Consider the following 72,089-nt stretch of genomic DNA (forward strand, 5'->3'; position numbering starts at 1 on the left):
TATTTTTGTACAATATCTTGTTTATAAAACTTGCAAAATATAGAAAAGATGCTAATTAAAACAACTTGTTTCTTAAATTTTTTTTAAAACTAAAGAGCGCCAAGAAATACCAATTGAAATTTGTGAAGAAATTACTGAAACTATGTTTATTGAGAATTCACACTATTAGGTGGATATTAATACAAACTGGTAATATGTAGCTTAGTTATTTTGACAAAGAATTTTGGAAGAATATTCTATTCTGTAGCAAGAGGCTGTAACTTGAGGGGTTGACGTAACAAAAGTTATTCAACAAGAAAATAATGTGCAAAAGACTGCAATATGATCTTTCCGCCCCCGGATGGAAACAGCTGCATAACAGTTCTCATCTTTTCATTCCTTCTCCAAATATTGGTGCCATCTTCACTCCACCGTTTTGTCTCTCCATATTTCCTTCCCAACCTAACAATTTGAAGTTGCCACATAAACCACAGAATAAAATTTAAGAAAATTGATTCAATATAGGTAAATGGGACGGTGCAAGTATGATTTTTAGTTTACACTCCTAGACTTTGTTTAACGTGTGAGATGAGGCCATCAAAAGACAAATTCAACTGGTTAAGTTGAAAGATGAATAAGCTGTTTAAGTTCAAAGGTGCAAATTTACGACTTTTGTAGCATTTGGGAAAAATCTCTCCAGATATATTATATTGTAGACGTGTTCTATTCTGTGCACTTAGAGCATAAGATAAGCATACAAAAATATGAGGCAAGCAAATGTACACCAAAACACATTGATATTACAACCTACTCCCCCAGCCCCCCCGGGAATTGTTTTCACCTTTTGTGTTGTGAATTTATATTTTTTCCAAACAAGAATAGATAGGCACCACCTTTTATTCTTGTCCTTAAACAAAGAATAAAAGAACAATATGGTGCTTTTATTACAGTTTTTACATCTTTTGCAAAATTAAAATACTTTGTCAAACTAAAATATCTTCAGAATGTTTTCTTTTGAGGGCATCTATACGTACTAAAAGAGAGACAAAGAATTTACCAAGAGACATATCAAAGCCACGGTTTCTGAGCTCAGGGTACTCTTGACACAAGGCACAGAATTCGCAGCAGAAATGAACAAGACAGTCTCCACGAGGGCTTTCAGGCAACATATATTGCTGCCTCATCTTAGAACGATAGAAACTAGAGTAAATGCATCCGCAACCAGTTGCAAGACAGATCAGACCATAAAACCCTCCACTTGCTGCACAAGTTGCAAACCACCAAAAAAGTAGTAGTAATAAACGTAATAATGCATTAATTACTAAGTGTCAAAGGTACTATATATATCCGATATTTATATATTTTTTTCTATTAATATCTTCACTTACGAGTCGTTCCTTTGTCTACAATTTCTGCAATTTGTCCAAACGTGTTGGGAAAGGGGTACCAGTACAGGCACACAATATCAGAGTTAGCTCAGGACAAATTTCTCTTTCCCCAAGTACCAGTTAAAATAGGAACAAATCAAATCACCAAGTAATAATGCCAGCAGTTATAATAAAATGCAAAAAAAATAGAAAGCACAGGACACCAAAATTTTTACGTAGAAAACCCAATTGGGAAAAACCACGGGACCTAGTCCAATCAAAATCTCCACTATCACAATAATGAGAATACACAGGTCTATCCGAAATATTCGGACGACAATAATATCACAACCACCAACCAAGTGAAATTGCTACAAAATCATTCTCAAAAACTACAACTGTCAAAAAAGTGAGTTTGGAAATGTGCTACCAAACGAAGAGGAAATCTGAAATCTGAACAGGTAGATGAGTAGAGCTTGACAAAAGGATCGCAGGTGTAAAATTTCGTCTCAATCAGGTTTCAAATCACCCACCATTCAAGACTTTGAAGTTTCTCTCTCTCTAGCTAAATTGTTTGGTTTTGTGGTTTGGCCCACAAATGGGCTGGCCCACAAACCCAACAATCTCCTCCTCCAGCTCATTTGGGAGGTTCCACCAAACCTGCTTCTTGTCTGCAAAATAAGAGTTTCTCCTTAGGCAATGTCTTGGTCAACATATCAGCACCATTATCATCTGTATGCACCTTCTCAAGTACCAAAACTTGGAATCCAGTACTTTCTGAATCCAATAATACCTCACATCAATGTGTTTGGAATGAGAGTGAATGTAGAGTTCTACACAAATGATAGCGTTGTGACTGTCACAGTAAAGACTATAATTGTCTTGGTTCATACCCAACTCCTGAAGGAATTTGCAACCAAAGAGTCTCCTTGCATACTTCATGGTTGCAATGTACTCCGCCTCTGTACTAGAAAGGGGATACACTCTGTAACTTATTTGCCATGACATGCTCCCCCTGCAAAGATCATCAAGTACTCAGATGTGGACTTCCTATTATCAAGATCACTGCCAATCTGCATCAGTGTATCAATCTAGCATAGTTTTACCATTGCGAAACATAGACATAATCTAGAAGTTCCCTTGAGATACCTGAGAATGACAGCATTCCAACGGTCCTTACCAGAATTAGAGATATACCGACTGACTACTCCAACTGCATGAGTAATATCTGGTCTGTGCAAACCATAACATATATCATGCTACAACAGACAAAGCGTAAGGAACCTTCTTCATGTCTTCTTTTATTTTCTCACTTGTAGACTTTTGATATCAATTAAAGTGACCTACAAGTGAGTTGTGACAGGTCGTCAGCCTGTGCAATAATAAAACCTGCTCAAACTAAAAGTGATTTCTGTAGATAGCGGTAAGCAGGGTCGAATCCACAGGGACTGGGAGTAATTATTTCTTTTCAAGTTCACAGTGACAAGGGGGTGTTTTTGTGCAGAAGGTGACAATCAAAGAAATTCAACTAAAATCTAAGAAACTACTAAAAATTAAATAACAAATTACTAAAATCTAATGAGTGATAATTAAGGATCTAGTCAAGGAATAACTTCAGCAATGGTTCACCTAATTGATCATCGAAGCAAAGGCAATCCCAATTATTTACCAATAAATAGGTTATAACTACCAAACAAGCGATGGCAGTCAACCCCTCCTTACTGTGTCGGTGATCAAGGTACGCCCGTTAATCACTGCTCTAATTGAGAAATAATCCTAGGTACGCCCGTAGAATTTAATTCCCCAATTGCCTTACGTATTAGAGGAGCCCTATTCTAACCAAATAACGCACTACCAGGGTTATTTTAGATTAGCCCGCGTATTCCCCTGACACAAACCTAATCATGCCAGTTGTCACTATTTTAGAGCAATTAAACAATTACGGATTTAATGCCCTAATTGACAATAGATTACCCAATCAACTAATTATCTGGATCCAAGACAATCAATTAATTAAATAACCATAAGTATAGCAATCAAGAAATATGCGGATACCAATAAGTAAAAGGAAAAGATTAAATTAAAACGATCTCACAATTTTAGGCGACCCAAAGCATCCGTTGTCCCTTAACTAGACAAGGAAAATTAGTTCATTGTTGCTAAACAAAGCCCACAAGAAATTGTAAAGAGAGCCGCGGCCATTGTCACGGATATTTGGAGAATTCAATTCGCAAGAACTAAAGGGGAAGAAAAGTCAAAGCTGTCCTCTTTGCTCCTGACATGCGCAGGGAAGTCCTAATCAAAAGCTTCAAAAGGAAAATCGCAAGCTAAGCTCCTCAGCAATCTTCATACGTAAGAAAGAAACTAGCTAACAAGAACTAAGAAGAAAAGTCAACAACTGCGGCTAAGCTACAAGACGGAAAGCTCTCCAATGTGCGGCGGCTCCCCTTCCGGAGAGGAAGAAGAAGACTCTCTACTTCAGCCCTTCGTTCCTCCTTTTAATGCTGCGCTCTGCGAATTACCAAAAAGGACTTGTATCTCCTTGTTCCAAAAATGCCCTGGATGCCTGCTACTTGAACTCTTTCCTGATAACTGTCAAATCGGCACTTATTATGGTATTTTCGTTCTACTCCCTGAAATATATGTAAAATACTAAAAGTGAGTAGAATCTAATAATTAATTCACATTGTGTTAAGTAATAGGAAAATTAATAATAAAATAAATGATAAAATTGCAACCTATCAATTCCCCCCACACCTAAACCATGCTTGTCCTCAAGCATGAGAACATCAAATAAACACCAATATTTGACAATGGCTATTACTCTATCTATCATATTGCCAAGATATCAAGAAAAATATATATCAAGCATCAGTGATCAAGATCCAAGAAACATCACTCCGGTTAGCTTCTAAACCACAAATTCCTCCAATTTCAGGTTAACTAATCTAAGAAAAAGGAATGACGCATAACATTTATCAGCAAATGGTCCAACTATTAACCAAAATCTCAACATTAAATCCATAATACGGCAAGCTGACTTTTATTACACACTAACACAACCTTCACTTTTCTTTCCACAATTTTTTCTACTTTTCTCTTCTTTTTTTTTCAATAGTAACAAAAGACTTAGTCGCTAGCCATTTGAGCCTTTTGACGCGAACTCCAACATTGGCCAGATGAAGGAGCCCGGTTACTCAGCTTCTATCGCCACGTGACCACGTACTCATAGCAATTACTACTTTTTGACGCGAGAATCAACACTTTTAGGTGCAGATCCCCGGTTACTCAGTAGTAACTAATAGCGGAGTACAGTCCAATTTATTCATAGCTACAAATCACAAAAACTTAATATAACACAAGAACCAAAAGAAAACTTGCATCAGCTAGCCTCATTTTCAAACATGGAGAACTAAAGTTAATAACCGGACCAATTCACATGAAAATGCCAATAATCATTCCCTATGCCTAGGAAAGTTAACCAAAAATTATAAGAGTAAAACAATCATCGATATTCACCAAAGAGATATTTTTGGATTCAACCACATTAACTCGATACCCTTTTATTATTAAAACTTGGCAAAAGCAGAAATAGAGGCAATAATCCAACATCAAACCTTGGCATGCACTTACGAGCCAATCACTAAAAAGAAAAAAAATGAACGAGAGGTGGACGAATAACAAACTAAAAATAAAGAACTAGTATAGCTGTCCCCCCCACACCTAGATCCTACATTGTCCTCAATGGAGGGATTAAAGCAATTAAAGCGAAGAGGACAACGAAACTTCCCTCTTTGAGTGGCCACGAGGTAGGCGGGGACGGTGGAGGAAACCAATGTGGTGGAAGTACGCGCCCAAGTTCTGAGACATCATACTCAATTCAACCAGCAAATGCAAAACTCTATCCACCCAAAATCTCAACAAATAGCTCCAGTTGGACAGTTAATGCCTTAACTCAGGATCAGCAATTTCAACATTGAGAGTTTAGGTATTTGACAATAACAATTCAGTCACAAGTTCTTGGCTGTCAATTAGACAGCCAATCAGATAGAATTACCAAATCTAGTCAAAATACCCCAACCAGTACCATTGGTGCACCCCACAGATAATGAAGCAACTTAAATGGCAAACCCAATCAACAAAATGTACATGTGAGGCACCCAAGGTCTATACAAATGTCCCAACAAAGCAGCGATTGCAATCAATAATCAGTAGTGGTCCTAATTTACTCAAATGCAGAATTAATGCAGCCCAACAATTCAATTGGATGTACCCAACCTTGACAAGCAAAGCAAGTGGCACAGGTTTCCCAAGTCAACAGGCAATTCAGAGATAACTCAACCGAAATCACAGTAGAAACTTCAATTAAATACACTCAACATGAATAAGCCAAGCAAGTGTCATAGAAACTCCCCAATTCAACAAGCAATCACAGTATTTCAGCTCACCCAAAAACTCAACAATTCCACCCAAAAGTTGAACAAAGGCCCCCAGCACTGACCCGTAGCAGGAGCCCCAAGAAGTGAACAAATCAAGCAATAGTATTGGAAAACTCTGACATTAACAACTGAATCTCAAACTTCCAGCTTCCAATCAGTTAGCCAATAGAGTAGAATTAATCTAGTGGAGTCAAAACACCCATAGAGTTGATGAAACAATTCTAACGGCTGACCCAAAGTAATGAAAACTCCAACTTACAGTCAAAAGTAAACTCGGTCCAACTAAAATTTCAACAAATATCCCCAGAAATTTCAACAAATGCTATAGCAGATCAAAGCAGTAGTAAAGCAATAGTCCCAAGTATGTACTAATCCACCAGTTGGGAACCCCGGCCACTGAGGTCACAAACAATGGTCCCAAAAATAGCAATATTAACCAATCACCAGGATGTCCCCAACAATTAAACGAAATTCTACCACCCTCAACAAGCAAATCAAGCAGCACAGGCTCCCAATTCAACAAACAAAAAAAACAGGATTAATCAACTCAAAGTCCCAACAGAGAGTTCAATTGATTCCAATCATCAATCCCAGCAACATACGTTCCAAATAAGCAAGCGGGTGTTAAGGAGAGGAGGTACCAAATTTCAATTTCAGTTACTCCACCAGTACCACTGGTGTAGCAAATAATGGAAGAGGAATCGCACACGACCAATACCAAATCACCGGTAAACCAAAATTACAACTAACACTGCCAACACTTGAGAATCGTAACAATCAAAACACAAGCAAAGCTGCCTCCCAATTAGCAAATGACAATTCACAAATCCAGCCCACCCAAAAACTCGACAAATGTACCCAAAAGTTCAACAAATATTCTCAAGAGTATGGCAAACTAGGAATGAACAAGATCTGGGTCAAATATCACAACCAGTACCACTGGTTTACCACACAATTGAAGAAATAACCCCCAACGGCCAACAATACCAATTATTGAGAAACCAGACAGCACCAATGAATATTAAGAAATTGGGGAATAAATTCCAAATACCTCCACCGAAGAGAGTAGCGTGCGAGGTTGGCTGGGGCTGTTGGCAGCGTCCAAGTGCTTCGGTGGCGGCGTTGGCTCGCGATGGAGCTGCGACGGAGCTGGCTATGCGAGCAGAGAGGGACCAGCGAGCTAGAGTGGCGCGCGCAGACAGCGGAGGGAACTTCAGCAGCGGCTGCGGTGGAGAGGCGGGTGAGCTGTGATGGCGGCGCGAGGGAGATGGGCGGCGCTGCTGCGGTGAGATCGAGCTGGTGGTGGCACAATCTGGCGTGCGGTGGTGGAAGGCAGCGGCGATGGGTGGTTGGCGCGCGCGGGAGAGGAGAGGAAGAGGGTGGTGCGCGGTGTAGCGCGCGATGGCGGTGACGGACCGCGGCGGACGGCAGCTGTGGCGACGTGGAGGGAGCAGATCTGGTGGTGGAGAGAGAGCAGAGGGCGGCACTGAGCTGGAGGTGCGCGGGTAGCAGGGCGACGGACCAGCAGGAGAACAGAGTAGAAGAAAGAAAGAAAAGAAAAGAAAGAAGAAAGAAAGAAAAAAAAAAAAAAAAAAGAAAAGAAAAAAAAATTGTTTTTTTTTTTTTTTTTTTTGAAATTGAGAAAACCTAGCTACGGTTGAAAATTTTTTTTTTTTTTTTTTGCTTTTTCATTTTTTTCATTTTAGATTTTTTTTTTCAGGGAAAGAATTCCTTTTTTTTTTTTTTTTGGTGGAAAATTTTTTTCATATATCATTTCTTTTTTTTTTTTTTGACAAAATTTATTTTTGAAATTCAAAAGTAGTGATTAACAGGAAATCAGTAATCGTTCTTGAGTTTCTTTGAACACTTACCTTTCCCGCGAACGTGACGCGGGCACGTCAAGAGAGCAAGAGAGCTCCCAGAAGTTTCTGGTCGTGAGCTTCCTGCACATCACCACGCGGGCGCGTCATGAGGGCAAGAGAGCTCCCAAAAGTTTCTGATCGTGAGCTTCATGCACGTCACCACGCGGGCGCGTCATGACTGAAGGGCACCTATAAATCAGCAAAAACGAAAATTGAAACCCAAAATCAGTCGAATTCAAGGAGAGCACATCTAAACTACCACACGAAAATGAACAAACAATTAAAAGGAACAATTGGGTTGCCTCCCAAGGAGCGCCTTTCTTTAATGTTTTTGGCTAGACATTATCATGTTTTGCTCATGGAGGATAAAATCTTGTGGCTCGTCTTACTGCTTCATCCTCTATATAGTCCTGATAACCCTCATAAATAGAATAATCCTTGAGCATACGAGCTACGGGCTTCCATGGACTAGTGAATGGCGCTAAACAAGTCAACAATGATCTGCATTCTCCACTCACTCCTCCATCACACGCATTCTTCGGTTCAAGATATTTTTCCATTGCCACTCTTAACTTATTCCTGTCATGAAATTTCAAATTTTCTGGTATAATAAAATCAATTTCAGTAACAAGAATTGAAGAATAGGAGTCAGGAAAATATTGATTAAGGAGTGGAGAAGATGTCACCGCATTTGGAGATTGTTCACTGGATTCATTCACTTGAATGGGTTGCGGTTGGGGTTCCATTTCTTCCTTTTCGGCTTCTTTTTCAACTGCATCTGTAGATCTCTCATTTTGACACTCTTGCATCTCCTCATCACTAGTCAAGCAAATTGCACTCTCATTTTCTTCTAGATCAACAATGGTTTTCGAGGGCAATTCTTCCATTTGAGAAGCCCATCGATTCATTCTGGATGTCAATGGCATAGTTGATCTGCCAGATAACTCATTGCATCTTTCGTCATCTCATTCCTCATTTGTGTCTCCTGTTGGAATTTGTATGTATTAATAAATAATTCACCCAATTCCTGAAAAGACATACCTGACATGGACGATGGTTGTTTAGACTCTTGATGTTGAAAATCCATTGGCCCTGTTGTATAATCATAACTGGAGTTATCCCACCATCCTTGATCATACCCGTTTGGATTAGGGTTATACCACGTTTGAGACCAGGGTGAAAAATCTTCATAATTTTTGAGTGGGACACTCAGATTATCCTGATATTCGGGGCACATACCGGTTGAATGATCCCTGGCATAACAAATTTTACAGGTTGCAGCAGCCATTCTTTTTCTAATAGATTTTAGTGCCTCTGCATATGCAAACTCAGGAAAAAAACAAATCTCATCGCCTTGGCTGGAAATAAAATCCAATACATCACCAAAATACGGAGTGTTAGAAGCCATAAACTATATCAAAAAAAAGAAAAGAGAAAAAAAAATAAATAAATAAAAAATGAAAACAAAATGAACTCAAAAGGAAACAAATTAATCTGACACCAGTTCCCGGCAACGGCGCCAAAAATTGACAGGTTGTCGATGCCTGTGCAATAATAAAACCTGCTCAAACTAAAGGTAATTTCTGTAGATAGTGGTAAGCAGGGTTGAATCCACAGGGACTGGGAGTAACTGTTTCTTTTCAAGTTCACAGTAACAAAGGGGGTGTTTTTATGCAGAAGGTGACAATCAAAGAAATTCAACTAAAATCTAAGAAACTACTAAAAATTAAATAACAAAATACTAAAATCAAATAAATGATAACTAAGGATCTAGCCAAGGAATAACTTCAGCAATGGTGCACCTAATTGATCATCGATAAGCAAAGGCAATTCCAATTATTTACTAATAAATAGGTTATAACTGCCAAACAAGCGATGGCAGTCAACCCCTCCTTACTGTGTCGGTGATCAAGGTACGCCCGTTAATCACTGCTCTAATTGAGAAATAATCCTAGGTACGCCCGTAGAATTTAATTCCCCAATTGCCTTACGTATTAGAGGAGCCCTATTCTAACCAAATAACGCACTACCAGGGTTATTTTAGATTAGCCCGCGTATTCCCCTGACACAAACCTAATCATGCCAGTTGTCACTATTTTAGAGCAATTAAACAATTACGGATTTAATGCCCTAATTGACAATAGATTACCCAATCAACTAATTATCTGGATCCAAGACAATCAATTAATTAAATAACCATAAGTATAGCAATCAAGAAATATGCGGATACCAATAAGTAAAAGGAAAAGATTAAATTAAAACGATCTCACAATTTTAGGCGACCCAAAGCATCCGTTGTCCCTTAACTAGACAAGGAAAATTAGTTCATTGTTGCTAAACAAAGCCCACAAGAAATTGTAAAGAGAGCCGCGGCCATTGTCACGGATATTTGGAGAATTCAATTCGCAAGAACTAAAGGGGAAGAAAAGTCAAAGCTGTCCTCTTTGCTCCTGACATGCGCAGGGAAGTCCTAATCAAAAGCTTCAAAAGGAAAATCGCAAGCTAAGCTCCTCAGCAATCTTCATACGTAAGAAAGAAACTAGCTAACAAGAACTAAGAAGAAAAGTCAACAACTGCGGCTAAGCTACAAGACGGAAAGCTCTCCAATGTGCGGCGGCTCCCCTTCCGGAGAGGAAGAAGAAGACTCTCTACTTCAGCCCTTCGTTCCTCCTTTTAATGCTGCGCTCTGCGAATTACCAAAAAGGACTTGTATCTCCTTGTTCCAAAAATGCCCTGGATGCCTGCTACTTGAACTCTTTCCTGATAACTGTCAAATCGGCACTTATTATGGTATTTTCGTTCTACTCCCTGAAATATATGTAAAATACTAAAAGTGAGTAGAATCTAATAATTAATTCACATTGTGTTAAGTAATAGGAAAAATTAATAATAAAATAAATGATAAAATAATAATAATTAATTCACATTGGTATCTGTTTCAACCCATACAAACTCTTCTTGAGACGGCATACAAGATTTTCTTTACCACTTTCTTTGAACCCCTCCGGTTGCTCCATGTAGATCTTCACTTCCAAGTTGTCATGTAGGAAGACTGTCTTCACATCAAGTTGTTCAATCTCCAAATTCAAGCTGCCTCCAATACCAAAAACAACTCGAATTGATGACATTTTTACCACAAGAGAGAAGATTTCTTCAAAATCTATACCCTTCTTTTGACTAAATCCCTTCACAACCAATCCTGCTTTGTACTTTAGTTGTGAGCTGTGCTCCTGAGTTTTCAACTTGTAAACCCATTTATTCTTTAGAGCTCTCTTGCCCTTAGGCAGTTTCACTAACTCATAAGTGTGATTCTCATGCAGGGGCACTATCTTCTCTTGCATGGCTCGTAACCAATTTTCTTTGTTCTCATGTTCTAAAGCCTCACTGTAGGACTCTGACTCTCCTCGATCTGTTAACAACAAATATTCATGAGGATTATATCTGCTAGAAGGTCTCCTCTCGCTGGTAGATCTCCTAATCTCATCTTGTGGTGGCGGTGGTGGAGTAGGTGGTGTTTCATGTTCAGATTCATCAGTAGTAGGATTATCACCATCATTAACATTCTCTCTCTGCTCTATCTCAACTCCCCCTTGATTAAAATCAACAGGTACTGGAATTGGATCTAAATCTGAATTTGAACTAGCAGGAATGTCGTCTGAGAATTTTGAATTATCACCTTTATTAATGTCTTCAATGGTTTGATCTTCAAAGAAGATAACATCTCTACTCCTGATTACCTTCTTCTCGATAGGATCATACAGCCTATAACCAAAATCTTCATGTCCATAACCCAAGAAAATGCATTGTTTTGATTTTACATCAAGTTTTGACCTCTCATCCTTGGTAATATGAACAAATGTCCGGCAACCAAAAACTCTCAAATGCTTAAAGGACACATCTTTTCCCGTCCATACCCTCTCTGGGATATCACCATCTAGAGGAACTGATGGAGAAAGATTTATCAAATCAACTGCAATCCTCATTGCCTCACCCCAAAAGGGTTTTGGCGATTTAGAATTAGAGAGCATACATCTGACCCGCTCAGTGATGGATCTGTTCATCCTCTCTGCTACTCCATTCTCTTGAGGAATTTTTGGTACAGTTTTATCTAATCTGATTCCATGGGACTTGCAATAGATTTCAAATGTTCCTCTGTACTCACCACCATTATCAGCATGAATACACTTTAACTGCTTGTCAGTCTCTCTTTCAACTTTGCTGTGAATATCTTTAAACACATCCAAAACCTAATTTTTGGATTTCAAAGCAAAACACCAAATCTTTCTAACAAAGTCATCAATAAAAGTTACAAAATAAATAACATCACCAAGAGACTTATCTTTCATATAGCAAACATCAGTATGTACCAATTCTAACGGATTCAATTTTCTAGATGGAAGAAAATTTTTGAATGCAACTCTGTGTTGTTTCCCATAAATGCAGTCGACACAAGATTTAAGTGCATTACCTCTAACTTCAAGTAGGAGCTGTTTGCGAACAAGTGTCTGAATCTCCTTTTCACCCATGTGTCCAATTGCCTATGCCACAGGTCAATTAATGAATCACGAACTACATTGACTTCTCCCTTCCCCAACTTGGCTTGCATCAAGTAGAGGGTACTCTGTTTCTTTCCTCTAACAACAACGGAATTTCCTTTGCTGAGTTTCCATTTGCCTCCACCTTGCAAGCTATGGTAACCCTCATCGTAAAATTTTCCTGTAGAGATAAGATTAAGGCGAATATCAAGGACATGTCGAGCATTTTTTAATATCAGCTGGCACCCGATATCTGTATCCAAATATACGTCTCCCATGCCAACAACTTTGCATGAGACCTTATTTCCCATCCTAACATATCCAAAACTCATTCGGTGTAGATTGAGAAGAAATGCCTGTGAGGAGTAATATGGTAGGATGCACCCACTGTCATAATGAATAATATTCACCTGACTATCATCACAGAATACAAACATATCATCATGAGCTGCCGCAACTGCTGTAGTCTCTTCATCACTTTTTTCCTTCGCCTTACCCTTTTTCTCAGCTTATTCCCGTTTTAGGATTCTGCACTTCTTCATATAATGTCCATTCTTTTTACAATAATAGCATGCAACATTTTTTTGCGACTCAGACCTGCCTCTGGATTTGTCAATCCTATTGTGGGGTCCTCTACTTTTGCTTCTCCCTCTTCTTTCTTTCTTTTCTGTCACCAGGGCCTGGGACTCATAGACAATTTCTTGTTCCTTTCTCCTGAACTCTTCATTCATCACGGCCTCTTTTGCAATAGCCATGGTCAACACACCATTTGGAAATGAATTGCTGACGGAGACCACCATAGTTTCCCAACTATCCGGTAGTGAACTGAATAATAATAAAGTCTGCACTTCATCATCCAATTTCAAATTTAACGTAGTTGCCTGATTTATTAATCCCTGAAAATTATTTAGGTGTTCAGTCATATCTTCCACATCCTTATATCTCATCCGAGTAATCTGCTTCAGACAACTAGTTTTGTTCAAACCGGTCTTCCTTTCATACATACTCTCAAGCCCTTTCCAAAATACATCAGTTTTGGTGTCATTAGCAAAATGTTGAAAAATAGTTTGACCAATCCATTTTCTAATATTACTAGCAGTTTTCCTGTGCGTAACAGCCAATTTTTCATCACTCATATCACTTGGTCTGTCTTTATCCCCTAGAACAGGTTCAAACAAATTTCTACAATACAAGTAGTCTTCCATTCTGGGTTTCCAAATTGAATAATTAGTGGCATTCAATTTTATCATGCAACCACTATCAGAATCATCCATTTTTAACCAGTACAAATGAGCAGCCTAACCTGACTGCTCTGATACCACTTGTTGGGAAAGGGGTACCAGTACCGGCACACAATATCAGAGTTAGCCCAGGACAAATTTCTCTTTCCCCAAATACCAGTTAAAACAGGAACAAATCAAATCACCAAGTAATAATACCAGCAGTGATAATAAAATGCAAGAAAAATAGAAGGCATATGAAACCAAGATTTTTACGTGAAAAATCCAATTGAAAAAAATTACGGGACCTAGTCCAGTCAAAATCTCCACTATCACAATAATAGGAATACACAGGTCTATCCGAAATATTCGGACGACAATAATATCACCACCACCAATCAAGTAAAATTGCTACAAAATCACTTCCAAAAACTACAACTGTCAAAGAAGTGAGTTTGGAAAGGTGTTACCAAACGAAGAGAAAATCTGAAATCTGAATTGGTAGATGAGTAGAGCTTGACAAGAGGATCGTATGTGTAAAATTTCGTCTCAATCGGGTTTCAAATCACCCTCCAATCAAGACCTTAAAGTTTCTCTCTCTCTAGCTATTTCTCTGTCTTCGCGTCTCTCAAAAGTGGCGGCTGGCTTTTTTTCTCTCATGCAGACCAAAGCCAGAATGCAACGTGCGGCTGCTCCCTTTCTTTTTGTTTTTAAGTCAACCTTGACTTAAACCTGAATTGTTTGGTTTTGTGGTTTGGCCCACAAATGGGCTGGCCCACAAACCCAAACGTTATGCATGGAAGCTAACAAGTCAAGCAACCTGTAATAAAGTAGAAAAACACACTATAAGCATCAGAATAACATGGTATATTTTCTTGGCAAAAGAAAAAAAAATGCTGTATATCAAGTTTTTATTTCTTGTTTTCCCCCTCTTTAGTGAATGGATACTCTGAGATAGAGCGAGAAAAGAGTTATTTTACCAATATGTAAACTATATAGGCTCTGAGTACAAATTTTGGCATAATGGTAATTATCTCGTAATACTGGAACTCATCTGGAAATAACATCATGGAGACTGTAAAGTGTGATAGGTAGGTGCTTAATGCAGATATCATAGGTTCGATATTCTAACTAGTTACTAATTCTAATTAAGGTGTTAAATAAATCTCATAAGATTATGATCGTTACCATTTAATATCTAGAAACATGGGAAAATATTTAAAAACCAAAAAAAAGGAAAAAATTGAAGATGGTTTCTTACAATTTGGGACATCCGAGAAGCAGTCAAAAAGACCAGTGGACCAGAATCCTGGAGTTTTACTCTCAAACTGAGATGGTGTTTGATGAGTATTATCACCATAGATGTAGCTTGTGGTATTGAGTGGAATGCCTGTGGCGGAGGCTGACCAGAGGTGATGGTTTCCGATGGAGCTGAGGGAGAGTGATATTTTTCAAACTCATTTGGATGAGAAGAATACATAATTGAACAATACTACGATTTTTGTACACAAATAAAGATGATGTATAGAGAAGCGAAGATAAGTAGATCAATGATAAGATGAGGGATAATATTGATTTGATATATATATATGTCCTTTATTGCAGGCATAGATAGTGTGTACGAAATCTGTAATTGACTAATTATGCATGCAACTATTACACCATGTTTCTCAAACTTGTCTCCTCAGTTTGTTATTCAATTCAGGGGGCTGAACCAATGGAAGAAGTAGATTTAGACTTCTTGAATATTCTTAATACAGTTTTTTAATCAATTTCTTGAGCTTCATTTTGACACGCAATGTTTAAGTAACAAAATAATTTGACGCCCCCATTTATGACGAACACTAGGTAGCTTCTTGTGTGGTACAGGTTGAGAACTGTATACGTTATTTAGTTCTGTGATTCATATTTGATTAGTATTATACGTTCTCTTCCAGATTTGGCGTCCAGTTGAAAAATCCTTGGAGTTGAAATTTGTGAAGAAAGGTGAAAGTCTTAGCTAACCCCTGAAATTTCTTTTGCGGAATAAAAGTACACATGAATTTTGGTCAACCTGGTTCTAGATGTGTAGTAAATCGTTCTCAACAAGTGACTACCCCAGTACCAGTTGAAAAATCCTTGGGAGTTGAAATTTGTGAAGAAAGGTGAAAGTTTTGGCTAACCTTTGTGAAATTTCTTTGAGGTATAAAAGTACACCTGAATTTTGGTCAGCCTCTAGATGTGTAGTGAAGTCGTTCCCAACAAGTGACTGCATCAGTAGTTGATATGAATATAATCGGAGTGTTTTGATAAAATTGAAGTTTTAAAATTAAAATTTAAAATCTAAAATCTAAAATTTGAAATTTGAAATCATTAAATTATTGAATTGTTAAGTACTAAATTTGATATGTTTGAATGCTTATTATATTAAATGATAAGTGAATAATTTATCACTTATTTTTTGGAGTAAGTTTTGTTTGAAAAATTCAACGTCACTTAACTAATTTAGATATTTTATTTTTTGTTATCAAATGCATTTGAACATATTAAGATCTAAACTCATTAAATTTAAGTGATAAATTGAATTATCAAACAGTGCATAAGTCTGAAGATATAATGTTTTAGTTAATTTTGACTAATAGAGCGCTAAACTTGCACAATAAATACAACAAATTTGTCATTTTTTATTATTTTATTATTTACCCTTTCACTCCACCCCACATCCTTTCTGTCTCCAATTATCTCATATAAGATTCGAACCTTAAATTTGATAGCGAGGAAAACTCTAAAAGCCTCGTCGGACCAGTTATGATTTTCATTGTTTAAATATGAATGATGTGCGGATTACAATGACAGCTCAAGTAAATTGAATTGGATTTTGAAAAAAAAAAATATTTTTTTTTTCGCACCAACGCATGACAGCGAATTGGACTCCATCAATAGTCTCTTTGAAGACAATGCTAGATGACCATGTTACCTTTTCCATTAGTATTGCTCAATTTTGAGCCTGCCAAATGCCATAAATAGTCGCAGCTTAGTGCCTACGTAGAATTCATCGGACCAAGAAACTGCACCTCTAAAAATGAATGTCCATTCTGGGCTGAAGTCCATATTGCCATAATCCTTTTTAGTCCCTTAACTTTTAATTTTTTCATGTAATTCTTTACCTTTGGATTCAAATCCATTAGTCCTCAATCTTAGCAAATTAAATATACCCTTTTCATTTCCATATAGATGTAATGATCACTTGGCTCATCACCAAATCCACAGCGTCAATTTCATGAATAATAGACAATCAAGTCATCCATAACAAGAGTTTACTTGACTAAAAGCAAAGATGATGAATCATTAACTCCAAAAAAAAATTTTAATAAAAGGGAACCCTGCACGTGACAAACACAGGGAGGAAAACCATGTTTTGGCAAGGAACTCATTGGTACTTTATACTACATTTCTAAAAGGGTTAAATTACTAAAAAGCCTTTTGTAGTTTACCAAATATTAACCTTAACTTCTTATAGTTTAGAAACCTACATTTTAGTATCTCGTGATTTTAACTAAATTAAAACTTGAACAAAAACCGTCTCAACTAATATGTCAGAATTGTCATTTATAAATAATAGGACTAAATACCATAAAGCCCCTTGTAATTTATTGAACGTTCAACTTGACTCCTTGTGGCTCAAGACCCTACATTTTAGCCTGTGGTGGTAAACAATCTTAATAACTCCTCTAAAAACTGCATTCTTAACTCTCTATAATTCGAAAACTTACATTTTAACCCATCATGGTAAACAATCTCAATGAATCCTTTAACAACTTCAAAAACCTACATTCTAGCCCCCTCTTGGTAAACAATCTCAATAAGTTCTTTAACAACTATGTTCTTAACTCTTTATGATTTGAAAGCCTATATTCTAGCCCCTTATTATAAACAATTTTAATGAGTCCTTTAACAACAACGTTCTTTTAGCAAGGGAAATGGCTATGGTAGGACTGTTTGAATGGATAAGGAGAAGGCTAATGCAATGAATTTAATTTAGTTAAATCCATGAGCTATTAAAATATAAATTTTCGAACCATAGGGAGTCAAATTGAATATTTGGCAAACCATTGAAGATTTTTGGTATTTAATCCTATTACTTAGAAAGAGCAATTCTAACACTTCCCGTATAATCATTAGTTTAGACATTTTGTGCCCAAATTTCAATTCAATTAAAACCATGGGGGGCAAAAATATAGGTTTCCAAACTATAGGAAATTAAGTTGAATGTTCGGTAAACTACAAGGGACTTTTCAGTATTTAATCCTATTATTTATAAAGGATAATTTTGACATTTCACATATAACTATTAGTTTAGATGATTTCTGTTCAAGTTTCAATTTAGTTAAAACCACGAGATACTGAAATGTAGATTTTCGAACTATAGAGAATTAAGTTGAATATTCGACAAACTACACGAGGCTTTTTAGTAATTTAACCCTTTCTAAAAAGCAAAGATGATGAATCATTAACTCCAAAAAAATTAAACAAAAAGGGAACAATTATTTATTACACAAATTGTTTTATTCAAAGCTTATAATCCATATGAATGTACAACGATAGAGATGATGCATTCTGGTATAAGCATCTTACTTTTCAATATTCATCATTTTTCCAATCATATTTCTTCTGCAAACCACTGATTGAAAGAACATAAAAACCATCTTGTTTAACGGTCCAAGATTTCGTATCACCACTGATTGGGGACGGGGGCGCATTAAGAGCATTAAAAAATTGATATTTTCCGTTCCAAGCAAAACGACCGTTGATGTAGAGTACATCATCCACTGTTCTGATGGCTTGATAAACACCACCAACTGGGATTGTTTTGTTTCCCCAATCCTCTGAGTTAGCCTGCAAATGAACCCATAGTGGTGGAGAATTTGGTGGGAGTTCGTTCTTTACATCAACATGATAAATTCCAGTCACCAAATTGCATGAAACTGCAAAAATGAATGATAGAAAAAGCAGTGAATATTTTGTGATGTCAGAAATCTTGTGATTTTCTTTTTTCGACAGAATTCAAGAAATGTCTGTTAAGAGTTACCTGTGCAATTGGACTTAAATAGCTAGTGCTAATGTCTTTGTTGTATCCACATTTTTTGTATCAATGTCTACATTGTATTTTGTTAATTTCCGCATTCATTGCATTAGTTTCGAATCCTTGATTGAAGATTGACTTCCACAAATGGTGTTATTATTTACATTAGTTGTATTAGGTATTCCTATTTTCGAGTAGACTATAAAGTAAATACAGATATACTGTTCTTGTACAGTTCACACCATTTTATTAATACATCGTTTCTTCTCAATATGTGATTATTATTCTAACAGATAAAGAAAAGGCATAAAAATAGTACATTTTAGAGTTTTCTAACTTTTTCCCGTATGGTTATGATTTTACTGATTGCATGTAAATTTTACTTATTATAGAATGCAATTTTCCTAGCTTTTTTTTATTATTGGAAGTTGGTTTAGTCAACATGACCAAGCCTTTTTAAAAAGAAGTGGTATAACCATTTGGATCTGATTACCTGTAATATATTAATGAAAAATAGTTATTGTACAACAACCTTTTTTGACTCAGAATAACTCATGAAGAAAGTGAATAACATTATAGTTGTTTTACACAAGGAAATTAAGAGATGATCTCTGAGTCATTGCGATTTTAATAAAGATAACTATTTTTATAATATTACTTAATCCCAATAATTATAGATAATGCATATCCTTAAATGGTTTGAGTATTTAATTAATTCTTGTTTCATCCCAAGTCAATGATACAGATTTTTATTAAAAGCAGAAATTTGTTCCAAATTACAAAAAGAATTGAAATTTGACAATGTTGATAAATTTATAGTACAAAATATAACATGTGAAATATATCTTAATGATAGCGCAGTAAAAATTATCAAGTGGGTTAGAAAGACAGTAAAAGTGTGTAAAAGTACTTTATTAAGCGAATCTCAACTCTCAAGTGGGTTATAATCTTTAACGGAGAACAAGGGAAATTATAACTCAGAATTCTGTCCAAGTATTTTGCTTGGGAGAGTAATCATGAGCATTGATGAGGTAAAATCTGCCATTATTTACTATATATACGTAAATGGAATTTTTTAACGGGGTGCCCTAGCACACCAAATATTCACCTAACCTACTATATATATATATATATATATATATATATCCTCCTTTACATTTTTCCATTAAATCTTGTCTACCCGCCTTTATATTTATTTATTTTCTCTAATTAATCTTATATTTTCAAAAATATAACACATGAAATATATGTACATAAATAAGTTATACATCGCCCAATAGCATATGTTATGGTTCTTGTTTCTACTACTATTTCTTTCGCCATCTCTAAAGAACTTATTTTCCTCCTCCTCCTTTTTTTATTTCTTTTTTCCATTTTCAAGTTAAAACTTTTGAGAAGTGAGAAGGCCACTCCCTAGTGTCTGGACCACGAAACGTTCTGATTCAATAAATTCAACCAAAACACATTTGGTTCAACTTTTCGATTTGGAGAAAACATGGACCAAGCGATGAAATCTTGTTCATTGTATTGGTGATTGGAGAGAAAATCGGACAAACAAGGTGGGACATATGGACAAGGGATTTTAGGTGCATTGTATTGTCATATCCAAAAGTAAATGATTCCACTTGTGCCACAAGTTGGAACATAAAATAAATTACATCACCAGGAATTTACGGATTAGAATTTTAGGTATAAAGAATAATCAAACTACTACGAATTTAAGTTTTCTTTTTGTTGAGTAGAATATTCATATGTATCAGGAACCTCTTAGTTCTCAAGTGACATCGGCTGATTGTTCATTCCTTCATCTGAAAATGTTGCAGTTAGTGACGTAACAATTTCTGCTTTCTGAGTGAAGCTTTAGGAGACAATGGGGGTTTGGACTTCAATTGGTCTTGCTTGACTATGGCTGCACCAATCGGTGTTGCTGATGGTGGTCGGATAACTCTCTGGAGTTGGTGGGATTGGTGTTTAGCTTTAGCCTGTGGAGATGGAGTTTAACTACTAGATTCTAAAACTTCGATTGTAATTAACCTTCTTTAAGAGAGACGAGAGGCAATTTCCTCTAAAAAGGTGAAAAAGAAAGGTGTTGGAATGCTAGAATACAATTGTGGAGCGCATATATCATCAGCCATATTGTTTACTACAGAAGTAAAGAGCACCTGCAATTGCAAACCAAGTTACGCTCTTGCCATTGTCCTACACTATAATATTCATAGTTATCGTATTTAGTTCTTTTCTCCCCTTTGCAGATTCTAGATTACATCATGAGGAATTTAAGTGGTTAGAGTTTTAGGCATAAAGGATAATCAACCACTAAGTTTTCTTTTTACTATAATTTTAGAAAATTTTGATTTTATCCTACTAATTTGCTAATGTACCCTCACATGCCAAACAAAATAATATAGTTTTAGGTATTGGGCAGTAGAAAATATTTACCCTGCTAATTTGTAATTTATGCCCTCAATCAATAATTTTCTAGGTAAATTACACTTTATCCCCCTGTGGTTTAGTACTTTTTTACATAACTCTCTACAGTTTCAAAAACTATAAATAACTCTCTCATAGTTTGGATTAAAGAGTCAAAATGACGAAATTTACATTTTATAATGGAGTCAACTAAAATATCAAAAATATCCCTATATAAAGTTGAAAATTATTTATTAACCACAAGGGGAATATATTTTGAAAATCATAAGGGAGTTATATGGTAAAATATAAAACTATAAGGGATTAGAGTGTGATGCATATAATGCTTATATACTTTAGTCACTTCAACCATTTTGGTTTTTAAACAAGGATAATTTCGACATTTTCATGGATTTCATTACGAATGATTATTTTCATTATTTTGACATTTTAATCCAAATTATGAGATGGTTACATATAAATTTTAAAACTATAGAGACGTTATGTGAAAAAAAACTATACCACAGTAGGGTAAAGTGTATTTTGTCCTAATTTTCTGGCTCTACCGCTGCTCTTTTTCTCATATTACTTATACAATGATGGACTAAAAGAGGAGGACGCATTCCCTTTCCTCCTTTAATTTCCTCGCCATAATGAAGTCAGCAATATTGATACACGGTTATTTTGTTTTCTTTTATGTTGTTTTCTTCATATTTAGTTATGACATTTATAGTTAAGCAACTCAATTTTTTTTCCTGTGTTAAATACTAGAAATAATTATGATCTAACCAAGAAAAGAAAGAAAATGAGATTCATTGGAGAATTTTATACTTGATATGACGCATTTAGAAAGAACAACTGTATCTCAAACTGCTCATTTAAAAAATAAAAATAAATAAATAAAATTACACTGATTCATAACTTGCAACAAAATAAAAGGAAGTATATAGGAAATGATGATACAATCTTTTTATAAGATTTAGATGTCATTATTCAATCATCAACAGTATTCAAGTGTGATGTCCACGGGGTACTCAACGATCCATTCCTCCTTGAACAATGGGAGCCATGGTTACTCCAGCGTTCTGTTTATCCATATTCGCTTGCCAGCCTAACGATTCCACATATAAACAAGAAAGATAGTGTTAAACAATAAAATCAAAACTAACATGCAGGCATAGATAGTTCAAGTGAATGTGATATCATGCACCATACTTCAATAAAAAAAACACATACTTCTATTTTGTAATTTCTTGTTGGTTGTGGCCTTTAAATCAAGTATCACATTTATGTTTATATAACCAACTCATTCTCGGAATCAAGCCATAGTTTTTATAATTTTCTAAATGAAAACCGTGAGTTTGACCAATTGACATGACGAATTCAAGTTTTCTAAAGCTAAATATATAAATACACAAACATTAACATGCAAACTCAAGTGCCGAGAAAGTCTTGATCTAAAAGTTAATATTAAGATTTTCAAGAATTAGAGGTTCTGAATTTTAATCCTCTTGTCTCCTCTGTTTCTTATAGCACATCCCTTTCATATTAGGAAATTAAAAATAAATGTGCAAACTCAAGATTATTGATTGGTTTACGTAACTAGCAAAGCTAACGACTTTTCTGCTAGTCAATTATGAGAAATTGACTCTCGTTGTCATCGATTATTGATTGGTTTAAGTAACTAGCAAAGCTAACGACTTTTCTGCTAGTCAATTATGAGAAATTGACTCTCGTTGTCATCAATACAAAATAGCCATTGCGCTTTCCCTAATACTCCTCATATGATCATGAACTAAAAGAGGAGGATCAATTCCCCTACCCCCTTCCCTTGCCATAATGAAATCATGCATCAAAAACTTAAAAAACAAAAAAAAAAAAAATTGTGAGATGGTGCACTTGTGCACCCGATCCATATCAAGAATTAAAAAAGATATTGAAATACTGTTCTTTTGTACTCTTTATGTTATTTTCTTCAAATTATTTATGAAGTTTATAGTCAAGCAACTCAATTTTTTCCTGTGTTAAATACTAGTATTAATAATTATCATCTGGCCAAGAAAAGAAAGAAATGAGATTACCAAGCGACATGTCAAATCCACGATTTTTGAGCTCACGGTGCTCTTGACACAGGGCACATGGTTCACAGAAAAAATGAACCAAACAATCTCCACAGGGGGTTGCAGGCAAATTATATTGCTTCCTCATCCTTGATCGATAGAGGCGAGAGTGTAAGCATGCACAACCCAAAATATTTAGTACTGCATATAATGCTCCACATGCCTCGCGAGCTGTCACAAAAATATGAATTAACATGAAAAACAGTTTCGTAATTTGACGTTTTCTCCATAATCTCTAATTACAAGAACGTTTTAACTTACAGGTTGATCCTCTGTCTACAATCCCTGCAATCCGTCCGAGTGTTACGCATGGACACCACAATGTTAAGCAACCTGCCGAACCAAGGTGGAAAATATATACTTAATTAAGGGTTTCCCGTGGACAGATGGATCTTTTGGTTTTTGCAAATGAGCTGAAAATTACAAGGAAGTTGAAAAAGTAAAAGTTACTAGTATTCTAGAACTATTTAATTAATCAGTTTGTTTTAAAAGTTGTTCAATTTTTCAAGCCTTCTATTTCAATCTCTGAATTTAAAGGCACATTTCCGAACAATTAAAAAAAAAAAAACCCCCAAAATGATGAACTCTAAAGAATTATAACTGGCTAACATAGAATAAGAAGTAAATTGATCTATTAACTTACAATTTGGGACATCAGAGAAGCAGTCATAGAGCCCAGTAGACCAAGTTCCCGGAATATTGGCCGGAGCGATAGCCTCAGTGCTATGATAATTGTAGTGGTTTTGAGGTGGTTGAGATTTCTGCAAATCGCTTTCATTTGATGAATACATGGTTCAAAACTAGGAGGCTATAGATGCTATATATGAAATGTTCTATCTTTGTTTTTTCCTTACTGTTTGGGGACATTGGCTAGCTATTTATACACGAAGAGTGTGGAATGTTAAAACTCGACATGCTTCTTATTGTTTGAGACATGATTGTATTAGCACGTTGAATTTTGTAGTCCTGCTTATGAATTTTCTGCATTACCACGTCGATTTAATCCTTGATCTGGACAGTTTGGAGTCGGCGTAGATTCAACACCTTGATTAAATCGGTTCAACGAATGCCACACGCAAGCGTGTACAAGATTCAATGTTGTGGGTTTGGTTGACTGTGGAAATTCTGAACCCGACAAATGGTGCATTACAAAGTTTACATCAGCAATGGTAAAATTTATAGCAAGTTTCCTGCAAATTTTTGCCTAATTAACTATTGAGGATACATATATGGAGTTCATATGAGGGAGCTGTGGGTGTGTTCGGATACAAGATTATTTGACAAAACAAAATAAAATAATGTTGTAGTATTTTTTGTGACATGATATATGTGAGATAAAAAGTTAGTTAAAAAAATCAAAAGATATTTACAAAATGTAATTTTCGTTCAAGTAAAAAAAAATTTGTAAAATATTGTGCATCGAAACAAACCCATATTTATGAATCTCACACGCATAGAAAGATGGAATATATTGGACTTAAAAGATGACCTTGGTCTCTTTTTCATCCATTCCTCAGTAAAGGGTTACCGTATTGATAATAGAAAAATTCTATACTAAGCCACAATATGAGTTAAGCGATATAAATAAATTAAAAATGATCCATCTCCTTGATTTTAAGGATCTCATATTTATGTTTATCGATTAGAAATGCTGTGATTTTAACTCATTTTTTTATAGGTGAACTCTCCATATCTGTGATTCCCACACGCATAGAAACATATATTAGACTTGAAAGATGACTTTGGTCTCTTTTTCACCCATTCCTCAATAAAGGGTTACCATATTGATAATAGAAAAATGCTATACTAAACGCGACTTAGGTGATAAAAATGACTAAAAGATGGCTTGCTTCCTTGATTTTAGGGATTCCATATTTATGTCTATCATTTAAAAATAGGACTATATACGACTCGACCTACTCACGAGCCTTTTGCGAGCAGCTCAAGTTAGAGCTCGAGTCGGACTTGAGCAAATTGTTATCATACGTGAGTTGAGTTCAAGTGGTACTTTCACAGGCTCGATAGCTCAAAGAGCTGCTCAATCAACTCAAGTTCATATGAAATTACATAATTGCCTCTCTATCAATTCCAATTTACAATAATTCCTATTTTCTAAATACGATTTCGAGCTGACTTCGAACTATTCTCGATCCAGAAAATCAAGTGCAACTTGAGCTAACAATTCGAAATACTTGTGAGCCAGAAATTGAGTTTCAACTTGCGAGCCTTGTTGATTCGATCTCGAGCCTGCCTTTTCCTTGGTCGAGTCAAGCTCGAACTCCAATTTCTTGGCTTGTTGAACTCGAGCTCAAACTGAAAACCACACATAAACAAGTCAACCTAGGCTCGATAAGTTAAAAAATCAACTTGACTCGACTCGTTTGTGACTCTACTTAGAAATATCATGATTTTAACTCGCTTTTTATAAGTGAACTCTTTGTAATATTTGCTGCTAAAGCCTAAAATCATGTTTCGTAGATTTTGGTTAGATACCAATTTAAAATGGATATCACATTTTGCTGAAGGACAAAATGGTAAATGAGGAGTAAGAGAAATATGTTCACTTAAATTTTAGAGATTTAATTGAGAGTGTCTGTCCACTTCCTTACATCCGTTAGTTTGTTAGTTTTTAGTTATTATTGGAGGGCACAGAAATATCTATTTACTAGGTATAATTATTACCCTCATCTTTTATTTGTCACCAAACCCTTAATTAATTTCTCTCTGAAAATTGTGTCTTACTTTATCTTTCTTTCTGTTGAAAATCATCAGGATTTAGGGCATAACTAACCTAAAAATGGGGCACTAAAGAAGCAGACAAAGACAAAAAGGCCAAAATCTATAGGAAATTCATGGTAACAACATGGATAACATTCCGTTTATATTAACATTATTTGGGCTTTATTAAAAAAAAAGGTGTTATTGTAAAAAATTTTGTAAGAACTTTTTAAATACAATTTTTAATCATATTTTTATCCTATACTCGTTATGATACACTGGATACTTCTATACACACAAATTTACTGATTGTAAGGGTCACCAGAATTGGAACCATAATGAGCGATTCACAAGGCCCGTTAACAAAAGATGACCGATAAATGACTAAGGCTTCGAAGACTCTTCAAATAACATACATTTGGCCGAAAGGCCCTAAACCATAGGCTAAGGTTCAAAATACTAAATGTTTGGAGAGGAAAAATTGAAAATAATAATAATAAAATTGATTAGGTCAGACAACATGTACCTCTATTAATGGCTTAATTTGCTAATTTAGAATAAAATAAGGTAGCAATTGAACAAATTAAGAGCATTAAAATATGAAATATGCCCTTTACAAACACTTTAAAATTATTACGCATCCCCTAATTTGGATACAAATTAAAAATAATTTACGTAAAAAGTGACACCAAAGCTACCCTTTATCCATGATAGGGTGCATTTTAGTGGGCTATTTTGCTAATATTTCATAGTTGTTTGGACTAAATACTACATTATTTGGAGGATTCTACTTAGATTTTGTGTTTGGTGTAATTGTAGGAAGTGGTAAAGAAAAAGTACTGAAAATCAACATTCCAAAAGATTTCCTGACAGTTAGCCGTGGTCACGCCTAACTCCAGCCTTCGAGTCCGGATTCTCGAGATTACTTGCACAAGGGAAGCTTCAAAAAATGAAGGAAGTAGCTGGTTACAAATTGGAAAATCAGTGGGGTCACTTTCAAGGAAAGGAAAAGCTGAAGAAGTTAACTTGTAATAAGATTATCTTTAATTAGAAGAAGACTTTCTTTTTCGGCTGGGCTTTCTCTCTTTGACCGATTTTTTTTGGGGGGGGAGGGGGGGGAGACATATCAGACTCTCTTTATACTTTAGGTTAAAAAACAATTTTTGCTCTCACCTTTTAGGCAGCCAGAAACGAAAAAGGAGCATTGTACTTGTCTTGCCTTTTGGAAAAGTTTGGAGGAAACCAACGAAAAAACCACAATTGTGGACTTGTTCTTTCTTTCCTCTTTTGACCGAAATTTGTAGACAAGAATTAACAACTTTTCCCAATTCTCTACGCATGGCTTGTTCTCCATTAATGGAGAACTACTTCTTATTTTTAGTCAAGGGGACCATTGAAGATTTGGTTCAATAATAATTGTAAGATCTGAATTATTTTAATTGTTTCTTTTATTTATTGGTATTCGTATATTTTCTGCTTTTAATTGTTATAGCTATCGTGTATGATTAAATAGATGCGTAATATTTAATTATTCACATAGTCTATTTGCTAATTGGGGGTAGTTGAATGCGTAATTGTTCGATTACTTCCGTCCCGGTAGCAACTAGCATAATTGGGTTTATGTCAGGAAAACATACGATCTAACTTAAATAAACCCTTGTAGCTTGTTAGTTAGGGTTGGTCTTTTCTAATTCTTAATGCAATTTAGAAATTAAATCTTACGGTCGTATCTAGGGTTATTTCTTTGTTAGAAAAATAGTTAACGGTCGTACATTGACAATCGAAAAAGTAAGGAAAAGCTGATTGTTTATCGCGTGTATGACAGCTATAACCAATCTATTATTAAATGTTGGAATTATATTTGAATCGATAATCAGTTGCATGAACCATTTCTGAAGTGTATCATTGGCTAGAGTGTTTCCAATTATTTCTCTCAATTAATTATTTTTCGCAATTAATTCATTTTATTGGCAATTCATTAGTAATCAATTCTCAAACCCCCCGTTTGTCTTGGTTTAAAAAGAAACGAACTTTTCCCCAGTAACTGAGGAGACGACCCTACTTGCCACTGTCTGCTAGTTAGTAATTCTGTCAATTAGTTAATTCTGATATATCGGATTAAGCACTCTTCAGAATTAGGGTGAATCAAGTAACTCATTACACATCTAGAGTCCCTGCTCCAGTACCTGGATTTGATTGTTGACTAATTTTGGTGGTAGTTAAGTTTTTATTATTATTGCACGGGCTCGACAACCTGTCAATCCACCAAAATTGAAATATTGCTATAAAAAGGAGTCATTGGTCATGCAAGTTAAGTATAGAACAATATAGCACATAGACAATATGCAACACGTTTTGGTTGATGATCCATATTACTTTACGAGATTTATATATGGTACAAATACAAGATCCAAACTATCCCACAAGTTCAAGAATATGGAAAGGAGGAGGATTTTGGTAGAAAAGTGAAGTTGGATACCAGTAGAAACATCAAATCCTTGGAACTGAAGTTCATGGTACTCTTGGCATAGGGCACAAGGCTGGCAAAAGCAATGAATGAGACAATCAGGGCATGCGCCATTCTTGATCCCGTAGTGTTGCCTCAGCTTAGTGCTCTATCCCATGCTAATAATCCACGAAAATCCAGCATGATGACACATGAGATTCAACGCATAGAAAATGCACCCCATCTGGCAGCAAGCTATTATGGGGAAAAATTTTTAATTAACGTATTTCCTATATATCCTCCATAGCCAAATTACTGATGAATTAATAGTAAAAAAAATTCTTGTTTGTACTTACAAATTTGGCCTTATCCACAATCTCAGCATTCCTCCCGAAGGTAACACAAGGACACCAGCAGGTAAGGCAACCTGCAGAAATTACATTATATATGAAGATTAAAAACCTTAATAAACTACGTGTAGTTTATGTAATGCCGTAGTTGTCTTTATTAGCAATTAAGGGAATTTTATATCGGTGCTATCAAATTTTTTTGACAAGTAAGGATTTACTATACTAAATAGGACTACGCATACTAAGTGTAATTTGATAAGATAAAGAAAGTGGCCCACACTCGTTATCCCTTACTCCTCACTTTATTTGATTTAATCTCACAACCTTAATATTTCGTAAAGCAATACCTCAATATTCTTTTCCGTTGTTTAATAATACTTTTTTTAAAATTTCACTTCCTTTAAATTCTTTTATCATTTGAAACGAAGAGAATATTCTCATCTCTCACTGCTATTACAGCCACTTTATTTCCAAAAAAAACAAAGAAGATACATTGGTGCAGTTAGAGATACATGAGGGGTATTTTTATCTTTTCACATTATAAAAACAGTTTCCAAGGAGTGCATTTAGCAAATTCGTGTGAATGAGACTCAAATTTCCTACAATTGATCAATTGCATAGTGCAAATTATAACCCAAATGATTTTTCTTCTTTTGAAACGATGATATAACTTGAATTAGGAAGCATAGAATTATTTGTGAGACACAAATTTTAATGAGTGACATAATTTATTATAGTTTTGCACGTTACCACATCTGTATTGATAGTATCTATATTATCTACTGTAATTCAGACGGGTGACTGCGAGAGCCTGGGATTCGTGTGAATGCCAATATCAGCTTCCCTGGATTAATTCTACTTTGTATCCATCAACTTTTAAGTTAGAGGAAATTGTTTATTATTCCTTGTGAATGCTAATATACCTCGAAGAAAAAGAACAAAAATGTAAATGATGCCATTGCTGGTAGGTCGCTCTGCAATTGGGGTAAGAGGCGGCGTAAACATGACTGACTAGTTAAGCACTTTTGGTTGAGCTGATCACAACTTTGTTCCCAATTATAAACAACAAAGTCTTCAAACCCTGGCCAACATACACATGTAGACAATTAATTTGTGACAAAAAGATGCTCTACAATGCATGTGAAATGATAGAGATGTATTTGGGTCTATGCGAGCAGCATTTTGTGTCGTAGGAATAATATGGCACTTTTTTTTTTTAAGCAAATAATATGGCACATTAATCTTTTCAAAAGTTTAAAATTACTATCTGCTTCTCTCCGGGGGCTGCATGCGTGAAGGATATCATGTGAAATTATCAAAAAGGTGGAAAGCTATTAGAACATTTGATGTTTCGCAGGAAATATCGAGGAAAGTGGCTCTGTTTAGATTGGATTATTTTTCATAAATAATGTTACAGTAATAAAACGATTCTAAAAACACTCTAAGTTTTTTAAATATACGTAATTAAAAAACAAAAACCAAAATCCTACCCTTTTTCTCTTCTTTCACCCACCACCTACTACCACCACCACTGTCCTCTCCTCTCTCTTCTCTTCTTTTCCCTTCTCTATCTTCCCCTTCCTCCCCCTCCTCCACCCTTTCTTCCTCCCTCTTCTCCTTTTTTTCGCTGGTCGTGGGCTGCGACCAGAAAGGGGAGAGGAGTTACGGAAGAGGAGGTGAGAGAAGGAAGAGAGAGGAAAAGGGAGAAGGAAGAGAAAAAAGGGGAGGAAAGAGGAGGAGGGAGCTAGGGGAAGGAGTGGTGGCGGTGCTGGGTAATGGTGATGATGGGTAGTGATGAAGTTTTCTAATTTTTTAAAAACATCCCACTAAAATTTTAATTTTTAAAAATACCTCAAAATATATTCTCAATAATACCTCCTAAAAAAAACTAATCATTTGCAGTAAAATTTTTTCATATACATCGTTATAATAAAGTTATTGAAAAACACCCTAGACAACAGGTAATCCACCCCTTACTTGGGAATGTACGGATGGTCTTAGGAAAGAGCCCTATTTTGGTGGGTTTCATGGTATTTCTTTTTGCATCAAACTATTTTTTTTGAGAAAAGTATAAATAAGTTTGGAGGTGTGATAATTGTACAATATTGAGAGCATGCATATTAAGAACGCAAAGAAATTTAAAATAAAAAATAAATTAAATTAAAGAAAATGAAAGGGAAAATTCCAATGTTTTGTCGATAAGTCTTGTTCTAATGATTAAAATTGAGATTTCAAAGAACTATGAAATATTTCTCCTCCTATTATTTTTGGGTTACTTCAGTATTATTGAATTGTAATTCTCATCATTTATGACTTAAATTGTTCATTGTATTGCTCCTATTATTATGAGTTTCTCTCATAATCTTATAACAAAAAAGGAAAAAAAATGCAGTATTCCCAAAAAGCCGAAGCTTTCCGGAGCATCAGTCTTGTAAATTGAAGCTGTATAGTCCGAGCCCGCATTCATTATTGAAATCATTGGTATGATCAGAAATTCAGAATCCCAATCATTGGAATATTGGGTTGGTGATTATCACAACGAAAGCAGCCGACCTTAGCTCAGTTGGCAGAGCGGAGGACTGTAGTTGTTAAATAGCAATCCTTAGGTCGCTGGTTCGAATCCGGCAGGTCGGATTTTGCTTTTTCCACTACCAAATTTTCATGACTTATGACTTCATCCGCTCATCAAGAATGAAAGAAAAAGAAAAAATTGGCTCTCGGAGAGAAGTAGTAACTTGCTGTCAGATTGGTTCCAGTTTTAGGTTGATCCAAACCGCAAAGATAGCAACACAAAAGTTAAGAATTGTGTCTCAAATTACCTTCCTTGATATATGTCAATCCAGAATTTTTGGACATATTCTTGGGAACTAAGAAAAAGGGGCCACAATAGAGAACCAGAAAATGGAATCAACAAGAAATTCCAGGTAATGGCCATATTTTTATATGAATAGAAAGGAAAATAAAAATCGTATAAACCCACATGCAAGTATGGCTGTGATAGGTTGATAAATTGTACCACTTCCAATAGAGAAAAAAGTTCCAATGACCCTCCCAACTTTTGTCCAAGTAAACTTTTAGTCCTTCAATAATTAGAAATAAACATTTTGTCTCCAATTTATTGAAAGTGCCAAATGTTCGTCCTTCAATCAATTCCAACAGTTAAGAATGAGGGAGCACAACATTACGCGTAATCACGAGAAATTAGTAAGGGCATTCTCGTCCATTCACGATAATTCATTGAGTGAAAGGCCGTAAAAAAACCATAATTGAAGGAGCATCTTACTGCCCCTTTTCTTTACTTCAAACATGGAAGAAATTTACTTCCCAATCTCTCGGACAAGAAAATTGAACAGTGTTCAAGATCAGCAAGCATCATCATAGCCCTTTTCCCCTTTCTATTATTTGAGTTGTTTATTACCCCCTTCACCTTTGCTTTCTTGCTCCCTCTTCCTCCATTAAGCCTCATCATATCTCTTCAAGTCTAAACCATAAAAAATAAATAAATTGTCAAACAAAGGATTTGTTTTTTCCTTTTTTTTTTTGGGTTTCTTTCTAGGTACAAAGCTACAAGTTTGGAATTTGAGCAACAAAGGAGGTAACTTTCTTGGAATTTCATATCCATTAGATAGAAAGATTAGTTCTTGATCCAAAAAAAGAAGTGGGTTTTTCTAGGTTTTCAATCTTTTGATGTTATAAGCTTGAAATATTTGTTTAGGAGGCATAAAAAATAGCTTGTTGTTTGAAGACTCGTTTGTGTGCTTTTGGTTCAAGTGATACCCTTCTTGGTCGTAAAGCGAAGGGGTCTTTAGGGGTTTCTTCATTTGTTGGGGCTCTCCAGTTTTCAGATTTAAAATTAAATGATTTCATAAGGAAACGAATGGATTATTCAGTCCAAATTCAACTACTTTTTATGTTAAGGTATGAATCATGTTCCTGACCATCTTTTAAATTTTTTTTTACTTTAAATATTTATGTGTGGCTTCAAAGTTACATACTTTGCTAAAATTTTTGATGAATATATTTAGGCACAAGCATCAATTAGTCTTAGCAGAGCTTTGAGATTGTGAGAGAAGACTCTTAAGGCCAACATGATTGAGATCCATTTTGCACAAGAACTTGTGGATTCATTGATAAATGCCGGTGATAGATTGGTTATAGTTGACTTTTATTCCCCTGGTTGTGGAGGTTGCAATGCGTTGTATCCCATCTTTGTGGGCTGCAATGGAGATGGTCTTTCTCTACTGCGGGTAAATCATCTTCCATGGAGTAAAAGAGGTTGGCTGCCTTTTACTCCATAAATACTACTGAGTGGACAAGAAAAGAATGCCCTTACTAATTCCTCATGAATCGCACGTGATGATGTTTTTCCATTATTCTTGACTATTGGAATTGACAAAAGGACCAACATTTGACAATTTTTGATAAATTGGAGACTAAAAGTTTACCTTTAATTATTGGAGGGTTAAAAGTTCATCCAGACAAAAGTTGGAGGGTCAATGGAACTTTTTTCCCCTTCCAATAATATGCTATGCATTTGTCCCCAGTAGCAAAAATCTATGATTAAATGACAAGCGGTTTTATAGATTAGTGTTTTGGGTCCTCATGAAATTCTGCCTGTGAAGTCGCACTTTGATCAAGATTTGTAAGTTATAGTGAATAACCATTTTTCATTTCAGCTATTCAATCCTTCTGAACAAATTCGAAGGCTAATCATAAATTGCTTATAACATTGCAATAATGTTTAGGTTAATGCTTAACTTTCCAAAACGATCAAAAATTTCAGAAAAATATAAAAAAGTAAAAACAAATTTGAAAGAATTAGTAACTATATTAATAGTGATAGAAAGGTATTCAGAAAAAAATAATTAGTAATAATGATAAATGATAATTGGTAGTAATGATAAAATGATAATTGAGAGGGTGACCCAGGATTACAAACGAATAGAGTCGAGCTGAGTTTCGACTCAATTTTACCATCGAACTTGAGCTCATTAAAGTTCGAGCTCGAGCTCGACCTCAAATTTGAGTCGAGTCGAACTCGAGCTCGAGCCTATTTGATTTTAAAAAATAAAAAATTATTATTTTATTTTTTAAAAAATAAATAAAATAATAATTTTTTAATATATAATAAAATATTAGAAATATATATAATTCACTATATATATATATATATATATAATCGAACAACTCGCGAACTAATGACATAAGTTTTTCTATGCTCGAACTCGAGTTCGAACTCAACTTTGAGTTCAATTCTGATCAAAGTTGAATCAAGTTTTAACTGAACTCACTCGCAAGCAGTTTGACTCGTTTGTAGTTCCAGTCGATCCTTACCACCCCACGTACATTTTCTCCTCTCAATCTGATTTCCGGATTATAATCATGGCTGGGTTGAAAAGTAGGCCAGTAGACTGAGGGAAGCCTTCAATAGAGTGGGGCGCACCAACTACATCTCGTAGCAGATGGTATTGTTTTGGATCAGGACTTAAAAAAGTACCTGGACACTACTTTTCCCACAATGTGGGCCGGATGTGCCAGAACTGATCAAATTGATGTAACCCGATGGCGAAGTCTCTGTGGATAATGTGCCCCGTAGTCCAAACCCCACCATGTTCGACAGTCTCACTGGATCATGCCTAAGAATGTCGTCAACCTGGTAGCCCAAGTAATGAAAAAAAAATTGACTAGAAATTAGACATATTTAAAGTTTGCAGTGTCCCCTGAACTTTAGAACAGAGCTATATATACATCAAGAAAATAGAGGGTATAAGGTCACAATGATTTGTCCTTTGACTAATCTGATGAAAAAGGTGCCACGTTCGAGAGAGAATTGGAACTTCAGATTGGACTGGAATCTTGATAAGAAAATTTTTGCAGTTTTTTCATGAGATGTGATGTAATGTCTTTTTTATTTGCTGTATACTCGGAGTTGTAATCTATTTAGTTTTGTTTTGGACCCCTTTGATGATGCATCAGTGCAGCAAATGTTGCTTGTGATCGTCTCTTTTATTATTAAAAGTTGAGTTAATCTTTTATACACTGATACTATTTACACTATCTCTATTAGATATACAATATTTAATCTGAATTAGAATTTAAAATTCAAATTCTGCATGTGTTGCCGGCCTGAAGATTTACAATTCATACTTCATCTAGGGAAAGAAAAAAAAAAAAAACAGCCCAGCTGGTAGTTAAGAGTTCTCTATATAAATATTGAAATAATCCCGTTTTGCATTTCAAAGTAGTATTAAAGTTGGGATGCTTTGTTCCATAAAATTGTCTTTGTGAACTCGAAAGCTGATGAGATTATTTCTGATGACTAGAACCCTACAGTTTGTCATTTATTTTGAGAATCAATTTAGGTATATATTAGATTATTACAAAGAGAAAATCAACCAGAAAAACTATCAGAACATTGATGTTTTCGAAGGTGCAAATGAAATGTAGTTGCAGATGAGTAGATTCTTCGAGCTAACGTTTCATGCTTTGCCAAACTGGAGCCAAAGTCATCCAATTAGCGATCTTTTTGGAGGTATTTCCATCCCAACCTGGAAACCACAGTACATCATGGAGAATGCTTTATAAAAATATTGAATCTGAAATTGGAATTGGAGATTAAGTTCTGATTATGTCTTGACCGTACGAACCAATATAGAGATTTTATACTGATCAGTTGATGCAACATGTACCCCAATTCAAGACACAATTTTCTTTTAAAAAAAGGAAAAAAAAATGAATGTAGATTGAACAAATTGGGAGCATTTTTGTTGTTTGCCTCAAAGCACACGCTGAGCATACCAAAATGAAGAAGGGGGTGAACCCACAAACGTTTCAAGATTACATCTTATACCAAAAAAAAAAAAAACACTTTGCAAAGAAAAAAAAAGAGGAAAAAACAATAAACTTACACTAAACCCTAAAATTCAGAATATGGAGATTAAAAATGGCTTATGGTCTTGCAAATTACTTGTGGAATAAAAAGAGAAAATTTCTACAATATTGTTAGACTTAATCAAGTTGCATATCATATTCATTTCATCAATACCTTCTTCTAGAGAATTGTTTTCTATGGTTGATTTTAGAAAACCCTAGATACTTTTATAGAAAAGAATATGAGGTAAATGTGCTTGACTAGAATATAATGATCATCTCAATTTGTCAAGAGGAGTGTTTTAGTGAGATCAATCAATCAACGGGCCAAAAAAAAAAAATGAAGGCAGAGGCGTTATAGTCTCTGAATAAAAAAGATGATATAGTGGAGGTGTAAATAACAAAAAAGAGAGTGCCGTTAACATTTTCCTTTTAATATGACCAAATAATGATGCATATATTTTGACGAAACAGGTACAAATGCACACTCCAAATGGAAAAAATGACATGGTTGATCAGTGAAGTTCTTACCAGCAGAAACATCAAATCCCTGGGACTCAAGTTCACGGTACTCTTGGCACAAGGCACAAGACTGGCAACACAAATGAATGAGACAATCCTGGCATGACCCTCCCTTAATACCGAATTGCTTCCTCAGCTTACTGCGATAGCCCATGCTAATAATCCACGAACAACCAGCATAATGACATGTGAGATTCAGCAAATAGAAAATGCACCCCATCAGGCAGCAAGCTGAAAAAAGTAAAGGCAAAAAAAAGAAAAAGAACAAATTCTTTTCATCGATGCATTTCATATCTCATAGCTTGATTGCTGTTGAATTGGAACACTAAAACCGTTCTTGTTTCTACTTACAATTTTGGCCTTTATCCACAATCTCAGCATTTCTCCCGAAGGCAACACAAGGGCACCAGCAAGTAAGGCAGCCTGTCAAATAACGAACGATATTAATCAGGACAGGAAATGTTGATGAACTGCATGTGAATTGCACTATGAGAAATCAACGAAGACAATTGAAAACCTTTAAATGGTACTTATATACAGCGCATGAATTCTGATAACTTACAGGAACGGCAATCTTTGGTACAATCACAGAGGCCAGTAGACCACTCGTTCGAATTTCCAATACTTGGAAAAATTCCCATAGTGAATAGGAAATCTTAGATTGAGCCGTTAAAAGATTGTATTGACACACAAGAGGGACCTCGATATGTTAATCAAGAGTGAAGTTTGCACAAGCTGCTTACTTTGATGGGGATAATATAGACAGAATCAATCTGTCAAGCGGAAAGCTAATTGAACAAATCATAGGTAATGTAATAGAAAAAGAATTTATCTACAGGAAACAGTTCCGACCTTGTTTAATATTGTACTTACCGAGGTTGTCTCTATTTGAATTGTCGGAAGTGATGATATTAAGACTCTCCTGCTTAATTGCACTACGTTGAATAATTAATCAATTCAAACGACAAAAGTACGTTTATCTCTTACATCAATTATAGATCACATTTTAACTTCGCTTATAGTTCAAATGAAATAAATGGTGTTTTTATCATTTTATATTGTTGGAAAAATTCAATAACACTTGGTGGCACTGAATTAAAACTATTGTTTATTGTCCCCCGTCGATGCAAGTATACAAGGGAGGAAATTATATATATACATACACATATGTATGTATGTATGCATGTATATGTATTTGTAAAAGGAACAAAAATATGCATGATGCGATTGCCGTAGGGTGCCCCACAATTGAGGTATGTTTATTGAAAACTTTGATCGAGCTAATCAAAAGCTTTGTTCTCAATCATAAACAACAAAGTCTTTGGACCCTGGCCAGCATTCACTTTTGGACAATCAATCTTTACAACAAAAAGTGTACCACGGCTATGAAATGATAGAGAGGTATTCAGCCCTATTCGAGCAACATTTTACGTGCCTCTCGTATAATCTGCGGCATTATTGTATATAATTTACTTTCTCTATGGAGGCATGACAGTGAAGGATTGCATGTAAAATGATAACAAATTGAACGGCAAGAACAGACAACATTTTACTCTTCTGGAAAATATCGAGAAGAATAGTTATATCCTTTCTTACTTTGGAAAGGTTTCTGTTTAAACCAAAGAGTCCTTTACTTTGGCGTCTTCATGTAATTTTATTTTTCTAAAGTGTTACATTTAATCAAAGTGTCTTTCAATTTTGGTCCGGTTTCATTTTTTTTCCCCTATAAAAGTGTTCCTTTTCTAAGAATTATGTATGTAATTCATGAGATGAGTGATCAATTAAGAATTTTTAGAGCAGGCATATTAAGAAGAAAGAAAATTTAAAAAAAAAAAAGAATAATCTCAAACAAAACAATGTAACAGATAGAAAGCCCTAAAATTGCAAGTCAAAGTGGAAATGTTTCCATGTTATAGCTTTAAGCTATTCGATCCTTTCCTTGCCAAATTTGAAGACTGATCTTAAATTGCTTATAACATTTTAATGCCTAATTTTCCCAAAAAGTCACCCAAAAAAAAAAGAAATGGAAAAAGCGAATTTCATAAATAAAAAAAAAAACTACTTTACTTTCATTAATTGAAATGATACAATTAGGAACTTTAGTAATGATAATAACAATAATGACAATAATAGAGAGGGTGGCCTTTGCACACCACTACATTCTCTCTTCACATCACGGAGTGTAAATCATGGATGGGTTGAAAAGTAGGCCAACAGGCCCACTAATGGGGCATTGACATAAGTGGTGGGCTCAGACTCCTGAAAAAAGGGCCTAGAGTCAGGGAACGCATCAGTGGTGTTGGGTCCACCAACTACAGCACCTACCAGAGGGTTAGGATTTGGATCTGGACTTAGGAAGTACCTCGACCCTTCTTTGCAGCCAATGTGGGCCGGGTGGACCCGAACTGATGGTAACGAACTAGCCCGATGATGAATCCTCTGCGGATAATGTTCTCCGTACCCCACCATGTACGACATTCCCATTGGATTATCCCCAAGAATATAGTCAACCTGGTAGCCCAAGCAATTTGACAAAAATTTATAATAATTGAAAAAAATCAGTAACATAAAAAAAAAAAAAAAATAGAGGGAATAAGATAAGGTCACAGACGTTGGCTCAAATAATTTTTCTTTGAGCCAAAGGAAATTAACAAATGAAATAAGGCAAGTGGTCCAACAATATAACAAATGAAATCGATAGAAATAAAATAGGTCCAACTTTTCTAATTAAGGAAAGCTACTCTTTCCATGTTTTTCTTTCAACTTTCAAGTGCCAATTTTCTTACACCTCAACCATACAAGTTGAGATTTAAGCTTCGATTAAAACATGTACTGAATCTTGAATCACAAACGATGATATGCGTACGAACGAACGTGTATTGTACAAGTATTATACGTGAGTTGAGTTTATTATTTACCTGACGTTTGGCTAAATTTTTGAGGAGAGAAGGGGAAGCCAACGTCTCGCCACATGGCACGGCCTTATTGGCGTGGCTTAGATAATTAGAGTAAGCTAAGAGCAGGAAAGATAGGGATGTTACATGCTGCATGTTGCAAACTCCAGCTTTGACAATCAGTCCACCTTTTTACACCCAGAAAAAAAAAAAAAATTTTAAAAAAAAAAGAGAAAAAAGAAAGATGCAAGAAAATAAAATCTTCAAATTGTTATCTATTCTAAAAGATCAACTGAAAGAAATTTTCACCTGGAGAATACTGGACCTGAGGATGAGAAATTCCAGGCAATATAGAACAGATGAAACCATCTGCATTTCTCCTGAAGGATTGCAGATCATCTGCTTTGCCCATCAGCACTTCCTGTCACATTAGCCATTTCACACATGATTAAGTTGAATTATAGTCTAATTATAACTTAATAATCTTCATAATATAATAAAACCCAAGAAAAAAAAAATACTGAGAGCAAAAATGATGAATTTGGAGGAGTTGAGTTCCACTCATATTATTATATTATTGGATGCTGTCATGTGAGTTCTTGACCCCATTTGGAGAATCCAAAAGCAGTGGGTAAAGAGACAACTGACAACCTACTACTCAAAAAAGGCCAAAGGAAAAGAGCATTAAATAACGAAATTTACGATCCTGCCCCAAATCTTGAGCCTCCAATGAGGAAAGTCGCATTCATGAATAAAAAGCCATCTTCATCATCATGCATCAAGAAGAGCTCTCAGTATGGAAGAACTGTTGTCTCAGACCTTTTTGCACATGCATGGCAGCAGCAGCAACTCACTTATCCCATCCCCATTGCCCCCACAAATCTTAGGTCCTAAATGTAAGAAATAGTAGTAGCACCCCCTTTTTCTTTTATTTATTTTTTTTGTCTTCTCAATATTCATTTTTTGTTTGTGCTTTAGTATATATTAGCACTTTTAATTAACCCAATATTTCTTAGGTGTATCTAGCAATTTCCAGGCTAATTTTGCGCCTTATTGGTGAAATTATAATTAATTCGCAATAGTGAAATTAATGCAAAAAGACGTCATAGCCATGCCAATTTATATACTACTACATTAATATGTTCACTTGCAAAGGAAAGGAAATTGCCTTTTAGACTTTGTTAAAGTAAAAAAAAAAAAAAAAGAATGTCCAAGTTTTCTGCCACCAAGTGAAAGCAACAACACTCAAAGCCATCATGTGCAATTATCCAAAAAAAAAAAAAAAAAAAAATGACCCTTCGCCGTATTATGATCTGGTACTGAACATTAAGGCCAAGTGGACCCTTTGTTCTTTGTAGCACCAATCTAAAGATGTTCATCGTGGTTCACTCATCCATATCTATAGATTCTATACCCTGTGATGGGATGCATAATTTTTTTTTTTTGCATAATAGGTCAAAATTCACTAGACAAGAAGAATAAAGTTATAAAACCACAAAGAAAAAAAGACAAAGATTTGATTATGAGTGCAGGCTTCAATAATTAATCAACAAACAAACAGCATGATGTTTCCTCATATGGGCACTTGATTAAATTAAATTTCCGAAATAGGTGGGGGGTGGGAAAACAAAAGATTAGAGATTATGCTACTAACCTTGGAAATGAGAACGTTAATCCCGGCGTGTTTGTTATCCCATCCGAATTCATTAATTGTGTCTGCCGCCCTCAATATCACCTCGTTCCTTACTATATACTCCCTGTATTCACGCCTTCTTGACGCCTTGTGTAACCATGCCGCCCCCCAAAGCAACTCATCCTACATTCTCATTCATTAATAAAGAAACATCTTTTTTTAGGGCAACTATCGAATTAGTAGTAATTCCATAGTTTAAAAATGATTGTTGAAATGCTAATTAGACCCTCTTTCCTTCCCAAAAATGTTCCTATATCAAATAAATTATCTAGTTAATTAATTACATAATGAATAGTATATGGATTCTTGATTTATTAACTACAGAAGTAGAGTTTTCTTTTTTCTTTTTTGGGACATGATAGACCTACTCTTACTCTATACTATAGGGAGAGGGAGGGAGTGACCCAATGGAATCAAAGGAGAAATCGGGGGAGGAGGGGGGACTGAGTCACCACCAGTCCAAATGGATACCTACGCACCCACTGACAAAACATTTAAGGAAGTTCTGAATTTTTAAAATGCAAGCCAAGAAAAGTAGAGATTAATGGTAGTGCTCGTAGGGATATATGCATTGGGGGTCGGAAACTCGAGTGCAGCAAGGAAATTCTATAGTAGAATAAAAGAAGGGAAGTTATTAGTAGTTACCTGGTACCCATTAACATCACAATAAAAAGGGCAAACTGCAGAGCGCAGGCTGGAGCTGTACGCACCCCGGTGCCTGTCAGCGAACTGGAACACCTAGAAAAAAACCAACACCAGGTCCATTTCACACACTCACGCAACGGTCCAATTCTTAGCTACTAGAGCAAGTACTACTGTAATGGTATCAATTATATGTTTCTCGTGAAATGCTTTACTTTTCCTTCTCAATAGTACCACTAACGTTAAATGCTTGGCTTTTAATCCTAGTAGCTTGTGGAATTTGGAAAGAAAAGCATGTCTTGCTGCTGCAGTATCCACCATAATAGTAATAACTTTAGCATGTGATCATCATCAGAATGAGAAGTCCCAAATATCACAACTCTAAAGATTTTACATGAATTTTTCAAGATCAAATTACCACAACCTGCAAATTTTGTGATAATAAAAGTCACTTGTTTTGTGTACCAATAAAGCAGGCAGGCACCAGTACGTTGTAATTGTAAGGGGCCCGTGACACTATGAAGTTAACGTTATAGTAGGGAGTATATTGTGAATCTTCTTTGCACTGTATAGTCACGTAACAACGTTGACAATTTCACTGCATGTTTCTACTATATAATAAGGAAAATGTAGAGCAGTGAATATAGGATTTGGTTTAGAGTGTTGTCCAATCCCTTGAGGAAAAAGGAATAGCTGCTGCTTTCTTTCCAACCACTAAATAAAAAATGGTAAGTTTTATTTATTTTTTTTTAGTCTTTGGACGTGATTGGGACTTACTAGTACTTATGAACACTGTGTTGCAGCCTTTTACAATAAGTTGAAAAAGGGGAAATTTTTTCCAAAAAACAAAAAGAAGAAAAATGAGAGAGAAATGAAGCAGCTTATAGTTTTCTCATAATTATTCAATTTTCAACCCATGTATTGTCCTAAAAGGAGGAGTCCAAGACTAAAGGTGAATAACCGAAACCAGGAAACCGGATGGTTAAAATTGATGCAACATTACATTATGACTTTATTGGAAGTCACAAACGTTATCAAAAGAAGCAAAACGACCAATCAGATGTTCCCTCAGTCAATCACATGCTGCCACCTAAAGTTTCTCGTTTTAGTTAAAAAAAAAAACACAACCAAAATTACTCATGCATGTTTTATACACTCCTCATTTTGAAGATCACATAACTGGAAAAAAAAAAAAAAAAAAACTTAAGAGAACCATTTTTAGAACCTTTAAAGTAATGTATACAAGTTCAAGAAAACCATTAATACAGTAACATGCATGCCAAAATCAACAAAAAATACCAACATTCCTTAATTAATTATAAGCTAAGCCCCGAAAATAAAGTGCATCATTACCTTCATGGCACGATTGAGCAGGAGCCTAGAATAAGCAGGGTCACGGGACCTAAAGACAATGGAAGCAGCAGCCAAAGCGGCGGCAGTTTCACCAGCAACATCAGAGCCCGGATGGTTAACATCTATCTTGTAAACGGTCCTCAACGTATCCATATCTTCAGGCCTTTCCCAACAATTATGGTCGGAAATTGCGTCCCCAACTTGTACGTAAATAATGCCCTCTTTCGCGGTCGCTTTCAGCAAGTAGTCAGTCCCCCATTTGACCGCCTTCAGTGCATTGTCCAGTTCACTTCCCATGTTCCTCCCGAAGTCTATAATGCTCCAAGACAACAATGTGGTGGTAAAGGCCATCGGAAAGCCGAATTTTATGTTGTCTCCGGCATCGTAGTATCCTCCGGTCAAGTCCACCTGGTCAAAAAATGCAGAACACATACGTGATTACTTTTGAAATAGTCAAATGTGCGTTTTTTTAAGCAGCGGGAAGCGATAAAACTTACTCCGACGGAGGCTCCGTCGTGCAATGCGGAGTCTTTGCGCCACCGGACACGCTGGTCGGGAGGGAGTTCGCCGGAGCGTTGGCCTTCGAAAAAGAGTATGCTTTTCTTGAGGGCGTCATGGTAATTTTGGCCACCGGAGACGGCGGGGCCATGGAGGAGGAGGGAGGAGGCAATGAGGAGGAAAACGGCGGAAAATCTTGCTGTTGAGGTTACCGGGATATGGCAAGATTTTCGCGCCATATTTAGTTGCTCGAGGGAGAAGTAAAGAATGAAGGAAGATCCCCTTGGTATATATAGGCATGATGGAAAGAAAGAAGGGGAGAAAGCTTGTCATTGGATTCTTGGGGATTCAGGGGTAGTGGAACGACACGTAGGAAGACGTGGCTGGTTCAGACTATTTGGGTTACCGATGAGGCAAGGATTGACCGGTTTAACCCTAAAATTTGACCGGTTCAATGAACCGGGGAATTGGGATCGAGTTATGAGAGTCGGTGGGGTCATGGATTCATGGGGGGAGTTAGCCGTTTTGGTTATGGTGGAGTGTATGTGCATTGTGTAGTGAGTAAAATAATCTGCGATTCCATGATGTGAATGGGGTTTGGGATTCACCGCCGTTTGATGGGGAACACGTGGAGGTTCGGAAAAAAGTGAAGAAATTGGTCCCACAGATCCAGTGAGATTCAGGGGGAGATGGCATGGGTAAGGAGGGGACTTGGTGGTGTAACCAGTTTGACTGAACTATTCCCACCGTCTGATACATAATTGATAAGTAGTAGAGTACTATAGGCTGTGAGATTTGGGCATGTACAGAGGATTCATGTGGTTAACCACCCAGAACAGCGGTCCAACGTTCGAGTTTTGATCTCAAGTGTAACGTTAGAAGTATTTTGTCCTGTCCTGCAACTTCTACTGGTGGAGTTTGCTAGCACTTGTTAGGAGTGGTTATTTGGCGTTCAGATGCTCATTTTCCGTGAGTCCAATATGAAGAACATTAGACCCCGCGGATAGTCCGTCTAATTTCGTATTTTGGTGGTTATCAGCAAATTTCACGATCAATTCTTTGTGCTATCTTACTGTGTATTCTTGAAACAAGATTTCACACAATTTTATGAAATTAATCTGATCAAAAGGTTGGATACCCCTAAGTGAATATATATATATATATATATATATGAAGAACATCAATGGGATAGGAGTGGAGGGTTGATGAATCCACAAGTAAAGAATCTGATGGAGTTGATGTTCCCTATTGCCCCAACCCTTTTTTTATGCAAGCCTAGATTTTTGTTAAGGAATGACTTTGTCTAACATAATTGTGTTGTGGCAACCCTTTTTTCTGGTGTATTGGAAAAGCATTTGTATGTATGTCTATGACTTGTGCAGCATAGCATGATTTGTATTGTACAAAGGTACAAGATCAGAAATCATGATTGGTCAAACAGTATGGTTTTCTTTTCTTTTCTTTATTTAAGCGAAAGATAAGATAAACCATGAACCTCAGTAGAGACCTGCATGATGGTAGTCAGGGGTGATGGTGTATCAACAACAAACTATTGAGAACATGAACAATTCTTGTTGACAATTATAATAGTACTGCTTAAGTGTGAATCTACAGTGACCATGAAGTTGCAGTAGTGTGTCCTTTGCTACACGAGAAATGCAATTATGAAAAACGTAAAAAATTTTCACCGAAAAATTACAATCCGAACGAAGCATTGTAGCACAGTTCACTTGTGGCTTTCCCAATTGGATAGACTTTTTTTTTTTTTTTGTCAACAACGATACATTTGTATAACCTACTCTATCCTAATCTAGGGAGGAGGGAGAGCCTAGAGAGGCTGTGATAAGGAGCTAGTGGATATACAGATATAACTAGACCACGAGAGTGTTTTTACACAACTCTTAGATTTTTTTCGCTGTAGGTGAAGTTTGAACCCTCTTCACCTACAGCCCAAGGAGAGACTTAGCCCCTCCCTGGTGGCCACTGAGACCATGGCCCAGTGGTTCCAATTGGATAGATAGAGTCTGCGATTATGTGGTGAGTGTAAAGAGAGTTGGGAAGCAACCTCAGGGCTTTCAGAAAATTTTTTTTGTTTTGGTAATTAGATTGTTCAGTTTCGGTTAATGGAAAAGAAATACTACTATAATATAATAGTAGTAGTAGTAGTAGTAGTTGGGAAGGGTTGGGAGTAAAAATGGCAGCAAAGACTGCAATTCATTTATGAGGGTGCTCAAGTTGGTTATTTCTGCGCTGGTTACTAAGTTACTTATTATAGCAGTGCCTACTGCCCCTTTTTTTGTTGACAGGTTTCAGTTTCAGCATATGTGAAGGAGGTTAAAGAAAATAGCCCACACATGGTTGAATGAATAGGGATCAGGCACTAGCATGTTGGAGTAGGGTTGTTCCACTTTTCTTTTCTTTTTTTTTTTTTTTTATCGAACTTTGTTTATCTTTTTCTTTTCTCCGATGTAAAAGCACTCTGATGTTTGTTACCACCGTGTATAAAGGGGAAGGGAGCAAATGACCAAAGAAGTCAAAAAGAAATACTAGGCCAGAAAATGTTTGTTCGGAAACCAAAAAAACCGACTGCCTTAAAGCTTAACCATGGATCTTTCTCTTTTTCCTGTTTCTCGTTACAAATTTGTAGAAAGATGTGATATTCTTGACCGCTGCATTTGACCCGTAAGTTTCTTTCATACAGTTTGTCTAATGGGCGCCACAGAATATTCGTTAAAATATATTTGAAGTATTATATTTTTTAAAATATAAAATTAATTGATAAAAATAAATAAATATAAGAGAGCGTGTGTAAAATTAAATAAAAAAAGTACATAGATACAATGATAATATGTGTGTATATATATATATATATGATAAGTTAAATGAATATCAGGTTTGTTAACGAATGCACCAAAAGTACCCGTTGGAAAAGCTCTTTTTCATATCATGTATGCATAAGCAATCTGACCTTTCCAATTGTGAATAATCCAATACGTTTCCAAACTACCATGATTATGAGCTTTAATGATAACGAAAGATTGCAAAAAATTCTTTCTGCCCCACGCCATATATGCCGTAATGGTTGGATACTACTGTGCATATATTCTCTCTTTTCTGATCAACATTCCGAACTTTTTGAGATTCAGATGAGTCGTTAATCACGGTCAAGAGGTCAAAGTTGGACTGCCAAAAAGAGAAGAAGAAAGTTCATATTTCAAACAAGTTTCTAATATAGTCTCGTATAACACACGGAGAGGAAAGAGTCTCGTTCAGCTGCTAAGTTGAACGCAAATTAATGCGAGAAATGATCCTTCTTCTGTCATTGAACTCTACAATAGTTAGATGCAAATGTAGTATGAGATGTGTTGAACTTAAGCCAATATTTGTTCATATAAACACTATAGTCCAAAAGATCTGTAACTATACAACATGAGTCATGATAACGTTTAACTTGATCATGGAAAAGACTTGCAGAATTCACTCTGCCAAACCACTTAGAAAAGGCAACTATGAACAATTTAATCTTATGTGCAGTTAACTATATTGCTTAACTTGGCAGCGTAATAAGTTATGCGTGTTTTCATCTACTAATGTTTTTCTAGTATCAACTTTTAAATGGTTACGAGTCATTTCTCAAAAGAAATACTTAATGAGTAATTAATTGTTTATACATGGATAGTGTATACGCTAACGCTTTTCGATACATATCATATATATAAAATTTGGTGTTCCAATTGAGATTGAGATGATATAACATATATGTAGACCGGTCTTTATGTATACACAACTAGGATTGGAAAGATTAACCTATACTTAAGATAAGAGTTGAAGAATTATTTTAAGTTCGAGCTCATCTGCAAAAAGTGATTGAAAATCACTGACATATCTAAACAATCAAAACAAACTTGAGAATTCTTCAAATCAAGAAGGTAAATTATTTTTCAATTTGCTTCTATCATGTAGAGAGTGTGTCTTATAGAACAACATTTTTTTTTTTAAGTTTTAGCTACCAAAATCGGAAATTGGGTGTGCTTCCTCAATAATAATAATAAAAAAAAAGGTATGCCAAGTGCGCAACTGGCTGGGCTGATGATTGCCAATGAGTGATGACAAGTTGCTTCAATCCAAATTGCCAAAATCATAGGAGGTAAGCCCAACCCATCATAGGAGGCTCAACTTGCAGGCATCATTCGACCAAAACAAAATTGAGTTGGGCTTTTTTCGTTGGGTTTGGCTGCTTGAAGAAAAATTGCAAAAGTTAATTTTGTTTTCTATTTTTTTGAAATTTTTCAAAAAAAAAAAAAAAAAAAAACTGTGAGTTAATTAATATCTTCCTTCGAGGTTTTACATTTGGATGATCGACTAGTCGAAATCATTTTGGCTAAGGAAGCTAACCATTCAGTCTTCTTCACTAATCAACCCTAAAGATTGTATTAAATTTGCTCAAATATGGTGAACACCAGGCGGTGATTAACTGTTTCGTCCAATTCAGTAGCTCATGAAGGAAAGCAAAGAAATCCTAACATGTCTATCTTGATACATATAAAACCAAAGTCTTTTTTGTTTTTCGTTTTTTTTAAGGACTTTATATTTGTACTTGTTGTTTGTCTTTTAAATCTTATCTTAGTAGAATAAAACGCAAACTACAAATAGAACAGGACATACACAATTATATATAAAAGCGAAAATCTTTATTCAGACAATGCAAGATTTGAAGTGGAAGATATACTTGAGATTGATTATGTAGTGCAAAATTTGGGAGGAAATTTGCTCAAGTACTTGAAAGTCGAAATACAGAGTAACGATGGAGGTTCAAATCATTAGAGTTGGTCCAGTGACTTTTTTTTTTTTTTTTAGGTCCGAATTTAAAAGTTTTCGTAAAGTGTATATACTCAATTAATGAGAATAAGATTTGGTCCACATAATAGTTAGAGTCACCATTTTCCGAGCTGGAGTGCCCAAACATTAAAATCACATTTTTATCGGAAGCTATCCACAATTTCTACAGTTAATTCTCAAGAATCCTACTTGACAAGAACAGAAATGATGGTGCAACAAGAAAGGTGTCTAGGACACATGGCTTTTGATTTTCCTGTCACATTATGGCTGTTATCTCTACAAGTTCACTTGCTGGGAGATACGCAATTGAGTGTCAGCCGCATAACAACACGAAAACAGTTATTCCCGTTCCTACTTTCACATCAATGGGTTTTTTTTTGTATAATTTCTTTTGCCTTTTTGTGGGTTTTCTTGATCCTAATGTTGGCTAAATAGGAAGCTAAGCCTCTGCCAGTAGGCCACTAAATCCGATCCAGGGTTTCCTCTGCATGTAAAACCAATTATTGCAACCTTACTGTTTACGAATAAATTCCGTTTTTGAATTTTGCAATGTAAAAGCAGCCAATTTGGTCAAGGCTAACAGATAAACATCGGCTTTTACATTTGAGTCAATCACGGCGAGGAATTGTCTCTGTCTCTCCTCTTTTCCTGCAAATGATGAGCTTTACAGACATTCATGAGCCTTGAGTTGCGCTCGCACCATGAATTACTGATCTTGTAGCCTTCAATTTGTTTTGTAGAATGTACCGACATAGTTAAGCACTGTACATGGTTTGTAACAAATCTCGAGATTTATTAGCAATGTACATAAGTCAAAGTTTTTCACAAATTAAATTTCAAGTTCGTGGATAAACTCACTCTAACTCGTCAATTGAGATCCAAATATGGTCCCGTTTAAATTGCCATTTTTTTGAAATTCTTGTAGAAAGATGTACCGTAATGATTCGATATATATGAGATGAAAAGATAATTGAAAAATGTGTTCACTGAAAATGTCAAAATTTTTCTTCTGCGATTCAGATAAATAGCTATATATTTAATCTTCTCAGTATAAGTGTATAAAGGTTTCTTAGTTTAGGAAATCGACAATGATGAATGGGAAAAGCTTGCTTAAATGATTTCTAAATGTCCCATTACAATCCAAATAGGTCAGTGTTTGTAAACAATCTCTTATCATCCCAACAGAAAATAATTTAGGGTCTCACTCTCACATGTGGCAAAGTAGGGTATCCTTATATGTTTGTAGTATTGACATGGTTCAGAATCCTCTCATGTTAAAAAATGTATTAAGAGATTGTCTTTACTTACACGACTTTTTTTTTTTTTTTTTGAATAATCAAAATACTCACTCGTCCACGGCTTCTATACTTTTCACTCGTGCACGATTGAGCAAGCTCATGACAAAGATCAGCTTAGAATAGAATACCGAATCATCTTCACTTGAAATTCATTCACTATTTCTGTTCAAGCTTTCCCTGTTCTCTTCTTGCCATCTTAGATTCATTTGTTCTTCAAATATTTTGTTCATGACTGAATGCAAAGTCTTGGTTTTGTAGTTCAAGTTTTAGCTTCAAGGGAATTAGCTCCATACGTCACGTCAGTAAACTAGTCCTAAAAGTCCCAGTCTAAGCCAATACCTGTTTGGACTTCATTATGATGATGATGCTATTTCCTCACCATAGATTTTGGTTTGTAAGTTGATCCAAAATGACAATAATGCCTGATGTCAATTCTTTCACGAGAATTTGCTTTTACGTTGGTCCATAGTGTTGCTAAGGCATTGCGGCTGTCTCGTACGTACCATATAGTAATTTGTTGCATGTGACTTTAGGTTTTGTTTGAAAGCTAATTTGATGGTGGCTTCTAGCTTCTTCTGGAAAATTTTAACTGCTACAAAGCTGCGAATGCCTCGACCGCTAGGAATGTTCAATTGAGGTTCACATGATTGAGTTATCCAGGTTGAATTATTTGACTGCAATGCATGTGACTTTCAAAATCACTTTTAATGTGAATATGATGAACTTAACTATTGGATTTTGATCCAATATCAAGCAGAGCACCTTCAAACTTCTTCAAATCCCAGAAGTACAGTCCTTCTTTTCGTCAAAAAAATCCAGAGTGTGCAGTAGATTGTTGATGTTAAACCTAAAAAGGAAGAAGAAGAAGAAGAAGATGAAGAATATCATAGACTTGCATATGTTGAGCAGATTTATAATAGAGTACTATGTGAATTGTTCCTTAGAATCTAGAACTGATTAAACTTTGAAACCTATTTCTTTTTAAAAATTTAAACAACTACAGTATTTATGGACGATTTACAATATATGGATCGCTTTTTTCTGTTTTTTGGGGGTGGATGGGGGGTAAGATCTCCCCGCAGATCGGGTTACGAATCTGCCTCCTTTACTCGAATCGAGTTGATTTTTCTTGTAGTATTACTTTCTGCCTCGAATCCACGCGGGAATGTGACCAGCAATCCCTGCACGAATTCGGGTCGGATAAATTTTAGGTTTTTTTTTTCCTATTTTTGCATAATTTCTTAGGTTTTTGCTTGATTACTTAACTATTGATGATTAGGAATAAATGGCAAGTTAAATTAGCTATTTGTGCCATTAGATTAGATTAGTAGTTTTAAAAACATGGGATTAGTACTTTTGAAGAGTAGTTACCAATGCCCATCATCCCATAACAAATACTGCATGATTTGCGGTGGCAGGGAGATGGAGATTTGCTTTTGCTCGTCATGTGTTAGTTAAGTAGTTATTGCTCTATGGTCCTAGTCTATAAAGAGCGTTCATATGTATAATTTGAAAAGGATGTCCCATGATCATTTGGACCTAAAGAGCAAAAGAGATGGTCAAAAAATCAAGTTTGATGTTCAAACGTCTTGTTCTTGAATCTTTTATAAATAGTTTCTAGCACTTACAAGTTAATAAGGTTCTTGACACGAGAATAAATCCACTGTCCTGCTAGGTCATGAATTGGACTGCCGAGAAACTTATTGCCCTTGAGAGCAACACCCCCCCCCCCCCCCCCAAAAAAAAAAATTCTGGGGACCCAGAGGATCGGAATTTACACATACCAGAACCTATATGTCAAATATGAATGGGAAGAGAAGGGGGGGCGGGGGGGGGGGGGTTCAATCCAAAGATGTATTTGGCAAAGTTTTTGGGAGGTGAAATCTCCCTAATAAAAATCTCCCTACTACTACTGTCAGGGTTTGTGATGTGCTTTAACGTCGTCATTATCAATTTTGGAAAGAAAAATCAGTATTTAACTATTTTCAAGAGACAAATTTAAGAAACTCAAAATTTTATGACCCAAGAAATGAAAATCAGGGAAAAAGCATCCATTGATGCCCTTATAGCCGTTGCTGAAATTTTTAGAATTTTGAGAAACCATCTTTTGTCCAATAATTACTCAAGAACAATTCAAATAGAGAAACTTTTGAACTTTGCGGTATTAATTTTTAGAAGTGCTAATTTGTTTCATGTAAACTATGAATATGAGTCCTCTTGATTTGGTTTTAAAAAAAAAAAAAGAAAAGATAAGAAGAAAGAAAATGTCTCTGAGGCCAAGTTTAGTTTGTAGGGACATTACTCAAGTGATTGTAGAGTCCTGATTCGACTTTCAAATCTTTTTTTTTTCTCATTTTTCCTCTTGTAAGATTTGAAATCTTTCCTTAAACCAAAAAAATGTTCTTCTTCAAAATTCAAGAGTTTTCCACTTGACACACTGACATCTTAGTAGCAAAACTATTTGTCATAATAATAATAATTAGTACTTGATTTTCATACCCTTCTTTCTGATCAGTCTAGGAAGATAAACAGGAAGGTGAAATCGTCCACCCTGCGATCAATCAATTGGAATTTAGATGGACTAATCGAACCATTAGTTGAGGTTCAAAAAATCCCTTTTTTTTCTCTTCATCCCATCCAGAAGGGAAAGGGATAGAACATGCATGACTGATCCTACCATCAAAGATACACGTACCACATTGGCAACTCGAACAAATTTATAATCTATATATCATTCAACCTGAACAACTACCTTGTTTAGTTTAAAGAGCATCGATGTCAAAAAGGGTAACGAAGCAGCAGAAAGGGATTGATTTACAAAAGAAAAGATTGCTTCAAGAACAAAATGGTGGCTGAGTGGTTTGGTGGAGGGCCCTAAATCTGTTAAAGCAACACCACAAATTGCACGCATGAGAACTTCGAAGTGGTTCCATAGGAGGCAGGCTTATAGGTTCTCCCATCCCGCTATCAAACTACCCCTTATTTTAAGTGGTCGGCTGGAAAAAAAACTCTCCTGCCTCCACTCTCCACCACGCCACGGATTTTTATGTCGTCCACTCCATTGTGCCGGCTTGCGGGGTACTCTGTGCCCGATTCACCTCTGCTTTCTATATTCATTCAATCAAACTATTAAGTAGTGTTTGTTTGTAGGAAAAAACGTGGAAAATTAAAGAAAATTAATTTATTTTTTCTTTCATGTATATTTGATTGGCAGGAATGTTGAAAATTTTTCTTGCATTTTACGTCCTGCAAATTTTACAAGATTTTAAAGAAAAATAGTTGGTTACTCACAAAACTACTGTTTATTGTCATTAATAATTATCTTAGTAACCAACCGTGTATGAGAAATTCATTTTCATTTTTCTTTACCTCACTTCTTTCACTTCACTTTCCCATATAACTTTACTTCTATTCAAACGAATTCTTAGTGTATAAATAATATGTTTTCAACAAAAATTATTTGACACTCTATAGAAGTTTATAAATTTGCTAGTTGGTTGTATTACTCACGCAGTGGTGGAGCCAAGTTATTATTCCTGCGGAGATACAACATAAGATGAAAATATTTTAGTTCTATTGCTAGAATTAGACACTAAGGGTGCGTTTGATACAATTGAAATTTAAAAACTAAAATCTAAAATCTAAAATCTGAATCCATTAAGTTATTGAATTGTTAAATATTAAATCTAATACATTTGAGTGCATACCACATTCAGTGATAAGTGAATAGTTTATCACTTAATTTTGAGAACAAATTTTGTTTAGAAAATTTAGTATCACTTAATTAATTCAGATGTTTAATTTTTTGTTATTAAACGGTCTGAATATGTTAAGATCCGAATCTATTAAATTTGAGTGTTGAATTGTATTATCAAATAGGGTCTAAGATCCACATGCCAAGTAATAGCAAGTATATCTATATGTGTTAATTACTAAATTATACAAGATGATATAAGACTTTTATTGATATATTACAAGTCATGAAAGCACTAACTTATACGTTTCTTCTGCTTAAAAGAAATTTTTTGAAAAATCTACTGCTTAAAAGTATATATATTTTTTCCTTAGTGGGGGGCACATAGACAAATTTTTAGGGTCAAAACAAAAATTTTTATGAATTTCTATGCTTAGAATTAAAGCTTTTCTTTGCCCCTGTAAAATCTACGTGCGCCCATTGGTTTACATGTAGGTCTGCCGCTAGACTGATGTGTTAACATAAATCATTAGATTTCTGATTATTTTGCGTTTTCATCTTTAACATGGAGAGAATGACAATTATATTATGTGCTTAAAGCACGCCACAATCTAATGTCCAACTGAAGCAAAACATGAACTGGCATTTGACTTATGCAGCTCTTGGATTATCAAGTTCGTCTTAAAGAGCAAGAGCTAGAGTTTTGAGACCTCACGAACTCTAAATGCTATTTTCTTCCATTCTTTATATCGTTAGTCTTTCAGTAGAGGGTTCAATGTATACAAATATACGTATTTCAACATATAAATTAGTATTTTTTTATACTGACAATATATATTTTAGCAAGTTTAAAAGTACGAACAATAATCTTAATTTGAATATAAAACTCAAATTTTGCAAAAAAATATATGTATGCATTGTCAGTATAGAAAAAAAAAAAAAAGTTAAACATTAACATATTGTAAGTTTTTTTTTTTTTTTGGTTGTGAATGCCGGGGTTACTTTTGTCAAAAAACAAATGCGGAGGTTACAAAATCAGCACTCCCGGGCACACACAAACTGCGTGTAGCCGCAGTCAAAAAAGCCATGACAGGCAGATAAAAGCACAACTGCCGGCCCAATATGCTATCCCCACTCCAACTGCCTCTCGATCTCGTATTGCAATCACTTTTGGTGCACGCGCACTTTCCGTTATCTTTTCCATTGTATAACTACCCATGGTCAAGAAGACATCAATTCTGATTGTAAGTTCCCAAACATGCCCTTGTTATCAAACAATGTTACAACAACATAAAATTTCCGTGGGGAACTGAAATTGAAGATATTCTACAATTGACTACATGATTATACGTTATTTATTTGATGCATAGACTTGGTCCATTTGAAATTTGAATTCTGAAATCTGAAAGATTAGGTGTTGAAAGTATTAAGTTGTTGAATTGATTAAATTATATCTGTTTGATAAGTAACTAAATTATAATGCTGAATTGAAATGTTACATAAATATTATGTTGTTATCTTTAAAAAATTACCTTTATTTGTGTATTTACAGAGAAAGAAAAGTGTGTATGTGTGTGAGAGAGAAATAAAAAATAATAAAGCAATTTGGAGGTGGTGTTTAAGTGTGCATATTTACGTGTGATAGTGTATGTTTCTATATGTATATGTGTGTGTGTGTGAATAAAAAGAGAACAAATATGTATTTTGTGTGAGAGAATGTATAAGAATGTATTATATGTATGATAGTTATAGTATGTATTGTCAATTCAGAAAATTCAGTAAAAATAATTCAAAAAGTTTTGAATGAATTAATTTTTCAACATTATGTAAAGTTATCAAATAAGCCCTTAGCACAAACTTATAATAAGCACGCTAAATTTTCATTCTCCTATCGTCTCTTCTTCTTGCTTTCACGGTCAAGATTGCCAAAACATAATATTTGGTATACAAACTTGCTTAGAAATCAAATAAAATTGTAGGAACAAGGATGGTGTGATTAGAGTTTCTTTTATGTGTAAATTCTAGCTAGTCTATAAAAAGAAAGAAAACATCCTTAACTATAAATACAAATCACAAAAACTATCACTACCAATAAAACCCTTCACAAATTTTTTTTTTTTTTTTTATATTGTCCTTCACAAAGAACTCATGTAGAATTAGCTTCAAATGAATTAAGCCATGGAATGGTTCTAATAATTCAAAGCATGCCTGGACATGGGTTTCAGAGCAATTCCAATCGAATTTATGGTTTGGTTTTGTTATATCTCATCCCCTTCGAGGATCAGTCTAATCATAGATGAGGCTATTGATTAACTAATGTCCTTGGTGCAAGCAACAAAGTATTGATGTGAGCGATGGGATTTACAGCTTGCAAAGATGCTGCTAATGGAAAAGGAGAGCGAACTAAAAGTTTCTTTTGACGAGGAAGAATTTAGTACGGCTGTTTTGTAAATTGAATACAACAAATAAGGTAAAATAGGACAAAAAGGTGATCAACTCGACAACAATTCTTCCTACCGTACTACAAATAAATAAGGTAAAATAAGACAAAAACGTGATCAACTCAACAAATAAGGTAAAATATGCAGGTGTTTTTATTTTTATCTAACTTGTAACTCTTCTTTATGTCACTAAAATGAAAATGCTAAAGCAATGCAATATTTCAGAACAAGAAACGAAAGAGGGTTTCTGTTTATGGATTGTATTACACTTATTCTCTTCTTCCATTGATAGCCTTTACCCTATCTTTTTAGTGGATCCTAGTTATTTATGTGTACTGACATTGGATCTTAATACATAGGCCAAAAATCCCAGAAGTTCCAATATTAACTTTACTCCAATTTGAGTAACTACATAGCAAAAAAAAAAAAAATTGACTAAACATGTCCAAAATTTGATTTTCAAAATCAGAGAAAGTGCTATGTTTATAGATCTTCAAGATAATACCTCACACAACAATTACGTAGAGATGATACGTGAACTAATCTAGTGTACATGAGACATGAAAAAATAGTTTTGACTAATAGCTGTCTTTGTTGCAGCTGTCAACTCAAGAAACATCAACAAATGTCATGTTCCACATTGAGTTCTACACTCAAGAGACATCTCTTGTCCAATGTTGTGGCATGCAACAATTTTGTGTTCATGAGAAAATACAATTCCAAAAGGACACTACTGATACTTGGTGAAATTTTTTCTGTAAAAGAAAGATGCTTTTAAATTCCGGATGTCTATACCAAGAAAATTCCACCAGAATTACTATCAATTCAGCGTTACTCTTTTGCTTTGGACATTGTAACAAACAAATAGAAAACATACAGAAATTGCCCATGAGAATGTGGTTAGTGAAGAAGCTGCCACAAAGACTCTTCTATTGTTTACTTATATCCAAGGGCTTACTTCCGAACCTTAGGCTTATTTGGATGTTTCCAAGATGAAATAAAAACAACTATAATAGGCCAAATTCTGTTATTATCTGCTATTTTTAATAAAAGAAACAAGAATTGCTGGCCATGCCGATATTTCTAATGAAGCAGTGTATCCCAATTCTTTAGTACTTTTTAATTAGCTGTGGTTAATTAACCACTCATCAACACCGAAAGTGTCAGGTTCAAGCAATATTGATAGTCATCAATTAAGCACTGCAATTGGTACGTACGCCTCCGTAGCTAATGGGATTAGTTTAAACTTTATGCACTCTAGTTATAGAAAATTGTATTGTGCTCCCCCACCAACTTCAACCTCCCACTCCCCTCAAATGAAAACTAACAAGAAAGCTAATTTGATAAAGAAAAATATACAATATTGAACTCAAACGAATGCATTTAACTGCAGTTATTTTCGACGATTTCTTTTTTGTTTATCAAAGATAAATTGCGTCAAGACTTCACTTAAAATTACATTCACCTCATACTTTTTTGGTATCATAGATAACCTCCTATTTTGCCTAGATTGATTCCAACGCTTATCATGTAGCTTTGCGAGAAAATTTTGAATCATGGATACATAACCCTTTATACGTAAGACCTATTGCTGAAGAGTTACTTTAAAATAAAGTATGATCACCGTTAATATCTAATATGTAATCACTACTTGTGTTGAGAAAATTCAAGATTTCAATCTCTTAAACGTGCTAAGAGTTGTTTACAAATTTACCAATCCATGATTAGAACAATTTGTTTTCGACAACAATCATCTGAATTTGACTCCCATGCATCAAGTCTCTTCGAGTCCCTCAATGGATGAATTGTTGTATGTATATAATAATGCACATTATAATGTCTAACCACAGATAGACTAGCTTGCAGCAAATGTTCTGCCAAAAAGAAACTCATCATGCATTTTGGATCATTAATATTGAAGAGAACTAAAAAGGATTCATTGAGAGAACTAAAAAGGATTCATTGAAGTAAATTGTGTGTGAATTGCATTCAAAACTAGAAAATATCGAAACTCAAAACCTTGACCTCCTCGAAGATCGCTTAAACCATAAAATTAAAGCCTCTGCCAGCACCTTTATATTTGGCATTAACTGTCCCTAAAACCTCCAAATTAATTTATATTCATTGAAAAATATTGCAGAAATCTTTCAACTTGAGATATTCTCCTTCTTTTTCTCCACTTGTAATTTTTAGCCCAACCAAATGGTACCACTGGTTGTACAAATTCACAATCATGAGTTAAGGCACATGCTATCCTTACAAGGTCAAACTTGTTAACAAAACTGAAAGATTTGAATCTTTAACCCTTTAAAGGTCCACACCACAAACAGTAGCATAATCATACATACATGTGCAACAAGGAAAACTTGAACTACTTAGCTTTTTTCCATTCTTCTTCTTTGTTAATCCATTTTCTCTTTTCTCCTCTAATTAAGGACTCCGTCCCAACCCTTAAAATAATACACCCTTCACATCAAGAAATAAACTATGCATAAAAATCAAATTACATGCCAAACGAAAATGGAGGGCATTATAGTCATTTTGTGCTCAAACAGAGTTTATATAAACTCCTTACAACTCTTCAAGAAACTCACTCTCCAACATTTGCGGTTTGCCACCAATATTTCCTAACCTCATACTACTATATACCATAACAATTCAAGAAAACAAACAACGATGGATACTCATCAACGTCCTCTCATCCTCCTCACCACCTTCCTCCTCCTCCTCCTCCACCACCCCACCTCCACCCATTCCCTCACTGACCCCACCACCTACTCCACCCCGGCCGCCGCTCCCACCACCACCTCGGCTCCCACTCCCCCTGCCACCACCACCACTTACCCCACCAATAAAGACACCGAATTCATCCGTTCAAGCTGTGCATCCACCCGGTACCCCGACGAATGCTACAACTCCCTCTCGGGCTACGCCAGCGCCGTACAACAAAACCCTGCTCGGCTAGCGCGTGTAGCCATAGCCGTGAGCCTCTCCAGAGCCAGACTGGAAGCCACTTACTTCTCGAACTTATCGAAAGAAGCAGACTACGGGGCCGACCATCGAGTCTCAGCCGCTATTCACGACTGCTTCTCCACCTTCAGCGACGCTGTGGACCAGGTTCGCGGCTCGCTCAACCAGATGCGCCACCTCGTCCCGGCTGGCTCCAGCGAGACGTTTAGGTTTCAGATGAGTAACGTTCAGACGTGGATGAGTGCTGCCTTGACGAATGAGGACACGTGTACGGATGGATTTGATGGGGTTTCTGATGGGCCCACGAAGAAGGACGTCTTTGATCGTGTTCATAGAGCTGAGGCTGTTACCAGCAACGCGCTGGCTTTGGTCAATAGTTATGCCAATACAGTTGCAGCAGATTCGAACTTCCCGTGAGAATTTACTCTAGTGGAGTAAGAAAAAAAAATTATGTGAAAGGACTGACTTTTTATTTATAGGTTTTTTATATGCAGAAAATTAGGGGTGAGTGAATTATTCTTGGTTTGTGAGCTGATTAAAAAGTGAGTTAGCTGTATATTATTTGCATGTAAGTGTAGTAATGCTATAGTATGAGTTTGTGGGATTTTGTTGTTATCTTATAAAAGTAATAAAAGTGTTGGTCATAGAAATTTGACTTGAGAAGACACAAGAAATTAAAGGGGCAAAAGGGAAAGAATAATTTGGATTGTAGTTTTTTAACAAAAAATTTTATATTTTTTATAAGCATATTTTTCAATCATTTTTTCAATTCACGTATGTCAAATCAAATCGTTTTAATATATTTTTTTTATAAAAATTTCAAAAAGTAGAAACCAAAATGGGAAAACAGAAAGCATTTGGCGAGCTAGAGTACATTTTTACTTGACGAGGTAGAGTCAAAAATTGTATCAATATTTTTTGTCTATGGGCAATGCTCTACTGCGTCTCTGTATTGCTCCACAAAACCCTGTAAAGGGAATATAATGATTACAACTAACTTGATGGACTAACTACCAGTTTGAAATAGAGAGAATTTGTCCACCTGTGCGTTCATATTGTGTGGACAGTAAATAGTCGAAAGGGGAGGGGACCCCCAGGCCTGTTAGTACTCGTTGTACCTTTTCAAGTTCAACCATATGTTCTTCCATAACAAAAGTTTTCCTCTGCTTTACCCATTTCTCGAGGCTCAAACCAATCATGGCAGCAACAAAGCATTTTGTATTACCTATTTTGAGATTTAGTTAGTGTTTGCACGGCACAAGATTTATCCTATTGTTAGGTTAAAGATGGCCAAACAGTCGGCAATTGCTAATATGATATACTCCTTGATGTGAAAGTATTTTGTGATTGTAACGATTACAGGGGAGGAGTAGAAGGGTTTAAATTCAAAACTTTTAATTTCTGTATTTAAACCTCTCTGTTCTCTTCACGCTGCATTCGTACGTGTTTTGATTTATTGACAAATAATGTTTGAGAGACATATGTATGTAGGTAAGACTGAGTCCTAGCAAATGAAAATATTTAGGGATTACTTTTTGCATAGTAGCCAAAGAACATAACCCCAAGCTCTATTTGGATCTTATTCTAATCACAAAAATGCGACTAACATTTAGTGAAATTATAACTAGAGAACTAACAAATCCCTTGTTCGGAAGGCTAAAATTCTTTCATTTTTTCATGTATTTATACTTGTTAGACACGTACTTCCACGACAATAGTAACAGCCTTATCATATGAAACTCTGTGAATTTATGCTCCACTCTTTTTACACCATAGATCAATGATTTGCCATGATTCGGCCATTTTCTACCTAGTTGGTGGCTTTAAGTTAATGAATATTTGAGGATCTTCTCCAACTAAGTAGTACGATTTTGCATTCGATCATAAAAAGGAAGAAAGAAGGGAAAGATAATATTGTATGAGAAACATAAAAAGGTACATGTGTATGATTCATTGTCGGGGTAGTTTAGAAATCCTGTCTAAAGTAATCATGACTTTATTTTGATTAATCTAGAAATGAAATAGAGGTATTCAATTACTGTGCCAAAATGAGCATCGACTTTTAACTTGTGAAACTACAGTTTTGTTAACCAACTTTTGACCCAAAGAAGCAGCAGACACCACAATCCCAAGCGGGACCTAAGTCACTGACCACAAGTTTTTGTTGATTTCGCATTGGTAAATTGTTAATAGAGGTGCAATTTGCTGTTATTTGAGAAGTATCATTTCTTGAATAATATTTTCTTTATAATTTGAGTCATAATCACGGAATCAATTTAATCGGGTCTAACCAAGAAGAGACATGCATACTGGGTTGATCCATGTAATCTTGAATGTCAACAGGATCACGAATTTCCTTTCTCTTTTTTTTTCCAATTTGACTATTACTGATTTAAGAAAAATGGATCATCAAACTGCTTAAAGTCTCCAGATGCGAGTTAACAATATGAAGTATAGCTGCTCCATTGGTGTTTGCATCCTCAACTAATCAACTTTGCTAGTAGTTTACATGGCTCTCTTGCACATTTCCAACAACAGAAACAAGAATTTAATCAGTTTCCCTGAAGGGAAAATAAGAAATTTTCTCATCTTCATCCAAAAATTTTCACCTTTTCTGGAAATAAAAGTTACCTCGCACTTTACATACCCTTGTTAACTTACTCCTCCAACTGCTTAATCTCTGCTATGAAATTAATAATTTCACTATTAGTTCGATCATATCGCATAATAGAAATGGCTCTTCATAATAGTCTGTTTTGTCCTTAATACGTTATCTTCACAATGATATTGGAATTTTTGAAACTTTCTTGAATTGCCCTTTTTCTTTGACCAATTAGAAAACTCATTTTTCACCTAGAAGGTAGAAATAGAGTAACATAATACCATGGATTTTTTTTTTTTTTTTTTTTTGTCAACACAGGGGTGTCCGGGTCAAGACCCGAAGGCAGCCCGACTAATCCCCTGCGCCTGGAGTACAGCACCACCCCAACCGCACCCAGGCGTTAAGTGAGGTTCGACCCCACGACCTGCGAGTACCGGAAGCAGCCACAGACCGCGTGATCTAGCCCCGGGGGTAAACGAATGTATTTTTGCGCAAAATTAGATTCGGGATTTGCGATTGTTTTCAATGATCAATCACTCTTTAATCTTAGCCATGATTATGAGTTATGACATGGTACAACTTCAATCCTTGTCGGGAATCAACCTTCCTTAGCATCAACCTTCCTTAGTTATAGGCTACACTCAAACTAACCATCACAATAATGTGGATAACCTTAAACACATTAATCTATTTTTTATTAATATATAGAAACTCAGAACCTCCTACTTATAATCCCTCTCACTTTATCTCTCAACCTAATTCTCCTCTAAACACATTATATCTATTTTTCCTTTTCTCATTGAGAATATTGTGGGTCTGCTTCCAAGAATCAACTCTCCTTAGGATAGGCCACCCTCAAACCACCAAAAAAAATTGAGGACAGCCATAAAGAGTTTATATCTATTTTTCCTTTTCTTTTTTTCTTTTTTATTAAGATTATTGGTGGTTCAAGTGCGCCTCTTGAGATTATTCTTCTCCACATCGTAAAAATTTTCTTACATACTCTTTGATTCAAGGATGGAACCAAAAGGGAGCAGAGAGAAGCCATTGCCACCCAAATCCTAAAAGTTCACTCTTAAAAGAATTTTTTTTTTTTTGCTTTGGTCCATTTTTTAATTTCATACTCAATGCCCAGCCTTTCTGAGATTTTGAAATCAATTATTTGGAGATAATTTTTTGTACAAATTCTAATCCTTGCTGAGATGAACGCTTTTCTGTTTCAACTTAGATCATAACTGTCGTTATAAAGGAAAATAAACTTTGATTGTAATTGGAAAAACAGAGCACCATCCAATTAAATGCATGTGTGTACTTTTCTGTGCTAAGGTGATTCATTGTCGCTTTCAGATCAAATTGATATACATCGACCAATGAAGAAGAAATTATTAGTTGCATATTATCCAGGATGGAATACACAGTTTGATAAGATAGATATATTACGTGTTTGTGTTAATGCACATTGCCATCATTAATCAATTTATAATTCCACGCTTCGACGGGTTACATCTGACGCCAACCAATATGTTCCTCGTCTCTCAAAATAACAAACGAAACTCTGCTTATTTTAGGTCCAATTTTGTGAAATCTCGTTTTGGTTCTTAAATTGAAATTGAAGCAATAAGAGTCCCTCAGAGTTATGTCTGCCGCAGTACATCACTTCTATATGAGATCAAATTTCAGGGTCGTGCGTTGGAATTCTGTTGTTGATGTAATTTATGAGAATTCCTATAAATGAATCGTGGTTCAAAAAATATGCCCTGATCCATGGTGATGATCAGAGTTGAGCAGAGACAAAAAAAAAAAAAAAAAATCTCGGAAAAGTATATAATATGAATAAGGAAAACTCTAAGAAAACGTTTCTCACATTTTACGGTTTAAATTTTTTCATCTCTTATTTTAAAGTGATGCATTTACTTCCCTCAAAAACTTAAAATGCACCTATTTGGTTTCAAATTCACCTGAGATTTTTCACGGGACACACACTTGATGAATTTTAAAGGAGCAAAAAGGTCAAGCAAAGAAAAAAATGTTTACCTAGTGAGAAATCTCCTTCAATATATTCATCCCTTGGTTGGGTAAAAAGGACAAAAGAAAACTCATAAAAAAGGAAAAGAAATTGCATCAAGACAAAAGACGCATACAACAGCATGATTTTGTTGGAGATAAGCCGCGAGTGAATTATTGGAGCAAAGCAAAGAGATGCTTATGATACCATAATTTATGGGGGTTTTTTTTTTGTTTTGTGTTGGGTACGAACCACATTTTATGGGTTAGAATAGGGAGAGAGACGGACAGCGTGCATGAATCGCTTTCTACCAAATACCGGATCACATGAAGAGTCGTACCCAGATTTCTTATGTTAAAGATTTGAAGTTCACTTCTTTCTCTTTTCTTCTTTTTGGATTTATTCTACAATCAATTATTGTAATTTACTTGTACTTGAACATATATATATATGTATATATATATGTCTGGTTCATGTCTCAAATCAGCACACGGCACGTAAACCATTAAATTCTGGTTTTGTGGTCTATGCGAACGATGAACAAGGACAATAATTCTGTCCAATAATTGTTAATCTAACACTTTCATTTGATTTGTCTGCCTAATTAAGCTGGACCAAATCTCATTTTGGTGACTAAATAGCTGCAAAATCGCAGGGTTTTCTGTATTTTCTGTTCACCAGTTGATTTTTAATTTTTATAAAAACCTACAAATTATTGGGAATCATTCATTCAATACGATTCGACTTGCGTCAGTGCTCAGTTTGTTGATCTGATTCACCAAAACAGTTAAGGGGCTAATGCCACATTTCACCAAAACTTAGAGTAACCAAGCTCTAGTACTTTGATGGGATAAAATGGTATGAGCCCACCAAAAAAAAGAGCCTCTGACCTTACAAGAATAATTAAAATTGTTAAATCATTTTACTTTAATTTCTCAGCATCTATTTCCAGAATAATTTTATCACCAATTTGTCCGTCAGCTATCAATAAAGTAGGTGTATACAACAACCTCAAGAGCAACATGAAGATTGTACACTACACTTAAAACTATGAGTTTTCTTGGATCTTGTACCACAAATAAGAAATTTATAGAGATAAACATGAATATGATGAGAGGGATCAAACATACACCTTTCCGTTTACTTTTGCATAACTTATTTTCATCAAGATCATGAAATAATTATGAGTTGATCAATTGTCCCGTCCGTTTATATATCACATACATGTATATGTCTGTCATCACTTCAGAATACCCTCGTAAGCCTGTAAGGGAAAGACGTAAAGGAGAGACATTCATCAGTATATTCAGCATGTGAAAGTGGGAAGTGACGGTTTGGACAGAAAGAGAGTGATCAAAATACAGGTACATTAGCAGTGGACAAATTTCTTTGGGTCTCAAAATGTAGCACTTTTCTATATACTTTTCGTGGGTCCTTAATGCAATTCAAATCATGTATGCATACATGCAAGGGACAATTGTTCATTAATGCCCCCATCACTATTGCCAGCAGATATGATTTTAGCAGTTTATGATTATAGAGGGCATGTGATATCATGGGTCCAATGTTACAATCAATCAATAGTTCCCCCTTTGCTGATATGAAAATGCATGGATATGTATTCAATGAAAATTACAGCTAACGATTTCATTGGAAATAATAATGTTAAGAATTATGGTACTAATGTTGATTCAGCCTAAGCCAAACTCAATTCACTTCCACATTGAAATGGGTAATTATGATTGTACCAATATTAATGGATATTATCAGTTCTTTGTGACGTTTCTGCTTTGAAAATGATAATACTTTCATGGTCCTAGAACATGTGTATATAAAAAGGGAAAGAAGTTGAAAGGATAACAATTGAAGAAAAACACTATGAATTGAGTCTTGCATGAGGACATCTAATTGAGGAAACATTTACATGACTATTTTTTATTTTTTTTTTGGAGGTATAGTATTTTGGGCACTTGATTTTTGCAAATAATCAGTATGATATTCTGCACGAGAAGATTCGATTGTAAGGTGGAAGGGATTGTAAGTAAGAGATTACGGTTCAAAACCTCAAAAGAAAAAAAAAATGAAAAGAGCAGGATAATCTACAAAATGACAAATTGACTGGATTTTCTTTTCAGAAGCCGGCTTGTGAAACTTGACATCAATCTCCTGACAAGACCAAGGAAAATGAAATGCTGCACATTTCAGCACTTATTTAGACCCCAGAAGCCCATTTTAAGCCCAGAAAGCCCAAAGCAGCCCATTACACCAACCCTGAAGTATGTGTCCATCAATAACCTATTTAGAAATTTGGGCTTGTTGGCTTGTTTGTATTCCAAATTTAGATAAGGGAAAAGAAGTTGGCTTGTTTGTATTGCAAATTTAGTGGAATTTCCTTCTTCTTTTTTTCTTATTTGGATTTTTTAGGAATATTTTCTTAAAAGATTTACAATCATTTTTCTTAATACATCACATTTCAAAAAATCACTACAGTAGTAATTCCCATAAAAACTCCCAAAATTGCAATGATGTAATTTCAAATTATTAATCTCTAAAAGTTTCATTGTTCACTTAAAAGCCATTACTTAAAGCCACCCAGCCCCCTCTCTACACCTAAACTTATTTTAGGTCACCACGTCAGTTGGCCAAGAGTGACCTTGCATGTGGAGTAAACTCAAATTGTAAAAAATTGGGAGGTCGGGGGAGTCAACTCTATTTTATACATACATTTATATACTATGAATTAAAATTTTCAAAACTTAGGAGGGCATGATCCTCTTCAACCCCCTCGGGCCTTGGCTCCGTCGTTGAGTAACAGATGGTTAGTGCACTTTATGGCATCAACAAATGTAATTGACTAAGTTTCCAACTTGAAATAGTTAGTGTACTATATTTACATTACTCAATGGTAATTAAATACTAATGTTGTTATGGTTACATTACTACATGATAAGAAAGTAATGGATTTCAAAATTTTGTTCTATGGTACTGTACACAACCATATATTACAACATAATATTCCCCTTGATCCCTTGCTCAAAAATGTCGTAGTCTGAAACCTTCTTGATCTGGAGTCCTGTCATTGTATAGTTTGAGACCTTCTGATTTGGAGTCCTTGTATTGTATGTGATCAAAGGCGTGAAAATCTACTGTTGCGTCAAACATGGGATCCTTGTATTCTTCCAAAAACGTTGGAGCAATTGGAAACAGTATTCTTCTCATCACCTGAAAGAAGGTAGACGCCTTCGACTACTACGTCCCTGCATGGAACTGTCTCGCTGCATCTTAAACTGCTACATTTTTCTTTGATGTCCCAAGCACTTGTCTAAACTTGATGTCCAAGAGAAAAGAAGAAATAACTACAGTTTCTGTGATCACAGTAGAATTGATCAATAATGATGGGCTTTGCTGCTTCATGAGAACAAATTCTTTCGAAGGTTATGTTCCTTGCATAACCTCTTCCTCCCTGATAGCACAAAATTATAAACAGATACTCAAGAGATTATTGACAAAATAACTCGTAATTTAGACTCCATGTTTCTGTAAAAGAATATGGATAATTTCCAAAAAGCCTGTATTAATGCACTTGAGCAACTGATTAAGTACCTGCCATGATTTAATTCTAGCACCATTGGTTGATTTGGTGAATACAATATCACCGACGTAAACGTTTTCGACTTTGTGGTTTGCACCATCCTTGCCTAAACTCCCAATACTAAGTAAATAAATAACCTCCGAAATATTATCTTTGAAAAGAAAAAACAGAAAAGAAAAACGCCAAAATTGGAAAACATAAGATTGCACAAGGATAAATCAGCCTTATGATCACAATATAAACTGACAACAAAATGTTTCAAATATTGCAGGCTTTTTATGGTTTTCATTTCAAACAATTTGAATAATCAATGATTTTTTTTTTGTTTTTTAAACCATCATACATGCATATAGTTCGAATCATCAAAACCAAGCAAGAAACCTACCAAATCAACTTAACCAAAAAAAAAAAAAACTTTCATGCCTGGATCTTTTCAATAGATTCTATTCCAAATAAGCAGGAAATTTGTTTTACCTTATACCATGCCCAGGGCCACACAATTTGTTGTTGACTTTCGCATCTGCACATCCATCTACAATTGAGACGCAATCATCTCCTGTAAAATAAATAAGACAACGTGATAAGTTAACAAAATAACTTTTAATCATCATATCAATAATTTTCTATAGCTTTCTGTTAACCAAGCAGAGTTAAATTAGCATCACGTTTTAACAAATTGTATAATGTTTATCATTACAGTATGAATACTTAATTCTTCGGAGTTGAGTGTATGTGCAAAAGGAATTAAGTACCTGTCCTTATATTGGAATCCACAAAGGTGACATTTGTGGAACCTGTTGAAATGCCTTGAATCAGATTTTCGACCTCCGCTGAACTGTTCGGGGTTCTCGGTTTTTGGGCCTAATTTTTGGATCCAATCCGTTTTGGTTATTTGGGTTGTATATATATACCTTATATCCATTCTGTACAAAATATCTGATACATTCCGAACCCTAATAAAATCTGATTTCCCCCAAATTTGTTCTTACTTGTTCTTGTTTGTTCTTCCATTCCGCTGCATCTGTTTTAACAGAACCAGTGACATGAACACCGTCTGTGTTTGGACTATCGCTTGGTGCAACATTCAGACAGTATGGAGCAACATTCGTTCTGAATAAAAGCTCAATTTCTCATATACAATTGAGGTAATTCATTAAAACAGTAAAAATAATAAATAGATCTTAATTATGTGAATCTGTTAGTATTTTGCAGAATGATTTGACCAAAATAAAATTTTCGTTAACAAGTTTACGTGGAATACAAATTTGGTGTTTATTTTTTGTGAAATTAGAATTTTCTTCTGCAATTACAAGTTTATCGATTTGTGAAGGAACATGGCATCCAACCGATTTGAACTTAAAAAAAAAAAAAAACAAAGAATGAAACAAGAAAAAATTTACTGTAAAGAGTTATTAAAATTCTACATAGATTGAAAAAATATACATATATCTAAAACATGGTACGTAGTTTGACTTGTCGATGTTTCCTTCTTTCCACCGCAAATCGTTGCATTCTCGGATTCAGATACGGTAGGGCCACAAATACTAAACAAGTTAAAAAAGGTGCACAATTCGTATTTGGATAATACTCAATCTATTTAAACTCCCTTAGACCTTCCCTTGCCTTTCAATCGTTGACCTCCTAAACAAGCAATGAAATCTCTAGTCCTCCTCAACCACCTCCTCATCCTCCTCTATCCCTGCCCCTGCCCCTGCCCCGCTCCCCAGCATCGTAGAAAACAACACTAACTTCATCCGTAAGGCTTGTGACTCCACTCCATGCCCCGAACCATGCTACAAATCTCTTGTCCGCCAAGCAAGCAGGATTCACCAAGACCCAGTTTTGCCGTGAGCCCTATTAGAGTCAAATCGTTAGCAATTTACTTGTCAAAGAGGTTAAAAGATGCCAGCTACAGAACCAGTAACCCTCTAGTCGGACAGGCTGTGGACGTCTGCGCGGAGATGTTCGATGATGCGTTGAAAGAACTGCGCAAATCGTTGAATGAGATGCATCATCTTAGACCCGACAAGGAATTTCATGGCAAGTCTAAAGTTGGCCACATGGGATCGAATCCGATAATGTGAGTTATAGTAGAGTTATAAGTCTTGTGTTGGGTTATTGTACGAAGTAGAAGTGGCCTCTAGCTTTGTCCTAGAGTATAGCCTCTGCGTCTGTCTTTTAGCCTTAAGAAGAAGTAGTAACCTCCGTTGGTTTTTTGTATCGTGTAGCCAAAGCCTCGTTTGATTAATAAAAAATTTCCCTTTGCTTCTATATCGTTTTCCTTCAGTTTTTCTGTGGGTTCATGCGTGTTTATTTGTTTGGATCCATCACGGTGGACCGACTAAAACAGATGTGTTTCGTCGTGTTGACTTTATTTTGGCCATGATTTGCAGATGCTTGGATTGAATCTCGAAAAATTGAGAAATTAAATTTGGCCTTTCTTTAAAGGTAAACTAGACATTTAAACCTCTCATCGGAAGGAGCCAACTAGATGTTGCAGCTGATGGACTGAGCGACGTAAATACTCCGCTGCGTCTTTGAACATGGCCACACAATGCTTCAAGGCAAATACAACTCCTGGCTCGGCTATCTTTGCATACTTTACTTGGAGAAGTATTTAGCTGTTTCTGAGAGGGCTGCAAGTAAAACAATAACTATTAAGAGAGGAGTCGAGCTTAGGCCATGATGTTTTAAGGCCAAATCTGCTAAATCATGAGGGTTTTAAGATAGACTAATTGACAGCCCATTGGTATGTATGAAACAGCACCAGTAGGAAATCCGCCTTTCACCTCTTCTGTCATGAAGGTAAGCTTTATAAACATGCGCAGATAGATCATCTAAGACACACAATTATTGCTAAAAAGAAGAACTTAACATAGTATTGCTAATATGATATCTAGTCACTAACAAAGATATAAGCAAGTAGAGATTTACAGGCAAGAAGTTTCTACTTTAGAAACAGAACATCTAGCTTAAAAACAAAGCATATGAATGAGATTACTTTCTAGTTCTAAACCAGCCTTATCCCTAATCGTTAAGCTCAAATGCTAGACATGGTTTGTCAAAGGTAGCAAGCACAAATAACAGAAAAGCTTGTTGAATAGCCCGTTCAACAGCTTCCAGACATTTTGGAGCCACAAATTTCAATTGCTCAAGCAGCAAATAAGTTTCCAAATAATTGAAGAAACTAAGCTAATCCCCCATATGTCACTTGTATCAGGCAGCAATTTGCTGTTTGATCATGAATACAATAATTGACATATCAATGATTTCATCAACGAGAATATTTATTGCAAACAGCTAATCATACCTCCTTTAAACTTCAACTAAAGAAACAGGATTGTAGCCCATAAACTTCTAGCAAACACCATTTTGATCAAATTGCCCAAAAAAAAAAAAAAACCTTAGAACACATGGTATAACTTAAACGTATACCTTAAAATTCCCAAAAATCAATCATATTGCAGAAACCTAGGTGTACTTGCAGAAAAATGGAATACATCCCGACATAAATGGGATGGCAAGAAATTTGGGTGGGGAACAAAAAGACAAAAGCGGCATATTACTGTTCTAAACAGACAAATGGGCCAAAATTTACAGAAAAGAGAAGCCCCTTGGCGCCCACTCTCCATCAATCCAACAAGTCACAACAGTTCCAAGGGCTAGAAGCCCATAAGTTAACCAAAAGAAAAATATTTTTTGTCTGGTTGACATTTTGTAATATGAAATGTACCCACATGTTGGGCTTGGGTCCTTTTTTTTTTTTTTTTTCAGGTCTCTTCGTTGTTTTTCCATGAACAACAAAATTTCAAGGTTTCCATCGCCTCCATCTTCTTAGACAGCACGTTTACAAGAATATTATCAAGATCAATGTAGTATTAAATTTCAGTGTCATAGTACTTGATGTTGCTCTATTTTAGTACAATTTTACATGCAGATTACTATAAATTTTGAAAACCATTTCCATTGAAAAGAGAGATACTTTTTAAAATTAAGCGCACGCACGTAGAATGAGTTAAAATAACTTGTGTTGGTAATTACTATGCAGATCCAAACCTCCCAAATTTACAGTTTATGACAATTTGTTTTGTTTTTCAAATTACTAGAGTGTGTTTGGATAAAAGTTATCTTTTTTGCCAAATTTTATTTTACTTATATCATAAATATATTTTTAAATTATTTTTAATACTACGAATCGTCTTTTTGTCTCACATACATCACATCACAAAAAAATATTACGAAATTATTAAAAGTAAATTTTGCAAATAATCTCCTATCCAAACAAGCCCAATGGGTATATTCGTAGTTTGCTAGAATTTACAAGGCCACAACTTTGAGAAGACCCATTAACTAATTAATATTAGTGATCGATTGTGGGGTTGTAATCTCCTATTTGTAAAATTGGGGGTCTCCTGTAATGCCTCTTCTCAGAGCTGCAGATCATATGCCCCACTATTCAGCTTAGAGCTTGGAGGTCTTTGTAATCCATGACCTGCTGTCCTCTATTAATTTCTGACTACAAAACTTGAACCCCTAAAGTCATGGATGATATCTACCCACCCAAACGAGCTACAAGGTTTCTTGTATTGACCGTACACCACATGATAGTGCTTTTTCTAGAAACAAAACAAGAACTCTTAGTAACACATCTGGATAATAAAAACATATATCCCGGAAAAAAAAACACTAATGGGTCAACACATAGAGATGAAGGTTGAATATTATTTGGAAAGAATTTTAAAAATCTAATATTGTATCAGTTTTCTCTGATGTGAAGTATGTAAAATAAAAAGGTAGATTAAAAGATGTTAAAAAAGAAAAAAGACTACTAAATGTGTTTATGATTTAACATAAGAAATGTTTTCAAATTACTCTCGATACAAACATGTCGATTTCTTCTTATTTAAGCAATTTTCCCCCTTCTGTTTTGGTACCATGCATGCTGAAAGCATATCAATTGGAGGAAGTCAGGAGAAACTACAGATAGCCGACGTCAAAGAATTGTTGTAGGAAAAACTAAGCATTTGCTTTGGAAGTAGTCAAAGATTTGTTTCTGATAGCCAAAGTTTTAGTATTTACTTTTCAAGCAAGAGAAAGACGGGTTTCTCCTTTCTGGAGGATAGGGAGTTGGGACTGGAATTTGGGGGGGTTGGGTGACGACCTGGGCATTAGTCTGCCTATTACTCGGATTTGCATCCCAAATATGAAGTGATAAGGCCGCCACATTACTGTGTTTCTTAATCATACCTTGACTACAGCTCATCATCATCATCATCATCTAGTCAATAATACAAGATTAATATTTTAAGGATCCTTCTATTCTCATCTAGTAAATAATACAAGATTAATATTTTAAAGTATCCTTCTCTTCTGTGCACTGGGGACTTATAGAATAAAAGATGGTTTTCAAGTTTTTTTTTTCAAGTACAAGTGTAGTTTTGTTCTCAAAAAGGGCATACAATATTACAATAGTCGATGAATGGTTGGTTTACTGGTTAGGGTTAAGATTCTAAAACTTAAAAGTTCTGAATTCAAATTCTATTTTTTTTCTCTTCATTTCTTAAATCTCACGCCTCTCTTGTGAAAAAAAAAAAAATATTTTGTAGTAGACTTGCTTTTGGTGTATAAAGTCCTGTGCCCTAATAGAAATTAAAAAAAAAACACATATT

The 72,089-nt window shown here is 35.4% G+C and overlaps 4 protein-coding genes, 1 non-coding gene and 1 pseudogene across 5 annotated transcripts; 2 read left to right on the forward strand and 4 right to left on the reverse strand.

Annotated features, from left to right (window-relative positions):
• Window positions 1-326: 326 nt before the first annotated feature.
• Window positions 327-19,787, reverse strand: LOC113752507 (annotated as a pseudogene).
• A 1,984-nt stretch (window positions 19,788-21,771) lies between these two features.
• LOC113753968 (protein PLANT CADMIUM RESISTANCE 2-like) lies at window positions 21,772-23,821 on the reverse strand. Its single transcript, XM_027298251.1, has 4 exons — window positions 23,637-23,821; window positions 23,255-23,326; window positions 22,955-23,164; window positions 21,772-21,984 (listed from the first exon to the last, which is right to left on the reverse strand). Exons 1-4 carry the CDS (start codon window positions 23,782-23,784, stop codon window positions 21,908-21,910), a joined length of 507 nt encoding a protein of 168 aa, XP_027154052.1. The 5' UTR covers window positions 23,785-23,821; the 3' UTR covers window positions 21,772-21,907.
• Window positions 23,822-28,509: 4,688 nt separating this feature from the next.
• Window positions 28,510-36,540, reverse strand: LOC113752509 (protein PLANT CADMIUM RESISTANCE 1-like). The gene is made up of 6 exons (XM_027296621.1): window positions 36,462-36,540; window positions 36,251-36,322; window positions 35,909-36,130; window positions 35,003-35,055; window positions 34,005-34,160; window positions 28,510-28,584 (listed from the first exon to the last, which is right to left on the reverse strand). The coding sequence occupies exons 1-6, from the start codon at window positions 36,538-36,540 to the stop codon at window positions 28,510-28,512; spliced, it is 657 nt and encodes a 218-aa protein (XP_027152422.1).
• TRNAY-GUA lies at window positions 31,056-31,141 on the forward strand. The gene is given in 2 exon segments: window positions 31,056-31,092; window positions 31,106-31,141. It is a non-coding gene; the product is annotated as a tRNA-Tyr (tRNA).
• Window positions 36,541-37,945: 1,405 nt separating the features above from the next.
• LOC113752961 (endoglucanase 8) lies at window positions 37,946-43,225 on the reverse strand. Its single transcript, XM_027297028.1, has 7 exons — window positions 42,979-43,225; window positions 42,482-42,889; window positions 41,132-41,224; window positions 40,448-40,609; window positions 39,103-39,214; window positions 38,818-38,981; window positions 37,946-38,410 (listed from the first exon to the last, which is right to left on the reverse strand). The coding sequence occupies exons 1-7, from the start codon at window positions 43,216-43,218 to the stop codon at window positions 38,087-38,089; spliced, it is 1,503 nt and encodes a 500-aa protein (XP_027152829.1). The 5' UTR covers window positions 43,219-43,225; the 3' UTR covers window positions 37,946-38,086.
• A 14,635-nt stretch (window positions 43,226-57,860) lies between these two features.
• LOC113753688 (21 kDa protein-like) lies at window positions 57,861-58,881 on the forward strand. The gene has a single exon (XM_027297911.1). The coding sequence runs from the start codon at window positions 57,928-57,930 to the stop codon at window positions 58,636-58,638; it is 711 nt and encodes a 236-aa protein (XP_027153712.1). The 5' UTR covers window positions 57,861-57,927; the 3' UTR covers window positions 58,639-58,881.
• The last annotated feature ends 13,208 nt before the right edge of the window (window positions 58,882-72,089 follow it).

This window comes from Coffea eugenioides, chromosome 11, assembly GCF_003713205.1.
Source record: "Coffea eugenioides isolate CCC68of chromosome 11, Ceug_1.0, whole genome shotgun sequence".
NCBI classification, from domain to species: domain Eukaryota; kingdom Viridiplantae; phylum Streptophyta; class Magnoliopsida; order Gentianales; family Rubiaceae; genus Coffea; species Coffea eugenioides.

What these genes read in the sequence shown, in the direction of transcription:
- LOC113753968 (XM_027298251.1), bottom strand. Translation starts at nt 23,784, where the DNA reads ATGTATTCATCAAATGAAAGCGATTTGCAGAAATCTCAACCACCTCAA. An exon ending in TGTAGACAGAGGATCAACCT is followed by an intron (nt 23,165 to 23,254) that starts GTAAGTTAAAAC and finishes TTTTTGTGACAG; the next exon opens with CTCGCGAGGCATGTGGAGCA. An exon ending in TGGATTTGACATGTCGCTTG is followed by an intron (nt 21,985 to 22,954) that starts GTAATCTCATTT and finishes TGGAATCGTTAG; the next exon opens with GCTGGCAAGCGAATATGGAT.
- LOC113752509 (XM_027296621.1), bottom strand. Translation starts at nt 36,540, where the DNA reads ATGGGAATTTTTCCAAGTATTGGAAATTCGAACGAGTGGTCTACTGGC. An exon ending in TGTGGATAAAGGCCAAAATT is followed by an intron (nt 36,131 to 36,250) that starts GTAAGTAGAAAC and finishes TACTTTTTTCAG; the next exon opens with CTTGCTGCCTGATGGGGTGC. An exon ending in GTGGGAAAAGTAGTGTCCAG is followed by an intron (nt 28,585 to 34,004) that starts GTACTTTTTTAA and finishes TAATTTCTGCAG; the next exon opens with GTTGCCTTACCTGCTGGTGT.
- LOC113752961 (XM_027297028.1), bottom strand. Translation starts at nt 43,218, where the DNA reads ATGGCGCGAAAATCTTGCCATATCCCGGTAACCTCAACAGCAAGATTT. An exon ending in TTAACGTTCTCATTTCCAAG is followed by an intron (nt 39,215 to 40,447) that starts GTTAGTAGCATA and finishes CTAATGTGACAG; the next exon opens with GAAGTGCTGATGGGCAAAGC. An exon ending in AAAATTTAGCCAAACGTCAG is followed by an intron (nt 38,411 to 38,817) that starts GTAAATAATAAA and finishes TTGGGCTACCAG; the next exon opens with GTTGACTATATTCTTGGGGA.
- LOC113753688 (XM_027297911.1), top strand. Translation starts at nt 57,928, where the DNA reads ATGGATACTCATCAACGTCCTCTCATCCTCCTCACCACCTTCCTCCTC.